We start from the raw sequence: 72,089 nt of genomic DNA on the forward strand, positions 1-72,089 counted from the left end.
CTCCCTCCTTCTCTGCCCCTCCCCCGTTCATGCTCTGTCTCTCTCTGTCCCAAAAATAAATAAAAAAAAAAAAAAAAAAAAAAAAAAAACGTTGAAAAAATTAAAAAAAAAATGTTCTGTTTAAAAAAAAAAAAAAAAAAAAAAAAAAAAAAAAAAAGAAGAGCTATCTTTACAATCCATTGTAAGAGGTTCTATGTCAGAGACCTGCCTTTGGCTCTATGTAGTGGTATAATGTAATACTTCACAGTGCTATCTTGACCCAGTTTTTAAGTCATGGCTCAAAACCCTCAGATCTCCTTCGCAGATACTTTGCCAAGCCCCCACCCCAACTACTTCCTGTATCAGGAACACACGCCCAAACGCTAGAGGTTCTCAGACACTGAACACCCAGGGTGGTCCCTGCTTTCTTGTGTTGGTGAAATCATTCAAAATACCCAATCGCAGGAAGACAGTGAGTTTAGCCTAATCCCACCCCACTTGGCATAAATAAGCTACCTCTTATAGTTCCAGCTTACTGTTACCCTGTCTTCAGTGTAACCCGTGCAGCCCTGAGTGATACCCTTCTCTCATTTGGAGATGTAAGTAGCCAAGCGTTCTTCCTTTCGTCTATCTGAGTGTCTTTATGATGCGTCTCATTACTAAAAGAATCTTTAAATCTTACAAGTGACAAATTTGTTTTAGAAGTATGGGAATGGACCTGGAAAGTTTTCTCAGAAGACGTGATTACAACTTTATCTTGAAAGATAAGCAGGAGTTAGGTGAAGAAAGGTGGGGAAGAGAGAAGACTAGGGGTGAAGAGAAAGTGTCGACCGGCAGTCAAGCCCAGTGACAAAGCATGTGCAGAAGCAGGGGGTGTCTGACAGATGGGACACTAAGAAAAAGGCCTAGGGATGTGGAAACTTCTGGCATACTTGAGAAACTGCAAATGTTCAGTGTATCTGAGCCTGGAGTATGAAGTATGGAGTAGAAACAGGTCAGGTGAGACAGAAGTAACAAAGACTCAGATCAGGAAGCATCTTTTAAGCCACAGTAAGCATTCTGAATTAGTTCTAAAAGCTACACAGAGACAATAAAGGGTTTTAAGGATGAAAATATAATTTTTTGAATTATATTTTCAAGAGATATATGTGGCAATGGGGCAAGTAAGGAAGATGACACCATTTAAGAGGCAATGACAATAAACCTTTTGGTAAGAGATTATCAGGACCTGAATGCAAATAGTCCTGGTGGCGAGAGCTCTTTGGAGGCAGGGGTATTCTGGAGAGATTGCCCACTGGTCTTATTGGAGAACTAGATGTGTGGAATTAGAGACAAGATGAGCCATGAGCAACTCTAGAGTACTAGGCTGGCCTGGAGAATGAACGGCATGAAGGGGAATACAAGAGAAGAGGAAAGATGAGGAGTCAAGAGGAGAAAGGAAGATACATTTAGTTTTAGGTCCACTACGTTTGAAATGCTGGAGACCTCTTTAATGAGGCCTCACACAGTAGCTGCATCTATAGGTCAAGAGAACAAAGAAAGTGAACTGACTGAGTCATACTGACTTGGACATCACTCACCTCTGGCTGATTGTAGTACACAAAGCTGTGAAAGTAGAAAAGAACACAGGGGAAAGTAGAGAAAGGGCCAAAATTAGAACTCTGAAGATGATCAGAATTTTCAAAGGTGGGCAGAGGGAAATGATTATATGACAGAGGTTAAGGAGTCACCACAGAGATGGAAAAGAACCAAGAGAAAGTTGTGTCCTACAAACCAAGGAGGAGAAAATGTCATGAAGGTAAAAGGGATCATTATTGTCAAGACATTAAGCAAAGCGACTGGTAAGCACTCCTGGAACCTAAGAGTAGGGAAAATTCATGGATAAGTGTGGCAAAACTAGTTTTAGGGAAACGTTTTGTGTTAAGATGGAGAGAAAAAGGTTGATGATAGGGGAGAAAGAAGGATGTAATATTAGAAGCAAAGTTATAAGGGAGCGCAGGATGGGATTTGCCTGAATAACAGCCGGGCACTTATTCTCTGAGTGAAGAGCAAAGCAGACAGAGCAGAGAGTTAATACTGAAGTTGCTAGATGGAAGTAAAGGTTGGAAGGCCCCTCAGCCGAGAATTTCAGGATTTTTTCTGCAAAATAAATGACATATATTCAGTACTAGATTTTGATATCATTCAATTAAAAAAAAATGTCTCTCTGATTGTTGTTAGAGAATGCACACTCCGAAACCATGTGGCTCTTTTCCCGTCATTAGCTAGAAAACCATACTGGGATACTAGATTTGGACTTAAGTTTTATGCTCATATCTGGTATTTCCAATCTCTTAATCCTTCTGCTTCGTTTAGATGGAAGCAGTACTATTTAGTTTAATGTCTTTTTGTACTTTGTACCCTGTAAAAATGCATAAGCTGCCTTGAAGCTTACTGTCCCCAGTGCTTTTGGAAACAGGGAGATATAAATTGCCAATCTAGTGATAAATGAGAATGGGGAATTTTACCATACAGTGAAAATATAGTTGTGAATATTGCTCTAAAACTCTAAAGGCATGAAAAATAAATAAAATAAAATAAAATAAAATAAAATAAAATAAAATAGACAGATGTTAAAAGAATCACTTAATATACATTTACTAAAAACCCAGCAACAAAGATGTTCAATGGAAGCCATCTGATCACCAAAACAAATTTACACCTATAGTGTCTGACCCTCCATAATTCTATGTGGTCCTATAACAACAGTCAATGGCAAGTATGAAATTCATATTCAGCTAGTATTTATTGAATGCTTACTCTGTTTTAGGCACCACATTAAGGATTTCACCTATCCTGTATCTTTCCCTCCCTACCCCTTAGATATGGAGAACAGTCGTTGAACAGTTAAGTGACTATCTCAAAGTCCCACAGTTTGTATGTGAGATAACTATGTCATAAAGTTCATATTGTTACAATGAACAAGGTGTAATTTTTTCCAAGATACGCTGTTTTCAGATTAGTGTTATTTTTCTCACAATCCTAAGTCCCATGCTATATTTTCACAAATGAATAATGTAAAGCTAGACCCTTGTACTTGGAATTGCCAACAATCCAAAACTCTCCCATTCTCAGTGTCTCTATGCACTTGACAGGTGTTCCTATTGTGAGAAGACAATGTAAGAGCACACACATAATCATCACAAGCTATTGATTCAAGCCACCATTTACTGAGCATCCACTATGTGCCAGGTACTGTTTTAATCTCTTCACACTTAAGTTCATCCGAAACAGTGGGTATTCTGTAACGCACTATAAAACTACTTAAGAAACACAAGAAAACAAAATTATTTGTTATTATTTGATACGATATATATTATAAAAATCTCACTTTTAAAAATATTTTACAAATGTAACTAGAAAAAAAATCCTAGAGGTTATTCTGAAGGAAGACATGTGACAATACCTTCCACACAGAGAAAAAGAAGGAAAGGAAAGACTACTGGCAAGTAGGAAGACCACTGTGCTAATATGTCATTGTTTTGTTCTGTTTTGTCCTAACCTTTGATATGGAAGGTAGAGTTCACCATAACGCTCAGTTCAAGGAAAATTGTCATTACTCCCTAGCCCTTGTAGGGACCTCCTTGCTTGATGTGTTCACTTTTAGCTCTAGAGTCTACTCTCAGTCTCCCCTATCCCGATGGGCAGCCATTCTAGTGTGTTAAATGCATTCCTCTTTATAAGGTATGTGTCCTTGCACAATGTATGATATTGATTTTTGTGACATATTTTCCTGGTTCTATTAGGTATAGATAGAGATAGAGAGACAGAAAGAGAAATGATACAGACCCTGAAGATCAGAGAGACTAAGAAACTGGGCCAAGATCACACAACTTTTACGTGATGCAGTAGAATTTAGACCTCAGTCAGCCTCTGTCTAAAATTGTCAGTCTTACCTTCCCAAGTCTTCAGACTGTGGAAAAACTGTACAAAAAAAGGAAAGTTTCCAAATGTATTCCTAAAATCCAAGTAGTTGGAAAAAGTTTTTGAATTGGGCTAATAATCAATAACATGGATAAAAATTTGGGAAGTTCATGATTTTTCATAAGACTACAGATTGGGGATGAGGAGGGCATGGAGAAGTGTTCCTTAAATTCAAAGTTGGGAATTAAATTTATCATCTACCACACAAAAGTGATTAATATTGAGAGGGAAAGGAATCTGATAATGACTGAGAGATGCCATCAACCTGACAAACTAAACAATTTTTTTAACCTGACATATCCCTTTTCAAGACATCAGCTGTCATCTGAAATGAATTCTGTTTCTAATTTGTCTTCATAAATAATGCAACTAATTGAAAGGTAGTTACAATGAAAGTCTTCAACCTCTTTCATCTCCAATTTTAGGGCAACCGCTTTGCATTCCGTCGAAAGAATCTTCTACTCTTTCTATCAGATAAAACTTAGACATCACTGATCAGAACACTGAGATCAAAACAAAAGAATCCATTGTACAAAGACCACCACACCTAATGGTTTTCTCAATCTTTTTTTCTAAGTTTAGCATTAACTTAAAATGTGAAACTCATAAAAATCTTATCTAAGAAAATTTATTCAAGCTCAAAGGTTTACTAAGGGTATCTTTATTTAATCCAGTTTCTAGGTTGTCCTTCCCTCCTTTTCTTTCCATCCAACTTCTGTTTATTTGGAATTAAAATATGACCTCTTACCCTACTGTCACACACTTACCCACATGAAAAAAATCTTTAGTTTACAGCTTATCTGTTACCTTTCTTTCTCCTTTTTGTTCCCCTCTCATTTAGTGAGACTAAAAAGGGGCCAATGAACAAAAACAGATTCTGACCATTCCCAGCAACTAGAAATGAAGAATTCTTGCATTAAAGACTAAAATAATTAAAATGTTGTTGACCTGAGGTTTCTCTGTGCAGACATCAGTGATTCCATTTGTTTATTCGTGAGTGCAGATGTTAATAAATCTATGCGCTGAAGGCATGAAAGAAAGGTAAGAGAACTATGCAAGCATTAAAACTTTCAATCATTTAATTATTTCACCCCTCTGGAAAGGCTGATTTCAACAAATATATCTGGGGAAGGACATGATTATGAATGCAGATTTGAGCTGAGTGTGTCTCACAAGGTTGCTATTAAAAATGGAAAATCATGAAAGATTTTGTGAGGTCTATCAAATTATAGCTAAAACCTTACAAGCTACTTAAAATGCAAATTACACAGCTAAATACAGAAAATCTGGGTAATATAAATTATTTTGGTATGTAGCCTCTGGCTGTGAAAAAATATCCACTGGCAGTATAAGGGGGTTAGTCTACATTATCATTACTACCTATATTTAGCAATATTTACTAAAGTCCGCCTCTTAACAATAAGAAAATCACTAATTAAAAGCTATCGAAGGGTAACATATTTTGTAACAGAGAACACTGGCAAAGATCAAAAACTAGAAATGTTGCAATGAGTTTGAGTTCTTCCCCAACAAGCAAAACCATCTGGGTAAAGTTTCTTGTGTTTTTGAATATTCTGTCGTAGTAAAAGCTAATATTTAATAAATACCTGCCAGATATTTTACAGGTACTGATTTATGTCTGAAAGTAGAAGAGCAAAATGGAGATAAAGCAGAGAAGCGGTGGGTAAAGGAGAACCAGGAGTATGTTCATCTGCTCAGGGGCCATTACCAAATACCACTGACTGGGTGGCTTTGCCAACAGAAGTTTATTTTCTATAGTTCTGGGGGCTGGAAAGTCCAAGATGGAGTTCGGTGTCTGATGACAGTTTTATTCTTGGCTTAAGATGGCCAGCCACCTTCTGGCCTATCTTCAAATGGAGGAGAGAGAAGGCAGACTCTCTCTCACATAGGAGATTGGGCTAGATAATTTCTCAGATTCTTCCCAGATACAATTATAAAAAATAGTATTTTCACACAAGCATTGAAGTATAATTTTTTTCCAATAAAAACATTTGAGATACACACTCATTTGAATTAAACTGGACATAAAATTCTCACCCTGATTTTATGCTTGGGCTTTCTAAAGCCTAAATTCTTTAAACACTCTTCAAATAAAGTTAGAGCTCTAAAGGGTAATTATTACACATAATCAATCGAGTTTTTAAAAATAGAGGTTAGCAGATGATTTGTTATGAATTAGTCCTTTTAGAAACTCCATAAAATTACAACACTTTAGAGACGCAGTAGCTCTAAGGTCATTTTTGTCCAATTTTCACATTTTACACATAAGGAAACCAGGGTGCAGAAAGATTACATGCTTTATAGAAGTCCACGCACTAGCTTGGATTTCTACTGTGCCACTGTTCCTAATCTGTGGACAAGAGTCAATGGTAGACTGGTGAGAACATCAACACATCTATCTGTCTGATGATTTCTACAAAAGATGATTGCTAAAAGTCTCTAATTTTTTCTTTTATTTAAGCAAAATTTTTTTCAATGTTTATTTATTTTTGAGAGAGAGAGAGAGAGAGAGAGAGAGAGAGAGAGAGAGAGAGCGAGAGAAAGAGAGCATGAGCAAGGGAGGGGCAGAGAGAGGGAGACACAGAATCTGAAGCAGACTCCAGGCTCTATGCTGTCAGCACAGAGCCAGATGCAACGCTCAAACCCACGAACCGCGAGATCATGGCCTGGGCTGAAGTCAGACACGTAACCAATTGAGCCACCCAGGTGCCCCTAGAAGTTTCTAATTTTTACGCTTTTGGTTTCTAAGTAAAGGAAAATTTAAAGGTATATGAATTACTTGATGAGATCTGTGTTAATGGAGACTATGAATAGCAAATCAACTCTGGTGAGAATTCCATTTCTGTCCGCTTTCCCATGCTTTGTCTGTGCCCTTCCAACAACCAGGCATGGCTGGTCTCACTTGTTGCGGTGCTCCTCCCGTGGGGGACATCGCCTCAGACAGGCTTTCCTGATGCTGCTGTCTCTCAGGAGAGGTCATAGCAGGCCAGGAAGCATGCTACTGAAGGACAGGGAGTCAGGCCTCTGGCTTGGAATTCTATCATAAAGGAGGCCGTAGGGAGAAGCAGTCACTGACCAGTATTGCTTTAGACCATATGATAGTATCACGCGACAGTATCCTGACATAACAGTGTCATGAGATCCCCCCACACATACACCTTCTTAAGAGGTGCCATCGTAAGGACAAAAAGATGTGTGGAATGTTTTGAGGTGTCATAGATACCTTTAGGAATCTGATGAAAATAATAAACTCTTGCCCCCACCCCCCGCCCCCAAATGACATACATTCCAAGAATTTATAGACACATTCAGAAGCTGAGATGAAGCGCATTGGGGCTAAACTCCCCAGTTTTGCTGGGATCACACTGTATTGGCAGTCCAAGAAACCCTTTATAAGGAACCATGTGGCCCACACACTCGTACTTCCTGCCATGGCAGTCAGCTGCTATGGACCCTTGTCTGAAAGCACTTCATGGAACTTTATCATTCTGGCAGAGACTGACTGGCCGTATATCACCACAAGTGCACGATCGCTAGAGAGGGGACCCCTGTTTTTTTTAAAGCAAAATCATCTGAAACTCTGTAAATGTTTAGAGGTACAGGGAGTTTACTTTACTGTAACTGTGATTAAGACAAAGTGCAAAGAGCACCAGAGGCTATAATTCAAAATGTCACCCTAGCCTAGGTCTATGACTGATGGGAAAAACGGGGCAGAGGTAGGAAGGAAGAGAAGGAAGGGAGGAAGGGATAAATGGAGGCAATTAATTTCAAGTACCCCGAAGTAGTGGAATCATAAAATTCCATAACTCCGTCTTTTCTTCCGTGACCCTACCATGAGTCACGATGAATTTCTGTCTACGACAATTTCCCTGTAAGCATCAACCACCATTTTCAGTCTTCTGCCAGGTAAAAAATTCCAAAGGGAAAGCAAGCTAACTTAATTTTCCTGTTTTTAAAAATATCTGACCCTTCCTACAATATAACTCAAAATACAAACCACTATGAAATTCAGTTCTCTACAGTAAACCTAGTTTTTCAAAACAAATAAGCAAATAGTTCTTACCCTCCAGCTTACAGTATTAGTCTTTAATTTTTTTTTTTCAACGTTTATTTATTTTTGGGACAGAGAGAGACAGAGCATGAACGGGGGAGGGGCAGAGAGAGAGGGAGACACAGAATCGGAAACAGGCTCCAGGCTCTGAGCCATCAGCTCAGAGCCTGACGCGGGGCTTGAACTCACGGACCGTGAGATCGTGACCTGGCTGAAGTCGGACGCTTAACCGACTGCGCCACCCAGGCGCCCCCAGTATTAGTCTTTAAATACAAAGTACTTAAATTCTTCTCTAACTCATTTTAACAAGAATGCTGTAATTGTATCACCTGAGATTCTTAAGGCCCTTCAGTGTTTTATGTGAGAGAGGCATCAGAATTTCCATAAAGGTCAAGTGCTGGGTCTCAGTCATGTACCATCAGTAGAGTCACATCTGTGGGGTTAATGCTTTAAAAAGATTATAGCCATGAAATCCATACCTCTCATTAGCTTACTTTGCACCATATATATATATATATATATATATATATATATATATATATATATATATAATTTGTATACTATGCTGAAATTCTGCATAGAAGATCAGCATAAGGAACTTAAACTAAGCTATAACTGTAGTGTCCATGTATCTGCACAGCAGGACTTTTACGGAATAGAAATAGAAAAGATAAACCATAATATCCTTATCCAACTCCACTCTTGACCCGAAGTCATTAGAACAAAATTTAGAAAATTCAAGGGCAATGGCGGTCAGGAATAAGAAAAGTGCTTAATGATTTTACTAAGAAATAGCTATTAACCACCAAAACTTAGGAAATTATACCTGTGTATATAATTTAGTTGGTTATTAGAGTGTTTATTTGGCCTTATCAAAAAGACCAGATATCATAGATTTATAGAAATTACTACTTGGCAAAATATTTGTCTATCAGATACAAAAATTCACCAGCTCAACCTTAACTGATAAATACCTCATCTGTATGTATCAATAATCCTGCTGCTCCCAAATATTTTGTGACTGAGAGAAGTTAGAATGGCAGTTTAAAGGATGCTACCCTGAAGACCTTACAGGCTGGGGATGTGGATGGGAAAGGGATTCCTGTTGCTAAAACCAGTAATCTTGCAAAAAGAAGGGGCTATTTGGGTTACATAAATATGCATGGGCTGCTGTCCCACCATTTGTGATTCCTGTAGATATAATCATTATGCTATTGAGTTCCCTGGTTGCTTGGGTATGACTTCTATCTGTATTTTCGCTCGATTTTGGCAAAGTCTTTTTGTTGCTGTCCGAACCCCATTTTCTCATATCAAAATCAGACCTATGACGAGGACATCTGTACCTGTTTCCCTTGGCCTTCTCTCATTTCCTTGAAAACATGTTGAGAAAAAGAAAAAGGAAGCACATGTAATGAAACTACATGAAATTGGCTGATTTCTAGTTTAAGTTTCATAATTATAGAATACTTATAAAACACTAATAATTTTGAGTAAATGGACTAGTGAACAAGCCCTATATATAATAAATACTTTTAAAAGAGACCTAGAGATAAAATTAGAATGTGCTTGATTCCATCTGGGAATAATCATTCAACTAAAAAATAAACACTTTGGGGGCACCTGGGTGGCTCAGTCAGTTAAGCATCAGACTTCAGCTCAGGTCATGATCTCCTGGTTCATGAGTTCGAGCCCCACATCGGGCTCTGTGCTGACACCTCAGAGCCTGGAACCTGCTTCACATTCTATGCCTCCCTCTCTCTCTGCCCCTCCCCTGCTCACTCTCTCTCTCTCTCTGTCTCTCTGTCTCTCTCTCAAAAATAAATAAAAAAACATTTTTAGAAATTTAGAAAAATAAACACTTACCTAAATTACTTGTTAAAACAACAACAAAAAGAGCATGTATAAATCATACAGGGAGCACAGAAGTTTACAAGTTTATTCTGTTTTTTTTTCCTGTGTACCTACTTATTTTAGAAAATTTATTAAAGTTAGAAATAATCAGAGAAGATTTAACATAATAACCCTAACACCCAAAACTAACAGCTGAGAATAATTTGATGTATAATAAATTACAATAACTTCATATTTCATGCGTGTAGTTTTAACTATTCTTGAGCAACCCTGAGATCCTTGACTTATTATCGGTTATAATTTTTGCTGATACAATCATGAGCCCAGTTCTGAGTCTGATCTGAAACGAGTGAACCTTGTAGCTAGTGATTGTAGCAGTTCAGCGTCCTGTCTTCATTGTGGCCCTGTGCTGTACTCCTGTATAAGCAATAACTAACAAATTTACACTTCACTGCATGTGGCAGAAATGACAGTCTATAGAAATACTCACGCAATTGGGGATTCGAGTTTTACTTATGAATGTTAATTTCTGTATTTCCTCCCCCATCTCTTTTTGTCTTTCAGTCTTTTAATAGCAAAATGTATTTTTTATCTTAAGAGATAGATTTGTACTTGAAAACCATCAGCTTCCAGAGGTATTTTTACAATAGAAAAACCTTTCCTTCCTGCCCCTACATGGGCAGGTCGATTTTCATTGAAAACGGCTTCAAGCTGGTTCTAATATTTACTCACTTATGCAGGTGCGTTCGTCAGCATGGAGTCTGTATCCCGTATCACATTCACAGTGGAAGGTGCCCAGAGTGTTAATATAGCGCTGCTGGCAGCCTCCATTCACCACCGCACATTCATCGACATCTAGAGGAGAAAGACAGATGGCCAGGATTACAATGTCATTCCAATGTCAGCTTCGGAGAAGTGGCACAATATTTCTTTGATACACAGTATGTGTTATATTGTACAAAGGCACTGTCTCTGTTGCCACAAATCTTTGCTTGTTTGATCCATTTTGCTCCACAGTGTAAACAAGAAAATGTAGATAGAAACTTTATTGAGCTTTTTAAAGCCCAGCAACGATGAGCATAGGGATTGTCTCACAGTTTTCTATTCTTCACATACTAGTTAATTAGACAGATCTGAGATATAGATATTTCCTTGGGGAAGGAAAACCGGAGGGGAGAATTTCAATGAGCTACTCTATCTGGAGCAGCACGCACGAGTAGATAAACACCTATTATTGGTCTGATGCTGTTGAATAAAGCCAATAATAGAGTTAAGACCTTGAATCTCCTTCTCATGTGCTATGGTGGACATCAAGGCAAAGATAGATAAATTCAAGTAAAACCATGGTTTGGAGTTCTTAAAAATGCATCAATACATTTGCTCCATTGATTCAGCTTTTTCCTTGTCACTCAGGTTTCCATTTTCTGAAATGCTTAGCATGTTTGTATGAGAGTTTAATTTTCGAAGAAATGAAAAGAGATCAAGACTCATGGTCACCTATGTCTTATGACCAGTCAAGGTCATAATAAATTAATGTCATATTCACCTTTCTTTAGGAAAGGAAAATAAATTCATCTCTCAGAATGTCTACTTCCTTATACCCTAGGTAAATCAGCACTTATGCATCTAAAATCATGAAGAGAAGATATCCACAAATGTAGGGAAAACCTTTGAGGTAATCAGTGGATAAAGGGCTTCTAAATTTTTCTTGTTTGGAGAATACTCTTTACTTGAAATCTATGCCTGTTGGCAAGTGTCAAAGTAAAAATCAGGCAGAGGTGGACATTTAACATGGGCAAGCATGTGTATCAGGCAGGAAACGTCGCTGACTTCCCATGTCGTCAATTCCAGATATTCTGTCAAAGAATGTTGGGTATGAATATTCACCACTAAAATATGTTATCACGATAGACAATTTGCTTTACATCGAGTGAGATTAAGTCCATTGGGGCAAAATCCTTACTTGAGAAGTCATCAACATTGACAAGGAATACTACTGTAGTGCTCCATTGTAGGATTTTTCTCATATTAAAACTATCTGATCTGTAAAAAATGTTTTGTATGTTTACAGAGCTTGACCTGAGGGAAACAAAGAAATTTTCTTTCACTTGGCATTGTTGTGTGTCTGTGTGTGAAAAAGAAAAAAATATATACATATGTCTATGTCTGAAAATATATTAAGTCACAAAGCAAATCCCACATTTTAAAATTATTTGTTCACTGTATTATACACATTGTATACAATCTAGTATTTTCCTTCTAAATTTAGATATTCTGGAGTAATTTCTGATATTAGTAAAGGAATCTTATTTTAGATATAAGAACTACTAACTTCAAAGTATTAGAATTTTTATTAAATTGTGAGTCTGTGATAAATAAACCTGTAAATCTTTTTCATATAAACTAATTTCAATTCAGAATTCTCCATTTGTTATTTGTACTTTATACAGGGCTTTAACGTTTATGCTAGCTAAATTTTTATCTCTCTAGCTTTAGGATATTATTCCACAGGGTTGAGATATAATTTCGAATCTTAATTCTGTCGACCCCTGAGTTAGATATCCTTCCCAGGTCTTTTACTTTAGATGTACAAATAAAACTCTTAGTTTCCAAGAATCCTATGTTTTATATGATAAAAACATAAAAAGGGGCACTTGGGTGGCTCAGTTGGTTGGGCGTCTGACTTCAGCTCAAGTCATGATCTCACAGTTCATGGGTTTGAGTCCCATGTCGGGCTCTGTGCTGACAGTCCAGAGCCTGGAACCTGCTTTGGATTCTGTGTCTCCCTCTCTCTCTGCCCCTCCCCCACTCTCACTGTCTCTTAGGAATGAATAAACATTAAAAAAAAATTTTAAAACATAAAAAATTTCTATAAAAATTATGATAATATACCGTATATATGTATTAAAGACATTAAAAATATCTTTAAGGGTGTGCACAAATAAAAATGATTACTTCCAGGGAGGAAAGAGAGGCATCTAGATGGGGTGGAGTGCATGATGTGTGTGTGGGAGGGTGTTGGAAAAAGAGATTTTATCCATATCTCCATTATTCTAATTTTTTATAAGAAAAAGTTATTCTGGTATTAGTTGTACATTAAAATGTCATTTTCTTTTTTATTTTTTTTAACGTTTATTTATTTATTTATTTATTTATTTATTTTTTTTATTTTTTTTAAATTTTTTTTTCAACGTTTATTTATTTTTGGGACAGAGAGAGACAGAGCGTGAACGGGGGAGGGGCAGAGAGAGTGGGAGACACAGAATCGGAAACAGGCTCCAGGCTCTGAGCCATCAGCCCAGAGCCCGACGCGGGGCTCGAACTCACGAACCGTGAGATCGTGACCTGGCTGAAGTCGGACGCTTAACCGACTGCGCCACCCAGGCGCCCCTAACGTTTATTTTGAGAGAGAGAGAGTGCACACCCACACACATGCACAAGCATATGCACAGGAGAGGGGCAGAGAGAGAGAGAGAGAGAGAGAGAGAGAGAGAGAGAGAGAGAGATTCCCAAGCAGGCTCTGTGCTACCCATGTAGGGCCCAACGCGGGTCTTGATTTCATGAAACATGAGATCATGACATGAGCCTAAATCACGAGTCAGATGCTTAGCCAAGTGAGCCACCCAGGTGCCCCTCCTGTTTTTCTTTGTAAATAAACTATAATTGACCCACAATGTTACACTAGTTTCAGGTGTACAACATACAGGTTAGACAAGTCTATATGTTGTGCTATCCTCACCATAAGTGTAGCTACTACCCTCTGTCAGCATGTAACCCTGCTACGGTATCATTGACTATATTCCTTATGCTGTACCTCTTCTTCCTAGGTCATCTTCATTCCAGAACTGGAAGCCTGCATCATCCACTCCTCTCACCCATTTTGCCCATCCATCCACTCCCCTTTCCACTGGCAACTATCAATTTGGTCTCTATATTTGTGGGTCTGTTTCTGCTTTTTGTTTGTTTGTTCATTTGTTTTTTAGCTACCACGTATAAGTGAAATCAGAGCATGTCTTTGACTTATTTCACTTAGCATAAGATGTAATTTTAAAGAAGTGTAATATGACCACCTCCCTTTGCCCCTATTCATCAAACTTCATTAATTTTCTAACAGAAGAAAGCAAATTGATTTAAAAAAGAATAATCATTGAATGTATTCCAAAGAGACGAGTGGATATCAATTTTGAGAGGGAGTTTTCTTTCAGAATGTTTTGGTGTGGGGTGCCTGGGTGGCTCAGTTAAGCAGCCGACTTCAGCTCAGGTCATGATCTCACAGTTTGTAAGTTCGAGCCCCATGTCGGGCTCTGTGCTGACAGCTCAGAGCCTGGCACCTGCTTCGGATTCTTTGTCTTACTCTCTCTCTGCCCCTCCCCCACTTGTGCTCTGCCTCTCTCTGTCTCTCAAAAATAAAAATAAAAATAAAGTGAATGTTTTGGTGTATTCATATTCTAACTCTGCCCTGGAACTATTGTTGAAGTAGTAAAACATATTAAATACACACATATACATGAAAGCAATCAAACTGCCCCTGTACTTTGAGTTAAATAATCTTGGGGAAAATATCTTACTGTTGAAATTTACTAGCCTGTCACCTTGCTCTTTGAGACTCCATTTGCTCACCTATAAAATGGGATTATAATGACTGCCATATGTACTATGCCATGATTTCTTTTTCCCTTCCCTATTCATGCATAACATTTTGAAATAGATTGCTAATGACTGAGATTATATATAGAAATTAAACAACAGGTAATTTTATTCCACTAAATAGTGGAGCTAGCAATGTAAGACTATACAGTGAGAATGCATGACAGACACAGTAAGTAACATGGGGATTCAGAGGAAACATATTCATTTGGGGCTAGAGAGACAAGGGAATATTACAGGATAAAACACTGAACACTGAGTGCATGGAGAAGAGGGTGGGTAATCCAAAGGTGCAGGGGTTTGCATGTGCACAGTGTCTGAGACCCAGCATTTAGATCTGTCAGGCTGGAAAGCAAGGCTGACAAAGGGAAGCAAAGTTGAAAAACAAACCTAAAACTCCTTTTAATTGATTTGGCAAAGTATTCTTCTTCTTGATTTACAATACAATACACTTCTAGGCAGGTTGAGACACAATAGGCTGTGTTCACACAGGAGCTAAGCAAACTTATTAACAGTTAAAAAAAATCAATCATTTATAGAGTAGTACCAAATACAAAGTAATTGGTTTCACTTCCTTTTTCTTTTATGCCTTTTCAGAATACATTGAATTTACTGATTGTTTGGGCATTGTGTAACTAATAGTTCTCACGCTTTGCAGCATATTAGAATCATTTGGTGAGCATATAAAAATACTCATGCCCTGGTTCTACCCTTAAAGAGTCTTGTTTAATTGGTCCGGGGTAAGGCCTGGGAATAAAACACTTTAAAAGCACCCCAACTGATGCTAATGTGTAGCCAGAGTTGAAATCCCCTGATGTAGTTAATGCTTTAAGCACCTAGGGGGTCTTGTTGAAGTGCAGACGCTGACTCAGTAGATCTGGAGCCTAGGGGCTGAGATTCTGCACTTCTACCTAGACCCAAGGCAATTCTGATGCTGCTGGCCTGTGGACTGTACTCTCAGAAGCAAGAGTGTAGACAGTCCAATGTTCAAGCATAAATGGATCACATACATGGATCACAAATGTCATGACTTGGTTCAACTTTTCAATTGTTTGACCAAAGACCAGTTTACTACAAATGGGTAAATCAATACTCTGACCAATATTATACGTATTTTTCTATTTTTCTATATATATTATATAATATATACACATTTTTATGTATACTCTATATTTTTAATGATTTATATTTTGTCTACCAAAAACCTCTGAAAATAAACCACCAATATTTCCCACAATATTCATTTAATAAGAGTTAATCATTTTAAGACTATTTTAGCATCATTTGTTATGAAAAATTACTTGCTTCTATAAAACATGAAGGGCACTTTAGTTCTTTTCTGATGGAATACCTCTGATATAGGATAAAACCGGGTTAAATTGCCATGATATTAGACACTCATGCTGAAGCTGTCACAAGTGATTTTCTTTTCCATCAAGATTCTGCCCAACAGAGTTAAAAACCAGAAATGTCAATATTACATTAAAATGTTATTATCAAGTATACTTCATGTGAAGAAACTATTTCTTCAAAAATTCTCTGAGCTATGTCTTCATGTTAGATGCTTAAAGAAAGCTCTGTCCTTAGAATTGGAACTCCGGGACACTGCTAGAAATAATGATAAAGTGATTAGAATTTTTTCAGCATTATCTCTGTGATATGGACCAAGGATTTCATGATTTTTATACTATAAAAGAATGTCACAAGGAATCAACTATATCTGCTATTTTTCCTTTTAATGTCCTTTCTGTAAATATTTCTGTTGTATTAATTCCCAAAACTATTTCCCCAGATGATCACAGAATATAATAGTTTGAAAGAATTCACATTATTATCAAATGTATTTTTCACATAAAATCTCTGAGACAATAACGATCCATTTTGTTTCCAAACAACCAAAATTGTTTCATATTATTTTCTTAGAGTGTACAATTAGAAAAGATAAATTATTTTTCCATTTCCCTTTTAACGTATCATTCTCAGAAACCTGTTGATTGGAAATGAATGTTCTTGGGTTGCTTTATGATGGGGATTACATTGTAGAAGTGTTAGCTTTGGAGGAAATATTGAAGGGTTGGTAAAGATTCCACTAGATTTTCCATGTGGCTTTATTTTCACTATGTTCTACCATAGTACCATATACAGTAGTATATCCAAACTTCTAACTATTCAATTATAATTCTACAGTGCTTAATTGAATAAACCCCTTAAGGTCAAAGATTCTGTTGCATTAAGCTCTTCCGGCATAGAGTAGATATTCCATAAATGTTGCATGAATGAATGAATGAATGAATGAGTGAATGAATGAATGAATATGTGATTTGAGAGTCAGGCACAGTATTTACTCTTCTTATGCATCCACATTCATCAATGGGATTTCTGAGAATTGGGCTCTGATTGCACGTAATCTCTCTTTATCCTTGCAGTAGATGCTTGACATTTGTTATAACCATTCACAAGTAGCTTTAAAAATCCAGGACACAGAATTTCTAAGTTTTTAAATGAATAAATTTGAATTGTGTCTGTAGTGAATATTTACTGGTTGTCTGTTAGGAATTTCATCCATTTTTTTCTTCACCACTTATACTAGATAACCCCAGGTTTTCCTTTGGGATATTTTATCTCTTCCATTTTAGAAAAGCCATATAGTTTATGTGAGATTGATGAACACAATTCCCCTCTCAAATTCCAGGAACACTCTACTTGACATTATCTAACCTCCATTTGCCATAGTGATTGAACAAGTTTATTTCTTCATTAGCATATAGCTTTCTCAATAATGAATGAATTTGTTCAGATGTGATCCAATCAGCTGATGCTCAGTCAGCTGATGTGGGTTAGGAATCCTGAGGCATAGATGCCTTCTTGCTTTGGAAATTATAATGCATGGATGTGAGCCGTGTTGTTCCCATAATGAAACAACACTAAAGGTAAAGTCAACAAGTGAGACAGAACGGAAGGACTCACAGAGAACCAGTTGAGACTCCAACTGAACTGTGCCTAAAGTCCTCCCTACCTCTAGACTTCTCAGTTAAGTGACCCAATAACACAAGACCCTTTTACTGTTTAAGCACTTTGAGTTACATAATTCTGTTGCTTATAAACAAAAGCATCCTTACTGATACATGTTGTAAACTGTGAAGATGGTGTACAGGAGGAAGTCACCAAATGCAGTTTAAACTCTGCATACACTTATCAAAAAGATTTACTGTCTCTCTGATTAGTAAGATGGTTTAATCTATATTTCATCAAGGGTCAGGAAAAGTCATGTAGTTCTTCCTTGCCATATTTATTGGAATGATTATATTCTATCAAGCTTCTAATGAATTTGGGGGTCTGTCACAATTTTGGTTCATTCTTATTACAAATATTAAAGGTTTATCAAACTGCCTGTGGCATGGTACTGTCAGATGTCATGGTACCTCTGACAGCACTAGAGAGGCCGAAGATGATGCCTTCTTTAACAGTTTCCTTACAACACCTGCGTTGAGTGATCCTTCCCTAGCTTTTCCCCCAACCCCTGGTCTCTGCTTTCTCTTTTTGTTGGTTTCTTGGTAGCTACTTCTGGTAGCTAGTTGCTCAGTTAGTAGGAAATAAATACATGCTGTTAAATTTGCAGATGCTGTTGTTGCCCTACATTCTGCCTTTTTGTTAAAAAAAATGTTACCAGTTTTCTAACCTATACATTCATCCAGTAATAGAGACGGCCTTTCTCAGTAAAAACCATCTAGTTCACAAAAAGGCAAACAGGATGGTAATGCGTATTTTTTATTTATCTTTATTTTTTTAATCTTTGTTTTTGAGAGAGAGAGAGAGAGAGAGAGAGGGAGAGAGAGAATGTGAGCAGGGGAGGGGCAGAGAGAGAAGGAGGCACAGAATCCAAAGCAGGCTCTAGGCTCTAAGTTGTCAGCAGAGCCTGACATGGGGCTTGAACTCATGAAGTGCAAGATCATGACCTGAGCTGAAGTCAGACACTTAACTGACTGAGCCACCCAGAGGCCCCTTAAAGAATTACAGCATTAGGAAGGATCAAAGCTCAAAAAGACTTGTTATCTTGTGCTGAGGATAGGACAATATGTTTTTGTAGAAAATGGAAGGCATTTGGTCTTATAAAGTAAGGATTAAAGCCAAAAAAAAAAAAAAAAGATGGTGCTAGAGATGTGGCTGAGTCCTGATCATGGAGGGTCTTTTCTTCCATACTAAGGGACCATACTTTATAGACAACGGGCACCAGCAGAGTGAAAAATAGATAAGAGAAGTGGGAGACTGAAGGCAGAGAAGCCAAGGAATAACTATCACCAAAATCCAGATGAATGATGAGGACTTGATCTAAGCTAGTAGCAGTGGAAATACAGAAATGTGGGCAGATATAAAAGATGTTATGGATAAAAAAAATCAATATGAGTTGGTTATTAACTGGATGTGATGGAGAAGAAAGAGTCAAGGTCAACTGCTTTGAGCAATTGGATGGATGGTTGTGGAATTCACTGTAATAGCACAAGAGGAAGAACATTTGCTAGCATAGTTCAGTTTTGAACATAGATTATTTGATGGGCAAGTGAGATGGGAAGTTGGGAATATCTAGCAGGCAATTGAGTGTGTGGACTAAAATCAAGAGAGAGATATGGGCTGATGTGTCAGCTACCATCTATCTACCTGTAGTAGTCTAAAAATTAGGAGTCATCCTTGATACTTTCCTCCCCTTCACCCATATCTGATCTAGTAACTACATTAAACTGTATCAAACTTATCTCCTAAAACACCTCAAATCTGTCCACTTGTCATCTCTACTAACATTGCTCTAATCGAAACTACATAGATGGTTATAATACCCCATATCCACAATGGGACCTCCAATATCTTCATGCTGCACACAATGATGTTTAAAAAAAGAAAAATCAAGTCACCTACTCCCTCACTCATGTCATAGTTTTATACCCTTCATTACTTCCCATTGTTCTTACACTGAACAGCAACATGGACTGCATGGTCCCTACATCACCATCTCTGGTCTTTGCCTCCTTCTCTAATTCTGTCTTGCTATTCTTTTCCCCTTACTGTGTTTTAACAACTCTGATCTTCTTTAAGTACCTTGAATACTCTGTACTCCTTTTGATTTCCTCCTCCCCTCCTTTACCTAATATATGTGCATCCTGTAGATGTCTACCCAAGTACCACTACCTTATGAAAGCCTGTATTCCCCCCTCAATCTAGGTCATATTTATGTACTATGCTTTCTTAGGACTATCTTCATTTTCTTTGGAGCCCTTAATGCTCTATAATTGTAGATTTGTGTATGTGATTATTTGGTATCTGTGTTCCTAATTAATGACTAAGTCCATGAGAGCAGGAGCACTGTCAAGTTTTGCTCACAATAGTAATCCCAGTGTTTGACACATAGAATATGCTCTATAAATGTCTGTTAAATACATAAGTGAATGAGGTTTAGAGATAGTAATTCAAGGCACAAGAGTAGATGAGAGCACTAAGCAGAATCATGTAGATAAAAAAGAGAAAGGAGTCAAATAGAGGACCCTGAGGAATATCAACATTTAAGGCAGGCCGCTGTAGGACACACAGAGCTGACCAAGAAAACCACACAGAGAAGTAGGAGGAAAACTGAGAGACTTGCATCATGGAAACCAAGGAAGGCGAGTTTTTAAGAAGGAAATGCGGTCAACGCCCAGATGTCAAGTAGGAACTGCCAGTGCCTGCTGGATTTAGCAAGAAGAATTTCACTGATGACATTGATGAAGAGCATGTTAATAATAAACAACTTAACAATTATGGAACACTTATTATTTGCCATGCATTTCTCTAAACTCTTTACAGATATTAAACATATTTAGTAATCAAATAATAGCCCTGTGAAGTAGAGAGTATTATTACCCCAACCTACAGGGGAGGACATTGAGACATAGAAAACTGTTTCAATGGAGTAGCTAATACCGATCCCAGATTGCAGTGGGTTGGGTTGAAGAAAAAGTGGAAGGAAAAGAAAGAGAGAACATGAGTTAAAAGATGTATTGTAATAAATTTAACTGTTAAGGTGAGGGGCTTGTAGTTGGACAGGAGAGTGTGGTAGAGGTAGGGGGTGTTTAAGGTGGATGAGACTTGCAGTAGCTAAAATACTGATGGCCAATAAAAAGGGCTGCGTTAAAGATGTAAGAGAGAGAGGAAATTCTAAAATTATTGAGACTCTCAAATCACATTAGTGCATTCCAAGACAAGGCATGTGCTGGAAGAAACAATCCACCATGGTCCCTGAGTATCCCTATACATTCTATGCTTCACCACTCTCTTTACCCAAAACATTTTTTTAGGCTGTGCTTACAGAGAGAGATGAGTTAACATATCTCCTGAGAAAATGAGCAGGCTTGTTTCCACTAACTATAAAAGTGGTGGACACCCCCAAGCTTAGTGTTCCCTTTGTATCATGCAATCGATTGTATGTACAGGCTCTATTATAAGCCCTTGTGTGACCGATGTGGGATATGGGGAGACAGAAGTTGACATAAACAAATTAAGCTTTGGCCACTGCTTTTGCCAGAAGCAATAAAACCTTTTGTTTCTGACCCAGAAGTCTCATGTCTTCTGTCAGCATCCAGTAATAGGCTAACTTGTTAGTGTAAAAAGTGGGGTAAAATCCCAGATCCTGCACAGTTCTTGACAGTATATAGACTAGAAATCACACACATAATCATCTGTTACTCTGGGTTAGAGAAAGCATGTCTGTTGCAAGTTGGAAGGACCTGAGAAGCCACAGATGTTCCTGCTTTCTTCCTCTTTCCCTTATGCCTCTTGATTGCCTGTAGCCTTGAAACTATTAGTAAAGCATGATGCTGGATGGATCTCTGGGTAGGTCTCTCAAGTAGATCTCTGGTAGATCTCTGTGTCTGAACCCAATTTGGCAATATGATCTTTTGCTTTACCTCAGAAGGGATAAAGGAAAAGATGTCATGTTGGCATGCTTTTACATGATTTTAAAGAACACTGATGATGCAAATCCCTAATCCAGGGAACCAACAATTTTCCTATATTGTTAGCTCCTTGAGGACAAAAAAAGATAATGTGTTTTGCTTATCACTGTGCTTCCCATACCTGTGTCAGTGCCCAGCCCATATGCACACGCATATGTACAATAAATATTTGTTGATACAATGAAAAATAGGGAATAAATGAGTAGTGGATAGCTGAATTTGCAGAGGAAGAGGGCTTAGCAAAAGGGACTGAGAGAAGGGACAGAGAAAGGGGAAAGGAGCAGGACACTGCAGAATCTTAAGTAGCAGGACAATGCCCCTAAGGAGGAGTCTTTTTAAAAGGGAATGAACAACAGTATCAATGTTGCTGAAAATCAAATAAAATGGGGACTGAAAATAGTCTAGTAGATTTGAAAATTATAAGGTGTTTCTGTTATAGTGCAGAATGTGTATAGCAAGTTCGCCTTCTGGGGATGTTGATTTCTTTAAAAATTTTCCAAGCCCAGAAATAACCTATTCTTTGTTATTGAAAACAGAGCAGCCAAGGTCATGCTTTCATGGATCTATTATATTGCTTCCTCATCTATAACATGACCCAATATCATCCCTGAGGACCACAGTGTGACAAGACTCTAGTATATTATAATACAATATTGTCATCATAGTCTCTCTGTGTGAGGGAGCAGCAAGCAATGACAATAAAGCATGCACATGGAGTTTACTACAAACATCAACTTGACATATACTTAATGAGATGCAAAATTATTTTTGTACTTCGTAGGATTAGTATCCATGGGAAGAAAGTAAAACTGAGCCTCAGCAAAAACTCACGTGGTTGGTTCTCCTTAGCTAACTTTATATCCAGTTCAATTCACAGTCCAGATGCATTGATTCTTTTCCAGTTTTTAAGGAATAACCAAACTTTTAGTGGATTGAGACCTAAAGATGTTATTTCCAGGGGTGGATAAGGCTTCACCCTGAGCATTAGTTTAGAAAAACAGAAACCGTGAATCCTTAAAAGAATGAATGGCATGGTCCCCAGAGATTTTAATCTTCCTGACAATGACTGGCTCCACTTCTCCTTTTTTCTCTAGGTCTAACATAGCTCTAGCATGTAGATGGTCCTTAGTTTTTCCTAAGCAAATGGTGAATAAAGACACCAAGAGAGGCAGAAAAGGGGCCATAGGAGATGGGAGGACCAACATGGGGTTTGGAAATCAGAAGCAGGTAATGAATAATGGTTGGCCAGCTGCCTGTTTGATTAAGATAACTGGGTTGATGTAGAAATTGTTAAAAGACCTTTATGAAGATCCTTGAAAACCCAACTCTAAGGGTCTCAAATGGGAGATGAGCACCTAGAGCTCTGTATACTCTACAGGGGTCAATGTTTGAAAGATGCATCTTTTCCCAGGTATTGAGATGCAGGACAGAATACACAGTGGGGTTCTGTTTGGAGAGAGAGAGAGAGAGAGAGAGAGAGAGAGACAGAAGCAAGTGAGTGAGAGAGTGTCTTCTTCAGGACAAAATCCTCTCTTCCCCATTGACTATATATGTCAATAGGAAAACTCTCCTGGGAAAGTGAATGTGAGGCTAAAATTTTCATCTCAGCATGGCTTTTGAATAGATATGCCTACTTACTAGATTCAAGGAAAGAGCAAGACCTCTTATGGGAGAGAGGGAGGGAGAGACAGACAAGTTGGAACAGCAGACAGAGAAACTAAGAGTATGGCTGATATGGGGCCTTGGACAGCTCTTGGTCACTGGGCAGCTGGAGAAACAAGATGAGGAGATCCAGAAGCTGGGAATTAAGACTCAGAAAATGCTCAGAAGCCAGTTTCTCTCCTATCCATTACTTCTGATAAACCCTACCTCTTATAGTTAAATTTCTCTCTACATCTCAGCCTAAGGGGTCAAATGAACTAAAATAAACTGGCTATTTTATCACATTCAGAAACCATACAATTTATACCATGCATGGGACTTTAATAGAGACCATAATAATGACGAATTGATGTTATGAATTTGGAGAGCTCCTGTAATGATTTTATTTGCACAATTTTCCTCCTCTCTTTTTCCAGATTTCAGAGCTCCTCTCTTGTGAACTGGGAGTTAGGGCTGCTACCACCTGTCTGTCCCATGATCACCACTGAACTATGGGGTGGGTGTAGGGCCTTGGCTGAGGCAACCTGAGAACTCCATCTCCCTAGCCACAATGATTAGGTCAAGGCAGGTGACCCAAGCCAGATAAAATAACATCTTACCGAGGACTTTTGCTCAAGCTACCAGAAAAGTAGCACTGCTTTTTTCTGTAGAGTGCTTGAAGTTACACTTTGTTTATATCATAAAGATCATTTGCTGTATATTTTTGTGAGTATGTTAAATTGTGTGCCACTTCTAATGTCACCTCTATTTCTTTTCTAGTAAAAACTGTTACTAAAATTCTAAAAATAATGGATTTTTCAAATTCTAGAATTTAAAAGGACCTCAGAAGATAAACTAGTTCAAACTCCTACATACTGTAGGAGTCCCTTCTTTAACATTTTTAACAAATGGCTATTCAGACTCTGATTAAACATGTCAATCTATAGAGAGCTCACTGTATTATCCTTTTCATGTCTTTCTCTTCCTCCTACTTCTCCTCTCCCTTGTCCTTCTGTATTTATGTGACCTTACCACATTACAAACATTTGGAAGGAAAAAAAATAGTTATATATATTCCCCATAAAATAAAGTTATTTTAAAACATAAAAAATCTTATAAACAAAATAGTACAAATAAAACAATGCAACATTTTGCTACTTTATTTTTTAGTAAAATTGGTACCTTTCTTTAATTTTCAATTTATTACTTTTAAGAATAAACATTTTAGGGGAACCTGGGTGGCTCAGCTGGTTAAGCGTCTGACTTCAGCTCAGGTCATGATCTCATGGTTTGTGGGTTTGAGCCCCGCGTCAGGCTCTGTGTTGACAGATGGAGCCTGGAGCCTGCTTCAAATTCTGTGTCTCCCTCTCTCTCTCTGCCCCTCCCCTGCTCATGCTCTGTCTCTCTCCTCTCAAAAATAAACATTAAAAAAATTTTAAAAAAAGAATAAATATTTTATGCTTGTTTATAGGTTATACCCTTTTTTGGCAAACTATCAGCTTATATATATTTTTGGCCATTATTACATTACATTCTTCTGTTCTTTCTTAACCCTTTCCTTGCTCGATGTTTATCAAAACAGGTACTTTTTAAGATAAAGTATCACACTTAAAATAGAATCTTGTTTTTTTAAGATTTTTTTCCCTCTTTGCCAACAGTTTCAACTAAACTTCTAAGAAAGATCAATTTCATTTAAAGTGCACCTCTAGACTATCCAAGATTTAAGAATTTAATTAGAAATCCATTAAAATAAATGTATTCCCTTTTAATGTAGTCACTTAACCTGTAGTTAAATGTGACTTCTATTACTATAAAATAACTCATATGCAATCTGATATGATATTGTTTAAAATTATCTCAGAAACATTAACACTTGTAGATTAAGTACAGATGTCCTGAAATCAAACCTTGAAGTTACTGTTCACAAAAACTGGTGCACTGCTTATATTTAAAAGCCCAGGTGAAGCAAAACTGTATTACCTTTCTCATTCCTTTGTTAGCTACAGCCAAATAAACTAGAACTGGGAGAATATAATTTAGGAATTTTCTTAATAGTAAGAATAATCTAAAAAACTCTTTTCTCCCAGCATTTATTTCTGTTGGTGTCTCTCTCTCTCTCTATATATATATGTGTGTGTGTGTGTGTGTGTGTGTGTGTGTGTGTGTATGTATGTATATATATGTGTATATATCTAAATATATAAAGCAAATGAATACATTAAACATAAAAATAAACATTTATGTGACCATGACTGGCCTTTATCTCTAATCCAATTGGGGTTTTTTTTTATTTTATTTTTTATTTTTTTTTTCAACGTTTATTTATTTTTGGGACAGAGAGAGACAGAGCATGAACGGGGGAGGGGCAGAGAGAGAGGGAGACACAGAATCGGAAACAGGCTCCAGGCTCCGAGCCATCAGCCCAGAGCCCGACGCGGGGCTCGAACTCACAGACCGCGAGATCGTGACCTGGCTGAAGTCGGACGCTTAACCGACTGCGCCACCCAGGCGCCCCATCCAATTGGGTTTTTTTGATAGTTTCAACACCATAAGACCTAGACTATTTCCCAACATGACTCCAAACTTCCATTTATTACCCCATTCCTCTTGATACTTCCCTCTCCTTTTGCTATAGCTCCAGACCCTTATCTAATAGTTCCTCATTCCCCAGAGACTTCTCATACCTCTTTCTACCCAGCCAGGGTATTCTGTTGTTCCCACTGGTCTCCAGAATCCCTTCCCCCTGATCCCATCTCATATCTCTGTGCCTGGAGGACCCATTCAACTCATGACTATTCTAAGCTTTTACATCACACACACACACACACACACACACACACACACACACACACACTTAGAGGCAGCTTCATGGGTATGTGACCAGGATAATGGCAAAGGGCCCTGGCTCAAAAAAGGCTCTGTGCTTAGAGTTTAGTGTTCTGTGTTCACCATATTTTTTAAAAAAAATGTTTATTTATTTATTTTGGGAGAGAAAGGGGGGAGGGACAGAGGGAGAGAGAGAGAATCTGGTGCTCAGTTTCACGACTGTGAGAACATGACCTGAACCAAAATCAAGAGTGGGACACTCAACTGACTGAGCCATCCAGGCACCCCTGTGTTCACCATCTTGAAATATCTAATAATTTTGTCTCAGGACTTGTGTTTTGAAAGTGAAGTCAGGTGGGACAGTGCAACATGAACCAGGAACTTGGAACCTCAGCTCACACACATCCTTCCATCTTCTATCACCTCCCCTCCTCTATGGAATGGCTCTTCTAAGCTGCCTAGCACCTCTCCTGCCTATACCCAGTTACCACTGAAGCTCTCTGCCACCCCTACTCTTCTGTGGGGGCCTAAACATGTGTTGGGAGAAGATCAGGGTATGATGAAAGTCTCTGTGGCATCTCAGCAGGTAATAGCAGCAGCTTGCCCCACACCAGACTAGTAGTGACAAAGCCCATCTGCAAGGCAACTTTGCAGAGGTTAGCCTCCTATCCAGCACTGATCCAGTGCTAATTGAGTCTAAGCATAAAGAATCCTTGGGTTTCATCCATCCATTGTGGGTAGGGGTGTGAGCTGGTAGGAAAGAGACAGGCTTTCCTGCCAACAGCCAGAGCACTATGTCTGTGCTCAGGTATGACAAGCACATGCTGAGTTGCAAGGGGGTTGGGGGGGTGGGGGACTCTTGGCACCAATGAGTATCTGCAGTTCCCTCAAGTGTCCCCATGCCCAAGGAACACAAGAGCAAATAAAAGACACTATGACAGAATGAGACAGAAACCACTGAAGAAAAATAAGTTTCAAATTTTAGCACTTATAACAACACCCTTTTCTGCTTTTTGAACAAAGGTCACACATTTTCATTTTTGCGCTAGGCCCTGGGAATTATGTAGGTCACCTTACATATACTTCTCAGGTTCCAAGAGCTGCTCCCCTTTGATCTTATTGTGAACCTTGAGCTAGTTGATGAGCATTCCTTTGTCCTCCCTCTTTATATTACAAAATACTTCCTATTTCTACCCCATTTCTCTTTTTCCTTTGGGTTCTAAAGTCAATTTCTCTACACAATACCCTCCATCTGATTCCATTTCCATCCTTCAGACTTCATAACATCAGTTATTCTCTTCAGCTCCACTTTCCCTCTCTCCCTTGCCATTGGTTATTTTTCCTTGTGTTTGCCACCCCCTCTCTCCACCATTCTGCTCCTCCTCCACTCCAAAATCCAGGGGTCTCTGTTTCATGGCCATCTCCTCCTCTGGCAGTTCAGCCTCCTCTCTCAGTCCCCTCTCCTACCTTGGATTTGCTGTGCTGACTACTCTAATGATTCTCTCTCACATCCCTGAAAACTTCTTCCTAGTCCTGGGCATTTTCTATCCTCTAACCGACTGCTCACCGGATGCGAGTGACCGATGACCACTGGAGATCTTAACATATCTGATGTTTTGAGGGTAGAGACTGGAATTCTCCATTGGGATTAACCTCGCCTTTTTCCTAAAAGACATTTCTTTGGTGTACTCTTTTATTTAAGGAGAAGTCCTCCAGGAATCTCAAAATCAATGAGATGACTCAAATGCAGATACTTTAGACTGAGATGTCAAATGTTCAGGTTAGCTGTGTAAATTAGATGTGTTGTCAGAACTGTCTTTCTGCTATTCCATCAAAAAATTCTCCCTTATGTAGGAGAGTTTTGGGGACTAATGTCTGAAAGTTACTGGTTCTTTGCTGGAAGTTATTGGTATAGTAGGAATTTCCGAAATTTTCAGTGTGGCCCTAATGCTTACCGGACGGAATGCAAATTCCTAACATCTGACCCCTGTCAGTTCTTCTCTAGCTACAGCCCTCCTTTCTAGATTGACATCTCACTACTTTGCTTTATGTATTTAAGGCCCTAACCATATTGTGTCACACTCAGTATTGCAGAGGCTCTTTGCTGGCTCCCTGTCTGGCTTGTTCTGATCCCTGAACTAGGAGTGATCTCTTCATTTCCCAGAGGCTGAAATTCTACCATCCTCCAGGTTCTGGCTGAAATTGCTCATCTTTCATAAATATTTCCTTGGTTCCTGCAATTGGAAATAATTTAGTTCCCTGGAAAATTACAAATATATATTTTTTCTGTCCTTCTCTCTTCTGAACATACCTTGCCTTAGAAAATGCCCAGGACTGGGAAGAAGGACTCAGGGACATGAGAGAGAATCATTAAAGTTCCAGGACAGTGAATGCAACACAGGAGTGAGGGCTGAGAGGTGAGACTGTCAATAGTATTGACATCTACCGAAAGGTCCAACGTGCTGGGAACATGCCATGCTATTTTCTTTGGCTACTAGGCAATCCCAGGTAACCTTCGACCAGAATACTTTTGTACTCTCCATTAAAATATAAGCTCATTTAGGGTACAAAACATGGATACACTTTTATAGTTATTATTTGCATTAATCAATTATAAGGTGATTTAGCATTCATTTAATTCCTATGAAGTCAATGAAAAATATATTATTGGTCCCATTTGAGGTGTGCATAGGAACTGGAGCTGAGATAGGTTAAGCAATTTGGCCACGGTCTGAGAGCAACTAAACTGCAAAGCCAGGACTCAAACCCATGGGTTCTGATGCTAAATCCAGTGTTCTTTCTCCTTCATACTATAGTCACTTTTGTGTGGTCCAAACACATAAGACCTCTGGCACTTAGCATAATTTCTTGGGCATAGTAGATAGCAAAGAGAGACTTATTAATCAAATAAATGAATGATAACATACATAAATTTAAATAAAAGTATGCATGTAGAAACACGATAATTTGCTTACCTTAAAAGAGATCTAGGGGCGGCTGGGTGGCCCAGTCAGAATCTTGATTTTGGCTCTGGTGAGCATTAGAATCTTGATTTCGGCTCAGGTCATGATCCCAGGGCTGTGGATTGAGCCCCGCATTGGTCTCTGTGCTGAGTGTGGAGTCTGCTTGATATTCTCTCTCTCCCTCTCTCTCTCTCTCTCTCTGCCCTTCTCCTGGCTCATACTCTCTCTTTCTGTAAAAATAAAAATAAAAATAAAAATAAAAATAAAAATAAAAATAAAAATAAAAATAAAAATAAAAATAAAAATAAATAAATAAATAAAAATAAAGAGATCTAATAAAGCAATTCACTTATCAAAAAGACAAATCTTCAGTAAAGATGAGTCAGTAATGCCAAGAATATAGTTGACAAATGTTAGAAACATTCTAGTAAGTGTCACAGAATAGACTTAGGTTTAAGTCATTCATTTTAGAGAGTGGATCTGATTTGAAGAAGGAGAACTCTGTTAGCACCTGACGTGACAGGGCAAGGAAAATACATTTTCAGGTTTATCATTTAAGAGTTTCTGACTGCAGGCAAATACGATATAGATGAGGTTCTCAGTGAGAATTGAACAAGAAAGAGAAATTTGTAGGGGCTGAAGTGCTTTAAGTAAAGAAAACATGCATTCTGGCCCCTATGCTCTTTCTTCCACTAGTGTTCTGAACATGATTTTGTGGATTCACAAAGGGAGCACAAATGAAAGAGATGGAAAGTACAGGCTAGTAACATTCAAAGGGAAGCAAAAGCTGTCTGGATTCAGGCTGATAACGCTGAATTTGTCGAGGGACGGATTCTCTTGAAATTCGCACTTGATGCTCAAGAGGCTGTACCAAGAATTATCAGCTATAAGAAGGCACTCTAATTTAGCTTATGAAGCAGTTATTGCTTTGGTTGAATGGACATTGATTAGAAATTGGAAGAATGTGCTGTAGTAGTAGGTCAGGTTTTTATAATGCATGCCTCAAAAATGGAAAGTTTAACCCCAAATATAAACTTTATTTGGAAGTAGACTTTAATTTAGAGTATTGCACCTATTTATGAAGAACTTGGCATTTGCTATTACATATTACATAATGTTGTAGAGGAACTTACATTCTCAAAAAAGAAAAAAGCACAGAAGAGGCTGCTCCAGAACAAAAAAAGGAACATTTGGAAGAGAAGGATGTGAAAGTATTTTTAAAATATAATAGATTTATTTTACAATTAATAGCCTGGTCTTAAAGAATATCTAACTATGAATAAAATATTTAAAGTATTGCAAAATTTAGGCAACAAAGAATGAAAAAAGATATCACTTTGATCCTGAAGGAAATAAATAATATAAAAACATCCACCTATTTAATAAATAAGCAAACTATAATAAATCAAATAAAGGTATCTTCAAAGAACATCTATTTACATGCTTCAAACTGGTTAAATAAAAGTTGGTAAGTCAACCCTACTGGAGTACTATGCAAACTTAAAAAAAAATTGTGTTTCTTTATTTTTGAGAGACAGAGTGCAAGTGGGGGAGGGGCACAGAGAGAGGGAGACACGGAATCTGAAGCAGGCTCCAGGCTCTGAGCTGTCAGCACAGAGGCCGACGTGGGGTTCGAACTCACGAACTGTGAGATCATGACCTGAGTCGAAGTGAGACAGTTAACTGACTGAGCCACCCAGGCGCCCCACAAAGTTTTTAAATAATAAGTTCTACTTAAATGTGCTGGCATAAAATTGTTTGTCATAATGGTAAGTGAGAGAGAAAGTTCCTGAATATATATGACATGATATGGATGTCTACATATAATGTATATATATGCATATACATTTATGCAAATGTTTAGGATCTATGAATGTATACACAGATTTTTTTTTATGCAGATGCATACATGTCTATGTTTTTGTAAATGCTTATAAGAAGACCGCTCAGGGTACACACAGATCAGTGGTTAAATCTAAAGGAAAGGGTGAGCACAAAGGGTAGAAAGAATTAGTGAAGAGAGAATCTCACTTTCTCTTTATTATTTATACATATTATAACGAGAATGAATCACTTCTATATTTTTAAATTACATGTATTATGTCACCAAAACTGATAACCGAAATCAACAGCACCTGGCAGCTAATCTCTATTTATCAAATATTGAATACATTTCATATTCTATATATAATATCATAGCTACAACTATGCCTTTCCTAGGGTTTCCTTTACTTTCTTCATTAATTTAAGACAGATTACAAGCAAGATCTACTACTTGCATTTCAAAATCTGAACGTAAGGCACAGAGCATCAATATTTGCCCCATATTTAAGATTTTTCAAGATTTTGATCCACTCAGAGGACAAATGCTCTTTTTTCAAGGTTTAATGTATTCCCAAATAACTGCTACAAACAAATGTAGAGTAAGCTACATGTAATCACTGTGAAAACAATTAAGTTTTGGTGGGAATGACTCTTTACTACTTTATTAAGGTTTTAGCCACAAATTTTATACGAAATAAGAAGGCCAGAAAATATAATTCAAAACTGGTATAATTTAAAACTGATTATTGCTCCTTCAGTTTGTCTTTTACATCTGAATTGCATTTGATAGTTGGCTAGTTGAACATTCTTTTCGCTATTCCATAGACAATAATTACCCTTCCTTCTATTCTGAATCTTTTATGCAAACCATATGGCACATTTAGAAATTTTGCAGGCTTTAATTAAAAGTGTCCATTCAAATTAAACAAGGTCAAAAGAGAAACTATATTAAGATCTACCAAATATTTCGGGGGGAACTCCACATAAGAACAATATAACAGATGCATTGTCAGTTACATCTATCTGCAATCTTCAAGTTGATTTTTCAAACACAAAAGTTCAGGGAGCAAAGCACATCACTGGTTGGTCTTCTAAATATGCAAAGAAAGCTAAAATGTCAGGGAGGCAAAGAGGTAGGAGAAGAAAGCAGCATCTGCTCTATGATTTTGTGTGCCAGGGCTGTGAGTGTGCCTCAGCTCAAAACAGCTTGATGCAGAGTCAGTGCAAACGTCCAGCTCTGCTCATGATACATGCGTGTGGCGGGCGCTGTGCTGTGCCGCCCGATCCCCCTCCAGGAATGAAGGACTTCGACCCCAGGTGCCAAGAGTGCTGCCAGTATAAAGCCTTCCACTGTCACCCGTCTTTGGAAACTGTCTCTCCTAAAGATAGCCTCTTATCCAAGGATGTGTCCCCTTCTTGGGCCAGCCCGAATCCAATCACCGTGCAGAGCATAAAAGCCCAGCCCCTGGCCCCAAGTCAGAAAACTCTAAAGCGCCGACTCAACTTCAGAACTTCCCATGAGATCCACTGGAGTTTTGTGCGACTCCATCAGAGCCCATTTTCTTTCTACACCCATTTCTGTTTCCCTCCCTTCCTTTCCACAGTTGTTGATCCTCAGGGTACCCTCTAATAAAATTCATGCACATTAATCTCCATCCGAGTCTGCTTCCTGGGAACCCATCTCCTGACGGTTTATTTAAAAATCAGGCCAGAAATCAAATTTGAAACACAGTAATTCACAAGAAAAGAATTTCAAAAAAACATGGTAAAAATGCTAATGTTGGAAATAATTCTTATTTTCATGTTTCTATAAGCATTTAACACATTTCTGGACATGTATCATGCTCCTGCGAAACATTTTATTATAATTTTTAAGGAGTTTATTGGGGGAAACTGTATTGAATTTCCTTTGTAAGGCTCTCATGAGGTGAAAGCAAAATATATTTATAATAAAGAGAGATGCAAGTGTAATAAAAAGCCAGATGTCTGTTAAATGGAAAATTATCTACATTTAAAAATAAGTGTTAAGGTCATTAAGGTGGAAGCCTGCATTCAAGAATCTGGACAAAGCCCTGTAGGCATTGTAACTGAAGTAAAACAGCAAAAAAGTGACAAAGTCTTAACCAAAAGATATATAAAACAATATCTAGGAAAGACTGCTTTTAATAGACATGTAAAGTAACAGTAAAACCTGTATTTTTTTAAATGTTTATTTATTTTGAGAAAGAGAGAGAGAGCAAGTGCATGGACTGAAAGAGGGGCAGAGAGAGAGGAAGAGGGAGAATTCCAAGCAATCTCCACACTCAGCATGGAGTCGGAGGTAGGACCTTGATCTCAGGACCTTGAGATCATGACCTGAGCCAAAATCAAGAGATGGTTAAGTGACTGAGCCATCCAGGTGACCCAACACCTGAGCTGAGATTAAGAGTTGGACACTTAACCTACTGAGCCACCCAGGCGTCCCTGTATATTTTTTTATATGTTTTTTGGACCTAATAATAGCAGATAAATTTCTAGTTAACTGAGTCAATAAACAGATAGTTAGTAGTAGTAATGCTGTGAGAGGTTATGTGGAAGACACAAAATATTAATACTTAGCCTTCATCACCAAGATACTTAAAACGCAGTTTATTAAAACTTCCCCAAGAAAAGCCTTTCATGGAAGAGGGAATCAAAAAACATTAAATGTGAATGCATGTTTAACTAAAGATGTAATTCTTTTAGCTGGATGGAAAGTCATATAAAGGAAAGATACTCTTCCTCACTTTCAACTAGTTATTAATTTACGTTTCAAAGAGAAATGAACTCTATTGTGTTTTTTTTATTAGAATCACCATTATTTTGATTTGCTACAAATACCTGATAATTGTTTTCTGTAAATTGCCCATATAAAAATTTAACTATAATTGTAATCAACTCTGAACATAATACATTCAAGATTGTCTCAAAACTTTTTGAAATAATAACATTTCCATAAGTATAAAAATTATAGAATAAGGATATTAAAAATTTATTTTTAAAATATATGATTTGAAAGTAAATTTGAACACTTGATGCTGTTTTCTTGCCTTTATTAAACATCTAATAGGGCTTAACAAATTTAATTGTTCAAAAATATATGAGCCCAGAAAAATACTTTAGATTACTTTTAAATATTCTTACATCAAAATGTATGTCTAATATTCTCATGAATATTTTCACAGAAATTTAATGCACATCTTTTCAATTTAAATCACACATTATCAAAATGTCATCCTGAAAGTAATATGCTGAATCTTTTTATTACCAATTTTTCAAAGCTTTTCTTTCAATTAGAACCAACTTCCATATTAAAAAGCTATTGTTTATTTCCTCATACCAAACTCACAACGTTCAAGACCTTAAACATAACTCTTTTTCAATCAATATGGGGTAAAAAGGAGTAATGTAGCAACTGCTCTTAAAAAACATTTCTAAACGTAGAAAGGAAAGCAAATTAGTTGGTAATATAGTGAATATGCTTTAGCATGTTCATTAGCGTCTTATACAAACCTTTTAGAATACTTTCTTTAAAGCCCTGATAACAACCTTAAAGGATGGAGATAAGTCTTTTTATATACTCATTTCCAGAAATGTTAAGGGACAGCAGAAAGGGTTAATTTCCTTTCCTCCTCCTCTATTCCTACCTCTCCCACAAAATGAAAGATGAAGACTAAACTCTAAAGATTCTCGTTCTGATGTGGTTGGTAATACTCATTCTAAAATGTATACTGTTTTAAAACATGTCTGTAGGGGCGCCTGCGTGGCGCAGTCGGTTAAGCGTCCGACTAGAGCCAGGTCACGATCTCGCGGTCTGTGAGTTCGAGCCCTGCGTCAGGCTCTGGGCTGATGGCTCGGAGCCTGGAGCCTGTTTCCGATTCTGTGTCTCCCTCTCTCTCTGCCCCTCCCCCGTTCATGCTCTGTCTCTCTCTGTCCCAAAAATAAATAAACGTTGAAAACAAATAAACAAACAAACATGTCTGTAAATGAGCTCAATGAGAGAACAGAGAAGTGAAGAAGATCAAGATTACAGGTTGGTTTCCAGAATGAAGTCTAAAGGAATTACTCACGAAAAATTATTGTGAAGGAGCCATTTACTATTTTGTACCCTTAAGCAGCCTTTATACACATGTACATTTTGATAATAAAAGGAAAAATACAAATAACCTGGTACAGCCCATAAGTGAAAAGCCAAAAATTCATTTAATGCATTTGTCATTGTGCATCAGCCAGGACTAATATCGTTGTCGAAGGTGACATAGTAGAACCTTCTCTTCAAAAAGAAAAATAAAAATCAGAATTTTAAAACCTAGAGCTTTACACAATCTTCTTTATCTAAAGAAATAGGGCCTTAGTCTGTGCTTACTGAAGCTTATCTCATGCATAAACATTTTAAAATATTTTCATCATTATAAAAGTAATACACTATCATTTTGACAAGATGCATATTACTGAAAAGAATTTTTAAAAAGGAAATCAAATATCCCATTAAGCCACTATTGGGAGAGAGTATGATATCACTTTGGTGAATCTCTTTCTAGTCTCACATATCTGATCTGTATCTACCTTTCTATCTTTATGAATTTCTTTCCCAGACCCATATCTTTATCCATATCCATGTGTACTTCAATATCTGCTTTATTTATTTTTCAATCTCTCTGTACATATATCTATGTATCAGGTAGTAGGGGAATCCCAAGTAACTCTCCCATTTCCTTGGACCTTCTTTCACGGCATCATTGCAGGAAACTTTCTCCCCCATTTCTTTTTTTTTTCTTTTTCTCAAGAAGTAGGGGGTGATAACAAAAAGCAGAATTCGCCATCTCCTTCCAATTATCTGTACCCGAAGCTGGCACAACCCCATCACCAGCTAATTAGTTTTTCAATCCTGTTGTTGGTTCTAGTTATTTGCTACATTTTCGTTTTAATATAAAATTCAAATCATGCTGCATGTATCTATATCCTGCTTTTTTCCCCACTGAATATTGAACTATAAATATTTTCTCATGTCATAAATATATTTTCAAAATTACTGTGTTATTTATATTTCTAATGAACTTTATTCTCTAAAGGCCAGAGCTAAATGAGGGGAACAGATCAGAAATCAGAGACATTTAGTAAAACTGAAGGACAGGTGGAATAACTATAAAAAACAGACCCAATACTTCTAAAAAGTGTTGTATTACATTGGTTTGTAAAGGTAAATGCATGTGTGTATAAATTGCGTTCCTGGAGAGGTGAAGCTAAGTCATTTCATGTACTGCTTAAGAATCCAGGGAGGGGTGTTTTACATTTGTGTTAGAGATTTATTTTATCCCACACCAGGAGAGACAATTCATGCCAGTTTTTACTTGCTTTGCTAAACCAAATATAAGGTGCACTGATCTCTATCGGGTAACAAATTCTCAGGACAGCGCCAGTCAGGAGAAATGGCCCTGTTCTTTGGTCCCCAGCAGCCACTCATGTGCTGGGCTCTCAAGGGCTCTCCGTAGACAACATTTCTGCCACCTCTGTGCCACGCTTGGGAATGGGGTGGGTCCTTTTCGTTAAGACTGGGAGAATTTGCACATAGGAGGCCACTTTCCAGTGCTTTGCACGTGTCCTTGGACATTCTGCAGTCATGGGGCATGACGCTTGTCTCATGGGAGACCCCAATGTGTCCATCTCTACTCCAAGTCCCCAGCAGCTTCTCCCTACTTCCTTTCCAGGCTGCTTCTGCCTCTTCCCCCTTTCCAATGTTGCCCTGAATTCTCTTCACACCCTAGCGTCCAATAAACTTCTTTTCAGGTATGTAGCCTCACACAACTTGCCAGCATGGCAACCATTTCATGAAGCAAGTGGGCCCAAAACCTAGGGAAGGGAGGCCAACAGGCAGGTAGGAAAGAGATGAAATGAAGGAACGGGTGAAGCAGTCTTTGCTCGCTCTGTTGACTTTCAAAGCTATGGCAACAAGAAATGCATTACTGTCGTTACTACTGCAATGGGTTATTTTTGTTACCAATAATTTGAGTTTTGAAAAGTTACCATTTAATTAAACAGACTCTGCACATAAACATAAAAACGCCTCTGGATGCCTTGCTTATTCCAAATGACTAACTGCTGGAGATACTGAGATTATCTTGGTATCACGGTAAAATTTTTATAAACAGAGGTATGTTAACTGATTGCTTTGCCCAAAATACATCCCAATCACTCAGGATAGAACTCAAAGACCACAAATCGTTCATTTGGCTAATATTCCTTAAGTCACTCAGCACACCACCATTTGCATGTTGTCACAGATTTAATGAAAAATTCATAGAGGACTTGATTACACTGACAATTTTGATTATTTGGGACCTCTCTTCACAATACTTCCAAATGCAGCCTGTTTTGTTACAAGTATTCCTAGAATGAGAATTGCTGATAAGATGTTGATAAATAAGGGAATTAGGTCAATTCAATGCATTGGTTCCGATTCTAATTTTTTCCAACATATTAGCTTTTTTATCCCACCACATATCAGCAGCTAAATGGATGCCATACAACTGAAATACAGAAAGTGTTGCAAACTAAAACCAATGCCCATTCACTCCATATTCTTCTTCTGAACTGGCTTGTTCTTGGAGGTATATGCATTTGGTGTTCTTTGGTCCTCTTGTTCAAAGGCTTCAGGCTTTCCTTACTCTCTTTTTAGCTAGCTGTGTTCTCTTCCTCTCTCTCTCTCTCTCTCTCTCTCTCTCTCTCTCTCTCTCACACACACACACACACACACACACACACACTTTTTAAGGTAAGGTCCTATATTTACTACAGAATTTCCTTTTTATGATTTTAATTTGTCTTTTGAAGAACAGTAGTATTTTTATTAGCATGGTTGCTTTAGATAGAGCTTTGGTTATAAAGTTGCATTTGGTTTAGGTAATGTACCCTTCATATTTTTACAGTTTCATTATTTTTAGGGCTGTGGTGTTTTCTTAGGAATTCATGTTACAGTAGAAAGACCTGTACATTATGCTTTCTGATTCTTTTAATAAACTTATGAGGTAGGTAGGGTTTTTTACAGATGAAAAAACAGAGACTCGAGGAGCTTAAGTCATCCACCCATTAGCAAATGGCAATTAATGGAGACTGGAGACTGGAGTCCTGACCTGCTGATTCCTATTCTAGGGCTCTGGACACAATACCAAACTCAACATCTTTAATAACTATCTGTATAAATTATTTTATTAATTATGATCTGCTTTAAAATGTGGCTTCTCTTGTTGCTTTATATTAGTAATTCAGGCTTTGGTGCTTATTTGTTTTATGTGTTCATGACTTGTCTGTCTGGCTACTGTGACTTCTCAGTCCCTGAATACCTGGAATACTCTCTCCCTTCCACTTCCTATCCCCAGCCTGTCAAAATACAAAAACAATGAATCAGGTGCACTGCTCAGACCTTGAAGTCTTAAGAAGAATGCTCCAATTCACAAGTGAACACCCATCACTGCACACTGGACCTGAGGTCTCCATAGCCTGATGTTTGCTGGAAATAAATTACAGATCTTCCCACTAGAAAGAAAAGAAAGCAGACCCGGTTAAAGAGGGCTTGTGAATGATCAGATCATCTTGTTACCCTCAATACAGCTACATAAAATGAATCATTACAGATTTATTCACAGCTATGCAGTGTGCCTTTATTGAACACCTCTTAAGAATCAAGCACATTTTTAGGCATTGGAACACAAACAAATGCGACACAGCCCTCTGCTCTCTAGTACAAAGCAGAAAAGACCCTTCCACTGGGAGCCAGAGTTTAGGATCTCAGCCTTTAAGGAATCCAACTTACCTGGAGGATTTGTTAAAAAAAAGATTGCTGGGCTGCAAGCCCAGAGTTTCTGGTCTTCACGTTGGGGTGGGGGGGACTGAGAATTTGCATTTCTAACCACCTGCTGAATGATGCTGAGGCTGCTGGCTAGGTAAGCTCAAGAAGCTTTTATTATGTATAAAAATGGAGCTTCATAATAGTGCCTGACCCATAGGATTGTCTTGAGGATTAAAGTAGCTGATAGCATACAGCCTGGTACATAGTGAGAAGTCAATAAATGTTAGGTTCCAATGTTATTTTTATTATTTTCATTATTATTAAGGGGTTTCAGGAGGATTCTTCTAGATTCTCTCTCTCTCCTACTTCAGAATGTTGGAAATCCCTTTAACCAAAGACAAACTGATAAAAATTAAATAAAATTCTCCACGAGAGTTTACTTCCAGTAATACCAGGAATTAAATCAGCGATATCATATCCTTTCTTCATTCTGCTTTTGATAAGGTAGAGACCACTGGGGCCCTAAAAGGTGTTGATAAAGGTGAAAGAATTATGTGAAGAGAACATAGAAGCAACAACAACAAAAGAGCTTGAAGTAAAAAAGAAAACTTGGATATCCTCCTGAGGTCTGCCCTATCTCCACTTAACACACAGAATTTCCTTCCAACAAATAGAGTTCCATCTACATTCTTTTTGTATCTGTAAAACCCATTATTATTATAATAGCAAAATCATTAAAGAAGAAAACGTTGGACTCTTTTTTTTTCCAGCTGAATTTCTGCTGTTTCAAAATTCAAGCTGTGTCCAGTTCTGTTACATGACAGGCCCCCTGAATGTTCGCTTCGCAGGACATGACACGTGTTGAAAATAAGGTTATTGAATAAGAAATACAGAAAATAATGATTGATCTCCCATAGAAAACAGCTGCTTCTTGTTAGCAGCTACACAAATGTCCTCTCTCTGGGTTTTACGGAAGTCTTAATTCTGTATGGTAATAAAAAAATGCCAATGAGAGCATATACAGTCTAAAAGGAATATAGCGAATGCTTTTAATCAAGATAATATCTTGGAAATTTCAAGTACATAAAAATCCTGAAACAACAATCAATACCTATAAAGAGTGATGTTTGCCCTAGGTCGCTGAAAAAAAATGAGACGTTTTTTACGAATGGGCTCTTCAGTATACATAGGATGATATAGGAAAAAAATCAAAATTCAAAATGACTTTAACAGTAGGTACCACCAGGAAATGAATATAGTATCATGTGATAAGTTATTCTTTGGTTTGGTTTCTTGCTAAAAACGTGATGCCCTCTGGGGATCCTGGGTGGCTCAGTCAGTTAAGTGGTCAACTCTTGGTTTCGGCTTAGGTCATGATCTCACAGGTTCATGAGTTCAAGACCCACATTGGGCTCTGCACTGACAGTACTGACTCTGCTTAGAATTCTCTCTCTCCTCCTCTCCCTCTCTCTCCCCCTCTCCCTCTCTCTCCCCCTCTCCCTCTCTCTCTCCCTCTCTCCCTCTCCCCATATCTTAAAATAAATAAATAAACTTAAACAAAAAAGATGTGTTGCCCTATTTAAGTCTATGAAGAATACAGTTTCTTTGGTTTATAATTCCTAGATGAGATTTAATTCTTATTCCAAAGGGAGTACACAGGTTTCTGCGAGCCTCTGGTCACAATGTTTTCACTAACCTATCAATAAAGAATGTTGTTCTGTGTATGTTTATGTTTAAAAACACCATACTTTATATATATATATATATATATATATATATATTACACATAATATATTACATATATAATTACATATAATATTACATATAATATATATTACGTATAATATATATTACATAATATATACATTACATAATATATATAATATATATAATATATTATATATATATAATATATATATAATATATATTACGTATAATATATATTACATAATATATACATTACATAATATATATAATATATATAATTACATAATATATATATATACATAATATACATAATATATATATAATATAGTATATAGTTATATACTATATTATTATATATTATTTTAAATAGTACAATCACTAACAAAACACACAAATATATGGAAAACATAGTACTAAATAGACTGCAAAAAGAACACTACAGTGTGAAAACTAAAATAAGAAGACAGTGTTACCTTGTCTGACCTCAGCTGGGAACGTGTATATTGCGTGACTCAAATGTTCAGCTTCTCTGTGCATGTCCACAAATGACTATGATAGCACTGTGAGTATTGATTTGCGGGACAAAAATAAATTTTAGTAGGTGAATTCACACATAATGAAGACTGTATATTCTTCACCATTCTGAAGATCTTGCTCCATTTTCTTCTAGACTCTACTATGACAAATCATCTGTCATTTTAGGTAATCTGTCTTTTTTATCTTGTTGCTTTTAGAATTTTCCCCTTACCCTTGATGTTCTGAAGCTTCACTATAATGTAAATTAAATTGTATATCTTTCTCTAATTCTGGAAAAACATTTATTTAGCTATCATCTCTTCAAATATAACTTCTCTGTCATTTCTCCACTATTTCTGGGTCTCCTAATATACATATTTTGTAACTTCTCAATATAACATTATATATCTTAACTCATTTCATATATTTCATCTCATCATATCATTTAATTATGTGCTAAATGAAATCTTCAGCACTATCTTTCAATTCTTAACATATATCTATAACTATATCCACAATTTCCATGAGTTTTATTTTATGACCTCTTATTTTGGATTCACATTTGCCAGTTTTGGTTTTATTATTTTCTTTTAGTATTCCCTCTTTTTTTGTTGTTTATTTATTTTGAGAGAGAGAGAATGCAAGTGCGCAGGGGGAGGTGCAGAGAGGGAGGGAAGGAGAGAATCCCAAGCAGGTTCTGCACTTTCAACACGGAGCCCAATGCAAGGCTTGAACTCATGTGCCATGAGATTATGACCTAAGCCAAAATCAAGAGTTAGATGCTTAACTGACTGAGCCACCTTGTTCAGGTGCCCCTTGAACATACTTATTTAAAAGCCATTTTTAACTAGTGAATTATGGAACTATACTCATCATGTTCATTGCTAAAATTTTTAGCTCTTTTCCCTACCATTGACTCTCTTCTGTGTGCTTTAGAATTTTAGTTGACAACTTTAATTTACATGAAAGCATTTTACTTTCTCTGCTATCTCTCTGAACTCATTCATCTCCATATACCAGTTTTGCAGTCACCTGCACCTAGATTCTCCAGAACAAGTGTTGCACTAGGACGCATGCATTCCTGGAATGGAACTATCATAGACACAGTCTCTGAACAAGGAGGTGGCTTGGCCTAGTTCTGACTCCTCCTCACCATCTGAGGTATGTAAATTAGAACAAGCAGCTTGAGTCAGCCTCCTTTCAAAGGTGGGAAAATTTGTTCTTGGCCCTTGGTTTCTGGCCATGAGTTTGGTCTTGAGACCCTACTGTTATGGGTTGAGTTGTTTCTCCCTAAAATTTATATGTTGAAGTCCTAACCCTCAGTACCACAGAATGTGATCTTATTCAGAAATAGGGTCACTGCAGGTGTAATTAGTCAAACTAAGATGAGGTCATATTGAAGTAGGGTATACATCTAATCCAATATGATGGGTATCTTTACAAAAAGAGTGCCATGGGAACTAATCTTTGACAAAGCAGGAAAGAATACCCAATGGAATAAAGACAGTCTCTTCAGCAAGTGGTGCTGGGAAAACTGGACAGCGACATGCAGAAGAATGAACCTGGACCACTTTCTTACACCATACACAAAAACAGACTCAAAATGGATGAAAGACTTCAATGTAAGACAGGAAACCATCAAAATCCTCAAGGAGAAAGCAGGCAAAAACCTCTTTGATCTTGCCCTCAGCAATTTCTTACTCAACATGTCTCCGGAGGCAAGGGAAACAAAAGCAAAAATGAACTACTGGGACCTCATCAAAATAAAAAGCTTCTGCACAGCAAAGGAAACAATCAGCAAAACTAAAAGGCAACCGACAGAACGGGAGAAGGTATTTGCAAATGACGTATCAGATAAAGAGTTAGTATCCAAAATCTACAAAGAACTTACCAAACTCAACACCCAAAAAACAAATAATCCAGTGAAGAAATGGGCAAAAGACATGAATAGACACTTCTCCAAAGAAGACATCCAGATGGCCAACCGACACATGAAAAAATCCTCAACATCACTCATCATCAGGGAAATACAAATCAAAATCACAATGAGATACCACCTTATATACCTGTCAGAATGGCTAACATGAACAACTTAGACAACAACAGATGTTGGCGAGGATGCAGAGAAAGAGGATCTCTTTTGCATTGTTGGTGGGAATGCAAGCTGGTGCAGCCACTCTGGAAAACAGTATGGAGGTTTCCCAAAAAACTAAAAACAGAACTACCCTAGACCCAGCAATTGCACTACTACGAAGGGACACACGCACCCACATGTTTATAGCAGCACTATCAACAATAGCCAAAGTATGGAAAGAGCCTAAATGCCCATCGATGGATGAATGGATAAAGAAGATGTGGTATATATTTATATACAATGCAGTATGACTCAGCAATCAAAAAGAATGAAATCTTGCCATTTGCAACTACATGGATGGAACTGAAGGGTATCATGCTAAGTGAAATTAGTTAGTCAGAGAAAGACAAAAATCATATGACTTCACTCATGTGAGGACTTTACGAGACAAAACAGATGAACATAAGGGAAGGGAAACAAAAATAATATAAAAACAGGGAGGGGGACAAAACAAAAGAGACTCCTAAATATGGAGAACAAACAGAGGGTTGCTGGAGGGGTTGTGGGAGGGGGGATGGGCTAAATGGGTAAGGGGCACTAAGGAATCTACTGAAATCATTGCTTCACTATATACTAACTAATTTGGATGTAAGTTTAAAAAAAATAAAAAATAAAGTTAAATTACAAAAAAAGAAAAGTGCCATATGAAGAGAAAGACACCCATGCAGAGAAAATCATGTGATGATGAAGGCAGAGATTGGTGTGATGCTTCTACAAGCCAACAGACACCAGAAATTGCCAGCAAAGTATGACAACCTAGGAGAGAGGCCTAGAATAGATCCTTCTCTGGCACCTTCAGAGGAAGCACGGCTCTGCTGACTCTTTAATCTCAGACTGCTGGTCATCAAAACTGTGAAACAGAACATTTTTGCCATTAAAAAATTTTTTTTAATGTTTACTTTTTGAGAGACAGAAAGAGACAGAGCATGAGAGGGGGAGAGGAAGAGAGAGAGGGAGATGCAGAATCTGCAGCAGGCTCCAGGCTCTGAGCTGTCAGCACAGAGCCCAACACAGGGCTTGAACCCACAAACTGAGATCATGACCTAAGCCAAAGTCGGACGCTCAACTGACTGAGCCAACCAGGCACCTACATGTCTGCCACCCAATTTGTGGTAGTTTATTATGGCAGCCTTAGCAAATAGATCCACTTTCCATTGGGTTGTTTCAGTCTCAAAGTCCAATTCCTGGTGTCTTGGAACCCAAAAGGTCTGACGTCGGCCAACTCCATCCATACCTGCTTACAACTCTGTGATTCTGTTTCTTTTTTGTTATGTTATATGGAAAAGTTTGACTTCTTTATTTTTTTAGTTTGGCTATTTTAATTTCAAAAATTTATCTTATTTACCACTAACTACCAAATCTCTGGAAAAGATGAAAGAGTTTAAATGAGAACTCACCATAAAATCTTTTCTGACAGTCTCCATTTTAAAAGTATTGTAAGAAGTAAACACACACACACACACACACAATCTATGTATCTATATCTATATCTATATCTCTCTATATATTTCCTACTATACAGGATATTTTTAGAAAAAAAGATATATAACACTGTATATTCTAATCCATGGTTTTAAGACTATTTTACAAAGGAAAACAAAATCATGAAGGAAAGAAAAGAAGAGGAAGTGAGGAAACAAAGCAAAGGAGGTACTGTTCTTCCCCAGGGCATAGGCCAAGATTCCTCTATATACAGATTCAAAGGATCAGGTAAGATTGAAAAGAAATCAGTAATCAAAACATATTACAATTTTTGTTTGCCTCTGATTAACGTTAATATTCTTCTGATCTATTGTTCTAGATCCAATGGTTTCCTTAATTCCTCCAGTGTGTAGCTTTCACACATATGTCTGTTTATAGAAAAATCTACACAGCCTTAAAACAGGTCTCCTAAGAAATGGGTGTGGGTGGTGCTAAACTTCTCAGGTCTTCTTGGAAGCTGGGCATGATGACATAGTTTGCCACCCAGGGACTAACATCCATATGCATTTGTGCTATTTTCACTGACGAACAGCTTGAGAAGGATTCATTAATAAAACCTTTCAATGATTCCAGATTCAGAGTGTCTGCAAACATCAGCCATGACCCAGAAACAAATCAAAGCAACCTAGAAAATTTTAAATAGATTTGAACTTAGTTTGCAATGTGCATTTAAAAATGCCCAATCAACCTAGGATCTAGGTCACACTTTTAAAAAATAGACAATAATTACATAAAGTAAATGGAATGGAATGACCTCTCACTAAATTCTTATCAAATTTTTATTGTATTTATTAAAGGAAGCATTTCTGGGATATTAGCTAATTCATTTTCAACTTACATTCTTCATTAGAAGGATTATAAATATCTTTGCACACTATATATTTGAAGACAGGTGGCACTGTAGAAAAAGCATTAGATTTGGGTAAAAAAAAAAAAGGCTACTTCCACCACTTACTAATCACAAGCAAATCTTTTAATCTTTCTAAGCTCCATTTTCCTCACAACTGGAAACAGGAATAATAATACCTTCTACTGAAATAGTAGGTTATATAAATTACAAAGTGCTACTCAACAATACATGTTCATTCACATCATTATGAAAATTTTAGAGGAAAAACAACTGAAAACAAAAATAAAATTTGGCATAGACTAATGATCTCCTTGGAAAGTAAAGACACACCACACCATAGCAAAGTTATTTCAACTCATGAAAGGGTATAAACGTGCCTAGTCGAAATGTCTGAGAGACTCAGGTGAGATTGGCCTCAGAGAAGCTTGTTCCCTGATCTTTCTCATTCATGTTCTGACCCTCAGCATGGCAGATTCAGAGGTTTGAATGTATTGGTTCACATAGAGGACCTGAGAGACCAAGGGCATCTCGGTTCACATGCATGCCTATTTATGGATATATTAGTAGCTTAAAAATCTGTATTGTTCTTCATAATGAATCATGTACCTGGGGAGTAATCTACTCAGGAAACCAGATGACAGATGAGAAGCTGGCCTTGTCAATCTGACCCAAGAATGTCACATGCCTTTAACATTTAATGCCCTCAAGCTCAACAAACCCATTGAATTATTTCTCCACTTTTTGAGCAAGATGGGCAGATAGGAGTCTCTTTCTTGGGCACAGTCAGAAACATTCCATTAACCAACATGTATTTTTTATGATCTAACAGTGTCCTGGGCCCTGGATAGGTATAAAGACATGTAAAAAGTGGGTTGTACTAAACAAGCTTTGAGTCTAATAGACAAAAGGCATGAACAACTAGAATAAAGGTAAAGTGAAGTGGGTGTTGTATGAATTTTGTGCAAGTGTGCTGTGAGTGGTAAAAAAGGAAGGGAAGGAGGCTAGCATTTCTGGATGCTTAGATCGGCAGGGTAGAAGGTATTCCCACACATCACCCCATCCAATTTCACCCTTCCAACAATTCCATGAGATAGAGATGTAATCCACACATCAACTACAGTCACTTTGTTCTCTAAACTCTAGAGAAGATTGGCTCCAGTAGTCTTTTGCTGCAACAGGCCCTCAGTTGACAGGGTCAGTGGATAACATAGAAAATTATAGGGTCATTCACAAAAGGCTTTTAAGTCCTACTGTAGGGCTTAGAGAGAGTAGTATGAATGTCCTTGCTACTCTGGTGTTTTCATTTATTACATGTTATAAATCACACATGTTTATTTTATGGAATGGAATATTTTTTATGTTTTAATACTTACAACTATAAAACTTTAATTAAGCATCCCTCTACCTTTTATTCTCCAAAGCGGTCTAGTTTGGGCAATAAATGTAATGATTATCTTTCTATAACCCAACACTCATCTGGACCGGTGTCCTTGAACAGTCATCTACAGGGAGACTCCTAGAATCGTTGTACCTAACCCTGAAACCTAACCCAGCCATGGGCAAAGAGTTTTCTCTACTGATGTTTAAGTGGAGGACACAACTGCCAGCTAGTGCACCAAACCTCAGCAAGGGCCAGAAGAGCTTTCCATCCTCAACCAGACCAAGAGACTCTCAGTAGCCACCTGGGGAGGCTTAACCCACCATCTCATTGACCTCATTGTAAAAAGGTAAGATTTTATGCCATTAAATCTCTCAAATTATTTTATCATCATCATATTTCGTATTTGATATTGCCTGCTTGCTTGCCAGTGGGGAAGAAAATATGGATTTTATTTTCTCAACCAAATTTTGATACACATTAATCAAAATCACCTTGTGTATAAATATATTTATATAATGAATGTTACAAAATAAATATATATTTAGTAATGCCCTTAATAAATTTCCTTCATTAAAAAGAATAAGCTCGGGGCGCCTGGGTGGCACAGTCGGTTAAGCGGCCGACTTCAGCCAGGTCATGATCTCGCGGTCCGTGAGTTCAAGCCCCGCGTCGGGCTCTGGGCTGATGGCTCAGAGCCTGGAGCCTGTTTCCGATTCTGTGTCTCCCTCTGCCTCTGCCCCTCCCCGTTCATGCTCTGTCTCTCTCTGTCCCAAAAATAAATAAAAACGTTGAAAAAAAATTAAAAAGAATAAGCTCATTAAATCAGGGCATTCTTAGAAAAGTCTGGATGATGTCTTCATTTATGTAAAAAAATAATAATAACGCCTGAAGTAAGTGGTTCCAAATTATAATTCATTTGATGGATCCTCCTAAATGATCCAAAATTATTCTTCTCTGGCTTTAGAAAAAGAATAACAACCTAGATATAAAAATAAATCCTCAAATCATCCTGAAAAGGTGTCATTAACCTAAAAGGGAATGTTTCTGACTTCCTTAATATGGAAAATAGCAAAATGAAATTAGCATTAACTGAGCAACAAAATTAAATAAAAATGATATTGCAGATCTGGTCACAGAAACCAGATCATAACAAGTGAACATACCGTGAACATAACAAGTGGGAATGAGTCATGGGCAAAGTCTAATTTGAAAAGTCTAGGTGCTACTTGTCATATAAAGATATCGTATAAACTCCTGTTTGAAATATAACAGTTGCTATAATAACCCAGGAGCAATATCCAAGAAACAAACAGATACATCAAAGTGTGAAGCAGGTCTTGTAATTATTACCTCTCATAGTGAGGCAGGGGAGCACACTGCTTTCTATGAGTAAAATAAGTGATTCTTTCAAGAAAACTAGATTGTCTCTGCAGGGCAAGAAAAACTGTCATATACGGAATTGTACCCAGGAGCCTAGGGTGTTAATTTATCTCATTTTGTCCTCCTTGTCTTATGCAGGATTAGGTAATCATCAGGGATGAAACGGGGAGGACCTCCCGTGAAAGCCAGAGGAGAAATGACTTCAAATATGATATGTTTGTAACTTTGCCCTACATACTGCCTACTGGTCTTTGGGAATTTAAAGTAATTTTGGATAAGTGATCAGAATTCTAAAATAAACAGATTCAAGAGTTAGACATACGACATTTAAAAGCTAACAAAAAGAACAAGAATACATTAATGTTCATTCTAATCCTGTAATTCCAAATCGCACTACCTGACCCAAAGTGGCTTTAATGGTTCAACTGACCTACTAAGAACCAAGTATGTTGTCAAATTTAATGCAAAAGTATGCAAAAATGGTGTCCAATGGCTAAGTTGTACAATCAAGAATAAATATTGGTTGGAATTCTACTAATAGGTGTAGTGGAGAAGGGTGACTAGTAGCAAGTGTATGAAATCCCTTTCTGTTTTTGTTATCATCACTAAATCCACTATGAGAGTTAGTAGTCTAATAGCCATGGCTTGGATCTTCTTTCACTGCAATTAATAATAAATAAATAATAAATAAGTTTGCTTCTGTGTTTTAAGTTCAACAAATTTATATTTTATCAATTTCCTTGAATTGAATATTTTTACTGGCTGTAATGTGTATATATATATATATATATATATATATATATATATATACACATACACACACACACACACACACACACACACACACACATACAAACAGTACAGAGAAGAAACAATTGAAAATAAGTCTCCCTTTTTGACTGCTGTCTCTTATCTTCCCAGACTCTGACCATACTCTCAATAATTTGCAGTAAATTAATCCAGCTCTTTTCAATATCAGTTCTTTTTTTTAAATGTTTATTTATTATTATTGAGAGACAGAGCGTGAGCAGGGGAGGGGCAGAGAGAGGTGGAGACACAGAATATGAAGCAGGCTCCAGGCTCTGAGCCGTCAGCACAGAGCCCAACGCGGGGCTTGAATTCACAAACCATGAGATCACGACCTGAGGTGAAGTCGGATGTTTAACCGACTGAGCCATCCAGGTGCCCTTTCAATATCAGTTCTAACACACTTGCACACATACACACAAAGTTTAATACAGTACAGACAATCTTACATCACAACTAAAGTAACTGTCTCATTCTTTTTGATGATTAGTTCAATCTTTTTTTTAAATAAAAAAAAATTTTAATGTTTATTTTTGAGAGAGAGAGAGAGAGAGAAAGAGAGCTAGTGAGCTTGGGAGGGGCAGGAGAGAGAGGGAGACAGAATCCAAAGCAGGCTCCGGGCTCTGAGCTATCAGCACAGCGCCTGATAAGGGGCTCCAACCCATGACCTGGGAGATCATGACCTGAGCTGAAGTTGGATGCTTAACCAAGCTGCCTAGGCGCCATATCTGATTATTAATTCAATCTTAATTTGCTAACCTCCTATGTTAAAGAAAGAAAGTCTAGGTAAGTAAATACTTTTTATAAACAGGTCTTAGGCCCAGAGGATATCCTCCCAGATAGAGGAGTCAATAAAAAAGACAATTATATGTAAAAGACAATTACGTGCAACTATATTTGTTCATTATTTGTCCTTTCTGTGAACATTAGATGGGAAAGACTCTGGCTTTTTTGTTTCATAATGTGTAGTCAACTGAGCAAAGACTGTATGAGTATGGTGTCATTTGTAATACATTTATGTTTTAACAAGCTAAGGGGTATTTTTATTTTAATCAACTGTTTCTTCTCATGCAGAATCACTTAGAAATGTCGGCACTTTCGATGAACTACATATTTGAGGAAATAAACATAAGTCTGTACTTTGAAAATAAGAATAAATGAAATTTTATTTGTTAAATTACTCTAAATAGCAATCTAACTGGATTTTTGAATAATTGAGCTTCCTGTCCCTTCAGCTAGTCTGTTAATATTAAACAACCCCACTAACATTTTGCAGATAATCATGCCTAAAGTAATGCTTCAAATTGGGCTGTTAATGAGAGTGCTGGCAGATCTGAGCTTCTTGCAAAATCTATTATGGATTGTTTTAAAACTTTATTAAGGTTATATCAGATGGGTCTATAAAATACAGGGATGTTTCAATACAGAATGTGACTTTTATTAGTCCTCTCATGAAAAACGGCATCAGTTTGATTCGAGATGGCAATAAAAAATATATAGCCTGTTCTAGGGAACTCCATTTCCCAGATCTTGAGATTTGTGATTAGTAGGCAAAGAATTTATATCATATAGCAGGCAGGGTAATGGACAAAGTAAGATTTACCTTATGAAACATTTCCATTGAAAGTCAAATTTCTACAGCCTGGCAGATATGGTATTCCTCCTAATATTTCTTGTAAGCACAGTCAAGGATTATATATACTCTTTTGTCATGCTTAAGAGGAAGAATGAGATGACCCATTTACAGATGGTTAATAGTTAAGTTTGCTCAAAAATTCTGGAAAATGCTTGAGAGTTTCACACCTATCTTTACAACACTTGAAAAAATGGAAGTTAATGCCATATTGTAATTTAGAATATATTCAGCTCAAACAAATTTAAAATGTTCTCTCTCCTTTTGCAAAATAATTACCAAATCTGTATATGAAAAGGATTCCTAAGCTTTTAGGTTTATATATTGGACACAGCCCTGTGACTTTTGTAACACCTCTTCCTCCATCCTATTTCAACCTAAAAATACATTCTTTTTTTCAAAGAAAATTATTATCTGTTTAAACTGAATATCATAATTGTTCTAAGTCTATTTTTTAAGACAAGAGTAAGTGTAAACATAGGAACTCAGACATTAGCAACTAATCATGTCTTCCAGGAGTCTCCTGAAAAAAATACCTGCAAGGCTATGGACTAATTTTTCTACTAAACTTTGATACAACATTTGCATTATGCTCTGTCTTGAAAACAGTTCCTTTTAATTTAAGAAGTGCAATCCTTCATTAAAGCTTTACTAAATTCTATCTCTTCCTACTACTTTACTCTATTTTCTACCCATTCATTCCTTCACCTAACATTCATTGAACATCTACTGAATGCCAGGCCCAGTGCAAAGCATCAGTCAGGGCTACAAGAGAATTATGACAGGATTCTTTAGGGGCATCTGGTTGCATCAGTTGGTTAAGCCTCCAACTCCTGATTTCAGCTCAGGTCATGATCTCACGGTTTGTCAGTTTGAGCCTTATGTTGGGCTCTGTGCTGTGTCAACGTGGAGTCCACTTGGAATTCTCTCTCCCTCTCTCTCTGCCCCTACTCCATTTGTGCTTGCTTGCTCTCTCTCTAAAAATAAATAAACTTAAAAAAGAATTAAAAAAAAAGACAGGATTCTTATCTTCAAGGCACTTCTAGTCTTATGGGAGAGACAGTTTAACAAAGAAATATAATATGCCACATGAATTTTTAATATAGAGGGTTTGCCCCAAGGCTGGGGGACTACAGAGAAATAAGGAAACTAAGTGCTCACTAGATTCTTGGAACAATGGAGTCCAGGCAAAGTCAGAGAGAAGATGAGTATGGGTTGAGTACATTCCTTCCATCCCTAACCCCCACCTCCAGTTTGGCATTAAGCTACTTTTCATCATTTTGTCTCCTCCCATTTTAGTGATAATACTATATCATTATTAGGGAGCATATCAGGAATAAATTTCTCTACTGCTTGACTACATATTTTTTGTTAAATGGGACTTTGGGAAATATGATACTTCCTGATAGTTGAAGTTACAGTTATTAATGGCTTCAGAAGAAGGAGACATTACATTTCTACCTACTCTTACCTTTAACATCTATCGATATCTTGTGTTTCTTTCTGTAGTAGGATATACTTTGAAGATTACTCTTCTGGATAAGTCTTACCCCCTTGCCTAGGCTCTAGGTTCAATGGGATTAAGGAAGATTCCAACATCGCTTCACAGTATAAAAATTTTTCACGTTTGCAAACACTTTTACTATTTACATATCCTTTTTACTGACACATGTTAATTTGGTTCTTAGAGAAAGGTTCCCATGAGTTTGGTCGAGCAAATATTATTAATCCCCGTTTTAGATATGAGAAAGCTGATTCTGGAAGTACAACGGCAGAGCCTAGACTAGACTGTGCATTTTTTTCTACTTCCTCATGATGTCTTTCATTTACTTGCCCCAAATGAAATTAGTTCTAGGATTGATCATTATTACAGAAACAGGATCTGAACACTGTAGCCAATTTTTAAAATATCCATAGGAAGTAATATTTCTCACTGTCAAAGGAAAGCATTAGTGATATTTAGTTTTTCTTTTGTTAAGGATTATTTATTTATTTTGAGAGAGAGAGAGAGAGCAGGAGGGGCAGAGAGAGAGAAAGAATCCCAAACAGGCTTTACACCTTCAGTGCAGAGCTTGATGTGAGGCTTAGTCTCACAAACTGTGAGATCATGACCTGAGATGAAATCACGAGTCAGACACTTAATTGACCGATCCACCCAGGTTTCCCTAATTTTCCTAATTATACATAGATTTTACATACATGTTAATATTTGACCCATGCTCTAATAATTCAGTGATAAAATCATAGTATATTAATTCCTATTTCTGAATTTAATTAAAAATATTTTATTGAGTAGCAGAATTATTTTTCAGCTGAATAAAGACTGAACTATCTAGTCCCAGATGGCGGTGGCATGCGTGCGTGCATGTGTGTGTGTGTGTGTGTGTGTGTGTGTGTGTGTGTGTGTGGTTGGGAGGTGCTTTGAGATTACTAAATATAATAATTGTTTTAATAGCAATGCACAGGGAAATCAATTATACTTACAGTGGCTAGGAGAACAGTGAATTAGAAAATGATTTTCTTCTAAATCAATTAGGAAAGAATACGTCTATGTAAGTGAGTGAGTCTATGTGAGTATGAAATTGTCAAAAAAAAAATTTCCTCCACAGAAAGTTGTGTAGAAGTCAACCAAATCTAGTTAAGGACAACAATTAATCCAAAGATAATCCACAACCCAGTATCCCAACTGATCTGGGGATGCTTGATTAAGATAAAATAAAATGAAGTAAATGATAATCTTGACAGTTGATCAGCAAAACTGTCAAAGACAGAAAAGTGATAGTATTGTAGAGCAGCTCTTGGCATTAAAGAAACAGTTGACTATAATCTTTCCATCTCTAACCTTCCACTAGAGAATTATGCCTAAGCAAGGCTGAGATGCCATCCAAGAAATACCAGCTAGATGCTATCTGGGAAATACTAGCTAGCTGCATCTGGAGACTTTTCTTAGGTTGACAGTGCTGTGATGTAATTTGCCTCAATCCAAGCTCAAGCCTTGCCTCTCCATTTACATCTTCTTAGTGCAGGTGAATATGTAAAATCAGCAAATAACATAATGATTTACACTACAGTTTATGCAGCATAGTCATAACTAGCCAAGTCAAAACCAGAGTTGTTTGTCAAGCATGAAGCTGCATTTGTAGTAAAAAACAACCAAAATCCTTAGGGGTATATAAACATCAATAAACATCAATGTCTTATCTTCTCTTAGAGGTCTGTAGGTTGGCTGTGGCTCCACTAAGCTCTGTGCCTCATTCTGGGACTCAGATAAAAGAGGAGCCTCTCTCTGGGACTCGCTTTCTTCATGGAAGCGGATAGAGATATCGAATTACACATTCACATTTAAAATTTCTGCTCAGCTTTGGGTCCAGGAATGGCAAGACCAGCAAGATCACTACTGCTGACTGTGGACAAGTCTAATAAATTTGACTTGTGTTTTATCTCAACCACCAGACCAATCCTTTTGTAGCTCAGGTGAACACCCCATCACCCTTGTTTGAAATATCCTATAATCTTTGTGCTCTTACTGCAGTTCTGTGGGCTCCATATTTTCCTTATCCCCTCCAAATCTAGCTGGATTGCAGAGTTAAGTTTATGATTATGAAATAAAAAATTAAACAACAAAAAATTATTAAAAACAAAACTTCTGTTCAGAGCTGGTGGTGTGTCACTTCCACTCAAATGCTATTGGCCCAAGCAAGTTACATGACAAGTTGGCAATGGATAGGGGAAATAACTGACTTCAGGGGAGTACCCAAGTCTCTATGATTAAGGACGTGTATTTATAATCCTTTTAATAGGTGGAATGAGCATAATTGGGAGTTGTGCTCATTGTTGGTTTATTACATCCCAGTTTCAAATTTGCTTTCTCCCTCTGTGTGAAAATGGATCTGGGTCTTTTAAATAATTTCCCTTCCCCTGCCAGGTTCCTGAGACAACTTCTCCAATGCCTGTCTCCCTTAGCACAAAAGACTTCACCAGCAACTGGCTCTTGCACCACACAGGTTTCCTACTAGCCATATTTTCTAATGCAGGCTGTTTGTGCAGTGTTAGGCTTCAGCAGCATGAGCAGCTTCTCTAGCATTAGGTTGCTGCATTTGTGCATACTTCTTCCAGTGTCAACTTCTACATTGTAGACAGCTTCCTCAACTCTTGGTTCTTGCAATGATGGGTGGTCATCAAACCCCAACAACCAGCAGGTTCCCCTGACACACCCTTTGGGAAATGTTGTAGTGAAGAGATACCTCTCCATAAATAGTTTTCTCCAGCACTCTAGAGAGCAGATTTCTGGCAAGTTCCAGAGGTCATATTTCCAGCAAGTTTTGGTGGCCACCACAGTGGCCTCTCTGCCATCCAGTGAATCATGACCACACCCTCTCCGACAATGTCTGGATCTCTTCCAGAGATCTCCCCAGTCTGGGGAGCCTCTTTTTGAAGGGTATGGACCCCAGTCTGGGGTAATAGCTGTGATCATGTATTCTTTAGAGTCTCCTATAGTTCTTACTGTCTAGTTATTCTTTCCTCCAACTTCCTGTTAGAGTTAACCATTCTTTGCATTAAACTTCCCATGTTCAAATTACTATGTGTTTCTCTCTCTCTTAATTGTATCCAAGCTGATACAGGAACCATACTATAATCTATCACAGAGATCTAACACATGGAATTAGTTATGTGAAACTTATTGTTCAGTGGGATAAATTAACTTATTTATTGGCACATAGGACCAAGATTTTCAGAGTTTGCTGTTTTAAGGCTCCATTTCTCCTGGGTGTGCTTGGATGGGCTGCCATCTTTGTACAATTTGTGTCCCAGCACCTTTGATTGCCAAACTCTTTTTCAAGCTCTGTGAGTAACTTAAGGTTATGGTCAGCTCTTCCCATTTCTCTGAGAACAGAATTACCTCTATTTGTCTTTACTCTCATTGATTTTGTGTTGATTTTCAGAAGATATCTAATTTTCTTTCTCACTCCACTTCTTGAGCTTGGCCTCACTGGGATCTTCAGTTATGCCAATATCATATGTACATTAGAAATGACCCATAAAAAGCAACTTTTAAAAGGCATCATACTCTTAAAACAGTAATTGATAACTTTCATTTCTGACACATTTACTAACCAATGTAAGTACTAGCTGAATTATGTGAGTGTGGGGAGTATATCCAGAAAACACATAGGTAACATTTTTGGTTAATATGTGTGTGAACGTGAGAACCATATATGCCTTTGTAATTTAGAATGTGTTTCCTGATAATCAGCACAGAAATGTAAACCATTTAATTGGGTAAAAAGGAACTTTAATTATAGTTTTTATTAATATATGTATATAATTTTGAAAGAGATGTTTATTGAAACTGCAGCTATTCCTCTCAATTGAAAAGTAAGCAATTCAAAGAATTATTTGAGGAAATATATGGTGTTTTATTTTCTTGTCTAAAATCTCCTCTAGATTGACGACTGATGTGAATAATGGACGACAATAAATTCAACATGAATATATTGAATATAAGGTATGTAACGCTATGCTGGAGCTGTGGAAATCCCACAGAACTTTCATTTTTTGAGAGACCCAGAAACAAGACCTAAATGGAAAACAAGGTTGTCCTAAAGCTATGCCTAAAAGGCAGGTAGAATCCACTGCTTCCATAATGTCTGATGCAGTTTAGTTGCTGCTTATGTTTTGTTCTTTTCCACCCTCCAATTAGATATGATCTCCTATCTTCGCTAGATGCCTTACCTTCTCTATGTAGCCCCAGGACTAGTGAAGAAAGGCTGTGGGGTTCCGAGAAGAAGTCTTTATGCCTCATTATCCTCTAAAAATCTCTTCCTGGTCTCTTTCACAGAATTACAGCTTTTGGATTACATTTGAAGTTGTAGGTTTATGCTTTGTGAATTACAGAATTTATAACCGGAAGAAGCTTCAAGATTTCCCATTCCACATGTCCCATTTTACAGATGAGAAAATCGAGGCCCAGAGAAGGGAAGGGAGTTCCCAGTGGGTGGATCTGAAGTGATCACTGAAGTGATCTCTTGATGTCTATATTGATGATCTTTATACTGTTGGAGCTCCTGTGGGCAACATGGGCAGCTCTTTACTGATATCAGGGAGCACCACGTGTGAAAATGAATGGAGACTTAAATAGCTATAGCTGAACAACAAATGCTGGCCAGGGGACTATTTGCATGCTTTGTTATGCTGACAATGTGTGGCTCCTAGAGATCCATATTGCTATCTAATTTAAGAACTATCACCCATATTTGTCATATTCCTCCTGATAGAAACAAGAGTATATAATTAACAATCTGAGATTCTGAGTGTATCTGTGTGTTTTAAGCAAAAGTTTCTTTTTCTTTTTTTTAAGCAAACGTTCTTTTTTGTTTGTTTGCTAACTTGTTTGTGTATAAAGAGTCTTTAAAAGAAAAACTGTCATTGTTCACTTCTCTCTACAAACCATCTGGCAATTCCACTTTCCAATGACATCCAACAAAAGGAAAACAGGAAAAAACAGTAACAGGAACAAAATTAAAGACAGGTCATCTTATTCAAATAGAGAACTTATTTACAAGCAGATTTGAGCAGTGCTAAATATTGTGCCCTAACAGCATAATTAATAATAACATTCAGGGGAAGTTTTTATCTTTAATCTTATTTCTCATTATTTGAAATTGAGTTAACTTACAATTTAATGGCGAAAAATAGGAATTAGCATAAAAAGAGCCTCAGTCTATAATGAAGATAATAAGCAGGCTCTACCAGATGGTAACATCAAAACCTATGGCAGGGTCACAAGCAGAAATCAAGTACTGATTTTCAAATGAGAAATGATGAAAAAATGGACTATAATTTTCTTACAATGATAGAAGTTTTTACATAGATATTCTAATAAATCTGGTTGGAATGGAATCTCTCTGTTCATTACCTGTTCTATCATATTACACCTGGCATTTCTGCTACCAATAATGTATTCCATATTATTTATCATCTTATTTACAAAAACGTTGGTATTTCCCCTTTCCCTTGTGTCATCACAACTTGCTCATTCTTATCTGGTTCTCCATCTTATGGATGCCAATAGCTAGACAATCTCAATGGTCTCCCTGATATTTCCACATCAGCCTATATATCATTGCCACAACAACTTACAGAAATTACATTTTTATCTTATTGCTCTGCTCAAATATCCCTCGTTGAAAACCACATTCCCACCTATGTTCCTATGGAATTTACCTCTGGAGTTGAAGCCATTTTCAGTCCAGTCCAAACAAATCATTCATACGTTCCTGGAAAATACTCATACTCATCCAATAGGTCTTCTATCTTCAGAACATTCAATTAAACCATTTCTCAAAGGGCATTCTATTAAACACTAAATCCTTGAGTTGTAAATATTTCACTTTCAAAGATTTCCAAACATGTTTCCCTAACATGTTGGGGAAACCTGTGTTAAACAAAGTTAAATGATTCCTCTTTTGTCTGGTTTTCCTCAAGAGAGTTTTAATATACAGTGTTCCTCAAAATTATTATTATTTTTTAAATGTTTATAGTGCTCCTCAAAATTATTTAACTATGGAATGCTTTTCATAAAGCCAATTGCTTGATGTATATCTAGCTATATGCATACCCATATGAATATCTATATTTCTAAATCTGATTTATTTATTTAAATTAAAAGCTCCAGAAAAATTAAACATACAGTTACCATTTACTCCAGCAATTATCCTACAAGGTATATATCCAAGAGAAATGAAAGTATGTATATACAAAAACTTGAACATGGATGTTTATAACAGTATTATTCATAATAGCTCAAAGATGGAGACAACCCAAATGTCCAACAGATGACAAATGAATAAGCAAATAATAGTATATCCATAAAATGGAATATTATTCAGCCTTAAAAAGGAGAGAAATTTTGACACAATCTATAATATGGATGAGCCTTATATGAAAACACTATGCTAAGTGAAAGAAACCAGTCACAAAAGGCCACATATTGTTTTATTTCATTCACATGAAGTCCAAAAGAGAAAAATATAGCGAGATACAGAGTAGATTTGTGGTTGCTTAGGTCTAGAAGGAAATGGGGAAGATAAAAAAGGTGACACTAAAAGGTATAGGTTTTCTTTTTGAGGTGATAAAAATATTCTAAAATCAATTGTGGTGATAATTGCATATTTTTATAAATATATTTAAAAAACCATTGAATTGTCTACTTCAAAAGGATAAATTGTATCATATATGAATTATATCTCAATAAAAGTGTTTTTTGAAACGTTCTAAGAAACGTCCAGAATAGCAGATCATATTACGCCATTCTATAACTCCTTACCATAGCGGTATTTCAATTAGTAAGGGCTTAGTAATTATGTGACAAATGAACTACCAAAAAAAAAAAAAAAGAAGTCTAACAAAAGCCTCTCCCTTCAGTGTGGTCTGTGGACAACAGCATCACATCCTCTGAAAACCTGTTAGAAATGCAGATTCTCAGGCTGGTCCCATACCTGCTGAATCAGAATTTGCATTTTAATAAGATCCAAGATAATTCATATGCACGTTAAAGTTTGAGAAACACTGAACTGAGGTATCTTCTAATTGTTAAGAACACTAAGCTTTTACATAGCCATTTTGCTTTCTCATGCCTTAGGGCTTTTAATGGGGATTAAATCAATTCACTTTTAATAAGGACAGCATCTAATGAATTACAATTAACCTAATTTTCTCAGCTGCAGTTTTAACATTTCCCAGTGCTCAGTCAAGCCTCCTAAAATGTGATGATTATTTAAAATATAAGAAATTATAGAAAATAAATAGATAACTTGTTCAAATCTTTTAGCCCCTTGAATTTTACAGGCATATCATCGTTTATAATCATTGATTTAAATGCACAAGCTAACTTGTTTACAAATACAGAAAAATATTTTAAACCAACTTATTTTCTTATCAATTAAAAGCAGCTTATAACCACCATTTTTCTCACTATACTATTGTTAATATTTTTTGATGAATTAGTGGGAGTCATTTTAGTCATCCTCAAAAAAGAAATAAATATACATGAAATAGAGAAAGATTTTCTTTTTGCATCATGCTTCTATAAGCTTGTTAGAACAAGAGAATTTTATAACTGAGAAACACATATAAAATTCACTATAAAATTCACTCCTGTCAAGGATTATTCTTCCTATCCCTGTCCTCATGCCCACACAGACAGGGAAACTTGAGGCATCGTGGTTTTGCTCTTCTCCATCCCAACCCTGAAACGGCATTCAACAGGATCCAGGGACAAACTCGGACTAACCTGAGCTATCTCCTTTCCTCATCACAGGTGTTTTCTGAGAAATGAAGGCCTCCTCCAATGAGGAGTGTCACTCGGCATTGTTAGGTGGTCTATTATTGGAGTGTTATCAAAGGGTTTTCAAAAAACCCAACTGCTTTTCTCAGTTTGTAAGACAGACTATGAGTAAAACATAATTTATGATCAGGTACCCTGAGTATTTTGGTAAATAGTCACAGAAGCCAACACTTTTTTACAAGGCCAGAGGCCCAACATCTCTCTTGATAAAAGAATGGATGAACTCAGTGAGGACTTTAACAAAGATCTAAATAGTTCAATAACTGAAATGAAAAATACACTAATTCATTAATTCAACAACAGATTAGAGAATGAAGAACAACATATCAGTGATCTGGAAGACAGGGTAATGAAATGCACCTAAGCTGAACAGCAAAGAGAAAAACAAATTAAAAAATGAGGATAGGGAGGGGAAGGGGAAAAAAGAAAAAAAAAAAGAGGTTAGAGTGGGAGAGACAGCCAAAGCATAAGAGACTCTTAAAAACTGAGAACAAACTGAGGGTTGATGGGGGGGTGGGAGGGAGGGGAGGGTAGGTGATGGGCACTGAAGAGGGCATCTTTTGGGATGAGCACTGGGTGTTGTATGGAAACTAATTTGACAATAAATTTCATATAAAAAATACAAAAAAAATGAGGATAGGCTGGGGAACATGGGTGGCTCAGTTGGTTGAGCATCCGACTTTGGCTCAGATCATAATCTCGTGGCTCATGAGTTTGAGCACCACACCAGGCTCACTGCTGTCAGCCTGTTAGCACAGAGCCCACTTCAGATCCTTTGTCCTCCTCTCTCTCCCCCTCCCCTGCTTGTGCTTTCCCAAAAAATAAATAAATATTTTTAAAAGAATGAGGATAGGTTAAGGGATGTCCAGGACAACATCCAGTATACTAACATTTGGACTACAGGGGTCTCAGGATGAGAATAGAGAGTGAAAGAGGCAGAAAACTTACCCAAAGAAATAATAGCTAAAAGCTTCCCTAACCTGTGAAAGGAAACAGACATCCAGATACAGGTCCAGGAGTCCCAAATAAGGTCAATCTAAGGAGGTCACCACCAAGGCACATGATAATTCAAATGTCAAAGATTAAAGATAAAGAGAGAATCTTAGAGGCAAGAGAGGAGTAATTAATTATGTACAAGAGATACCCCGTTAAGCTATCAGCTGATTTTTCAGCAGAAACTTTGCAGGCAATAAGAGAGTGGTGTGATATATTCAAAGTGCTGAAAGGAAAAAAAAAACACAAAAACACAACATACAATTAAGAATACTCTACCTGGCAAGGTTGTCATTCAGAATTGCAGGAGAAAGATACCATATAATCCAGTAATTCCACTACCACCCAAAGAAAACAAAAACACTAATCAAAAAGATATATGCAGCCCTGTGTTTATTGCAGCACTATTTACAATAGCCAAGATAGGGAAACAATCTAAGTGTCCATTGATAGTTAAATGGATAAGAAAGGTATTATACACACACACACACACACACACACACACACACACACACACACACACACAGGAATATTACTGAGCTCCAACAAGGAATGAGATTTTGCCATTTGCAACAACATGAGAGGACCTAGAGGGTATTATGCTAGATAACATAAGGCAAAGACAGACAAATATCGTATGATTTCACTTCTATGTGGAATCTAAAAAACTAAACAAATGAACAAACAAATAAACAAAAAACAGAAACAGAATTATAAATACAGAGAATGAATTGGTGGTTGCCACCGGGGAGGGGGATGGGTGAAATAAGTGAAGGGGATTAAGAGATACAAACTTCCAGTTATAAGATAAGTAAGTCATGGGGTGAAAAGTAGGACAGCATAGGGAACATAGTCAATAATATTGCAATAATGTTGTATGGTGACAGATGGTAACTACTTACTGTGGTGAGCACAGTATAATATTGAGAATTATTGAATCACTATGTTGTACACCTGAATGAATATAATATTGTTGACATTGTGTATCAACTATGCTTCACTTAAAACAAAGAATATTAAGCCTATATTATGTTTCTTGATAGAAGGTAAAATTTAAGGGCCATGAACCGAACTTTGGAAAGAAGATCCCTTACTGCCCACCATTCCCAGACATTTCCACACAGCAATTTGCCCTGATTGGCCACTTCTGTTTCACTGTTTTTTGCAAGTGGCAGGTAGTACTGAAACAGTAGGTTTGTGGTTGGTTAATTTTTGTCCTGGCATACTTCCAACAAGAGACCCCTCTGAGAGGTGTCTTGTTTGTTAACCACAGACTTCTAGGACCTCTTTTCTCTAGTCTCTCTCTTTTGTACTACTTATAGAAGCTATAACTGCCATGAATCTGTGTGTCCCTAATGAAATTTGGAAAGTGAGCCAGCTCATCTTGGAGAATTTATATCAGTTATAGTCTCTTCCAGTTTGCCTCACTACCAAATACACTTTTGACTGTGTTAGCTGAAAGCTACGTGTTGAAATGATCTCTCTGAATCATTAGAGGAGAATTGATGAGCTTCGTTTAAAAGATCAACTTAAAAAGAGATAAAGTGGATTTCCCCTTTCACAGCAAAGTTTCAGATTTGTCTAAAAGACATAGATACTTAAGAATACCCTTAGACTTTCTACAAAGAAGGATTGTGGGTGTGGCAATGTCAGCTTTGCTGTTAAAATCTTAGATGCCTTCCAATGTCAAACAGGAGAGAAGACTGACAGCCGTACTCCAATAGGGGATTTTTTTTTTAAGAAACTAAAGAAATGGAAGGAGGGTTGTTCAGTCCCAGGACTGAATGATTAGTGTCTAACCCTGTTCTTACAGCCTATTTTGATTCAATGGTGGGTTATCTCTTTGTCTGGTTAATTCCCATAGCACTTTGCCTGCACCTGCCTTATATTTACTCCTGCTATCTTACACTGTAGCTGTTTGTTCATCCATCTTAAATCTTTTATTGAACTGGAAGCTCCTTGGAGAGAGAAAGATAACCTTACATGTATTTTTATCTTTAACAACATATAACATTGGAGGAAATTTAAAAATGAGGAAAGGAAAATGTCTTGAGCATGTATTATGCATTAGGCAAATGCAAGGTATTAGTATATGGAAGGGTATAATAATAAATTTGTGTTCCTTGCCTTAGTTTTGAATTAATTGAGAGCTAATCCAAAAAACAAGGATGTACACAAAATACAAGCTTTATTGTTGTTAAAGTTGAAACTGGAGAAGAAGATTTAGGGGTAAAGCAACAATGGGCTTCCTAAAATTGCATGCAGAATTAAGCAAATGCTCCCACCTGGTTACAGGTGTAGTTGAAAAATCTCACTCTTCCCCACGTGGTGTTCTGCCCTTGTTAAATACACATTATAGTAGAGAAGACTAGAGTGAGCATTTTTGCAGGCATTTGGAGATCCTAAAGAGGAGACAGGAAGATGGGCTAAACCTCACATGTCTTTCCCCAAACACACAAGTTTGCTTCTTCAAACCTGCCAATAAGGTAACTTATTCCTTCTCGTCTGGAAAGCAGGCAGTGAGTGAGCAGGCAGAAAGATGTCAGGATTGTTAAACTGATGAACATCTCTCTTCTGTGGTCATGAGGTAGAGGAAAGGAGGTGTTTTCACCACCAAGGGGTTTCATACATCTCATTTAATCTTTCAATCTACATCAGGTTAGGTATAGTTATTCTGGTTTCATAAATTAAGAAAGGGAAACCCCTAGATATTAAGTAACTTGTTCTAAGCCTCACAGTTAGGAAATGTCAGTCAATATTCAAACCCAAGTGTGTGCTCTTTCTTCAACGTGGCCTACAGTGGATGGGTCAGACACATGTTTGGTGAATGAATGGATGGGTAGATGGACGAAAAGGAAGAAAACTCGGAATACGTTTATGCATCAACTATGATAAATCCTGAGGATTTTAAGTGATTCAAGCTTGTAAACACAAAGAACTCCATTATTGTAAATATGTCTTGATAAATTCAAAAAGGATAACTTTTTCTTTAGTTTATGAGAAAAGACCGCATGGGAATTTTCTCCAACGGTTCTCCATTTACATCATCCCAATAGATTGTCAACTGTTGGAGATTAGGGAAATATTATTGCTACCACCTTTACATCCTCCCTAACACCAGTAGATGTTCAGGAGGCCCTTTATGAATGACTATTAACAGAAGCAATGCGCAGAAGTAGATAAATCCTTAATAATCTCTTCAAGTGAATTTTATGAACTCAAAATCAAATATGCATGCATTTATGTATGTGGGTGGGTGGATGGATAGATAGATAGATAATATTTTTTTCTTAAAGTGTCAACAGCCTCTGGTAGTGGGCATACAGTTTTACTAAGTTAAGGAGGGGCACAGTGGTAAGCTGTAAGTATGTGAAGAATTACTGTAAAGGAGGATTCTGGTTAGCTAACTCTTTCTGGACTAAGAAGACAATAAAATCAAAAAGCTTAAACTTCAGCAGAAGCAAAATAGATTACATATAAGGAAGGCTTCCCTGATAACAAGGGTTATTAAACAGACCATGGAAAAGATGTGCAGAACCTCTTCCCTTGGAGATCTCTGAGAGCAGGATAAACAGCCAGCTGGGTTAGATACAGTGCTGCTTGGAGGCAAAGAGCTGGCCTGCATGAACTCCCAAAGCATATAATAAAATTACTTGCGCTTATATTATCACATGATAATTTTATATCTAGGATTCATAATGATACTGAAACCCTATATCAGAAGACACCATATTTTATAGTACTCCAGTTATTCTAAAACCATGCAACACAGTGCTGAGCACATAGTAGTTATCTGATGAATGTTTACTGACCAGATTGAGGAGTGGAATGGCAGTTGGGAAAAGAACTAGATTATTCTTAGCTCTATAAATAGTCTGCAACTTGGAGGAAGTCAGTCAATTTCTCCAGGTCTTCAATTCCCTCCTCTGTAGATCCTGGCCTCTGTGAGTTCAAGGTCTCTGGGACCCTGGTAGTGCTGTGACTCCATGGTTCTGATTAACCCGATCTGTATCCAGTTCATATTGCCTATCAATACTCCAGAAAGGAAATATGAAAGCTCAGCTTCTGCTGTCCCTTGGTCCACCAATTAGCATTTTGAGCTTGCTCAAATCATTTAATTTCCTTGGGATTCCATCTATAGAAGCCTTTTTTTAGCCAAAAATTCTATAAATTCCATGACAATGGCATACTGGGTTACATTTTGTTTATTCATATTATAATTTCTAACATTTTTCAGGAAAAAGAATTGGCTGAAAACATTATCAAAATTATTTTAAAATATTTCAACAGTCAATTCATTAAATAATATACTTTTATGTCCATTTATTTTTCCCAAATGTAAGGTGTATCTCAAATGTCCAATGTTTATTATCAGTTCACTTATTAAAAATACAGTAATGTTAGTTACTGTTTTATTTAGAGAAATTCTTTGATTCCATGGGACTACTATGCTGAAAGAGTCACACTAGTTATATATTTAGAAAAGTCACCTGGAGAAACTTCAGGAAGTTTAAACTAAGCTAAAAGACTTTGATTTGCCCTCTAGAAGTAAAAATGTGATTTACCTTTTCAAATGAAACAGTCTTGTTATCAGCAAATATTTATACAAAGACCTAGTGATAACCAAATGGTTTAACTAGCCAGACTTTAAGTGACAAGCCCAGCATGATTAGAATCTGTAGATAAGGAAGTGAATAAAGGTATACAGATTGTATGCTTGTATGCATTTATATTTGAGTAGGTGGGTATTCATCTTCCCATCCAGTCATTCAATAACATTTATGGAATTCTGCTGGGCTCTAGCCACCCGTTAACTAGGGATGAGAAAGTGGTAAGACATGGCCCTTTCTCAGAACTTATTCCCAATGTAAGAGAAAGTACAAATGTATAAATAAGTACAGTCCTCTGTGAGTTCCATACTAGAAGTGTATACAACATGAAGGGAAAGAGAGCGTAACTAACGGCCCGGATATAAGAAATAATAGATTTAGACTTCCCAACCAAAACACACAATGGAATCAGACACACAATGTAGCTACGTGTGAAACAGTAAAAAAAAAAAAAAAAAAAAAAAAAAAAAAAAGGATAGAATATAAACCTGAGCATACAACAGAAAGAAACCTACAGATTTGAGAAAAATAAGACGTTTAAAACTGTCCATTTAGATTATTTATATTTCAAACTCAATAAACTAGTTGAGCATATGCAGTGAAGAAAGAAAGGAAAATACAACAGATGAAAGCAGCCTGTGAGATAGAATGAGGGTCTAACAAGTGTATAGTCAAAGTAACAGAAGAAGAGGCTAGTTAGCATATCCTGGCCTCTACCCACTAGATGCCAACAGTACCCCCTACCCTCAGTTGTGAAAATCAATGTCTGCAGACATTGCCAAAGGTCTCTGAGGACAAAATCACTCAAGGTGAGAACAACTACCATAAAAAACATATGAGAAAGACAAATTACTGGCCTATTTCACTCATGGTTATGAATAAAAAAACCCCTAAATAAAATAATAGCAAATTGGATTTAGTAGCAAATAAAATATTAAAATCCAGTTGAATTTTTTCCTGAAATGCGAAGATGCTTGCATATATGAAAAGCTATAAATACTATAATCCACATTAATACATTAAAGAAAAAAAAACTAATGCCCTTTCAAAAAATATATAAACATATATGTATACATATACAAACGTGTATATATATATATGTGTGTGTGTGCGTGCGTGTGTATATATATATGTGTGTGTGTGTATATATATATATATATATATATACATACATACATATACGCACACACACACACACACACACACACACACACACACACACTCTATATACCACAGTGTCCACTAGGAGGCAGTGCTTTCCCCTCTATTTTACTGTTTAATTTACACTTTATAACAACCTATCTGCAGTGTGAATTAGAAACCCTGCTTTAGGCTCCCTGCCATGCCTGAGAAAAAGGGATACCATGTAACTGAGCTAATCAGAAGCCTTCTCCACAAGTTTATAGCTGTTGAGAGAAAAGGTTAAAAATAAGATTGGCTAACAAGACCATTTACAAATATTTCCATTTCCACTGAAAAGTAGACTCTAGATTTATTGTGATAGTACAACAACTATTTACTAAAATGTTGATCTCTATTTTAAAAGGCAATTCAAACAAGTTAAATTAAATTTATATTAATGCAAAAAAAACCTCTTTTCAAATGACTATTTAATTCTATGTCTGTAGCATTTAACACAATGGTTTTGGAAACCAACTGACCTTTACTGTTAGCATCCAGTAAATAAATATGAATGACTCATTAGTATACTCACATAAATTGAAATGCTCATTTACAGTGACTTTAGAATGCACTCAATTTCAAAATGACCTCTGTTATTTTGTATTTAATTATGTATATAAACAAATCTGAGACCACTGTACATTGAGTGATCTAGCAAGCCGCTTCTGTAGCAGCACCACCATCACCTGTAGCTTCCCAAACTGTCATTTAAGGAAACGAACAGGAAAAGATTGTAAGAAGTATCACACTGTGAGGTGGTTCTCTACCATGGCACATTGGTCTGGTCCACACCACCATCCCCAGTGCTGAATCTCAGTAAGTAGGAAGTCAGTGTTAGCTCAGGGTCCCGCTCTTGATTCTCCCAAATCCTAACCTTGCTCTTATTCAGTCCGTGCAAAAGGACATCAGTTAAATGGAACCAGGAAATCATTGCTCTAAATGTGTTGACGATTATATGAAGAGTAACTAAGTTCAGTTACATATGAGATAATGGCATGTAAATGAATTAGTGGGTACAAAGTTTATCATGACTTATTAGCCTAATAGTTATTAGAAACATAACAGCAACTGTTATACCTAACAGTAGGTAATTGCTGTGCTGGCACTTTGAATGTATCTATAATAAGGACAATGGTGATAATACTACTCAGCCAAAAAGACAGAGATTGCTGCCTGTAAGGGAAGGGAGAAGCCACGACAAAGAATATTCTCATCATGTAGACTATGCTCTCTGCAGTGGTCAGTGTCCCACTTTTCATTTGGACACCATGGGGTCCTTGAGTCCTCCTGTTCTCTGATATTGAATCAACAGTGAGAACACCACTGACAGATAATCTCATCAGAAATAGAGATCACCTCCCTCGAATGAAAGGAGACTGGGTGAATTTAGTGCTTGCCTTTATTAATTTATACTCTTCCTGGCAGAGGACTTTGCTTGGGGTAAAGCCCTATCTCCAGAAGGCCCAGAGGCCGTTGCCCTTGAATATCTGCCAGCTTCCCTGGAGGCCTTCCTGTTGCTGCCTGCCAGAACATGCCAGAAGGGACCGAACAACACAACAACTTGTCTTGCCTTGACAGTCCCAACCAAACCCATAGCCCCAGCTCCAGTCATCTCCAGTTGGATGTCTCTCGGTTTATTTTGTTTTCTCCTACCAACTTATTCACGCATGCCCCAGTGGGAATAGACTCTGTCAGAGTTTTAAAAAAAAGTATGATTTTGTAAGGTCAATGGAAAACATAGTTAGAATAAATACATTTCTAAGTGATCTAAAAAAAATGCCCTAGCGTTCTAGTAATATGAATAGATGGAGGGAAAATCAGAAAGGACAGTTAAAAGCCTTGATACAGGGTTCTTTTTAATTTGGATCTTTGTCCTTTTTAGAGAACAAGAAAAGGGAACAATGTCTGGGCTCCATGACATTCCCAATATGGGCAACGACTGAGTTCATAAATGAGAGCAAAATTCATAGTTAACATCTGAACACGTACTATATGCCATGCACTATGCCGGCTGCTTTAGATACATCATCTTATTTAATCCCACAGTAAATTTTGTGATTTTAGAAACTGGCATTATCCCAAATATTATAGACAAGGAAAGAGTGTTAACAATGAACGTTCCCAGGGTTACATAAATTGTGAGAGCTGAGATTCAAACCCAGGTCTCGTTGAGTCCATTGCATTTAGCCTCATGCTATAATGTATGACACACCATTCTGTCAGGTTTTGGCTTATGTTTCCATCTTTGCCTGTAATCAGTAAACTCCTTCAGGGCAGAATTTATCTCTCATTAATTTTTATATCCGCAGAGCATGGATTAATGCCAGCTACAGAGCAGGAATTCAATGATCGTCGAATGAACAAAATGATGAATTAATAAATAAAGGCAGGAAGGAATTAATTTTAAAGGGAGACAGTAAATTGAAGTTTGTGAAAAAAGCTGATTCCATACCAAGAATACTATCCCTGTGGTTAGTTTTGTGCCTCTCCATTTCCATTGTAGCAACATATGAGTATTTTATGATAAGCACCATTTTTACTTCAGAATTAAATGAAATGCTTTCAAAAATATGTACTTTACCCAGGGATTTAAATGAATGATTGAAATTCCATAATCAGAACGTGACACAACCAAACCAGTGTATAATCATATGTTTCCTATAATAAGCTACTTGAAGTGTTCTTAGGGTTACAATTTTGTAATCTAGACATGAGAGGAAGATCTGTACTCTTGACAACATTCAACACAGGCACTTCAACTGGCTCTGGATAAAAGACAAACCCTCCCTTTTGCATCACGTAGATGTCCTCTCTTTTCCTTATCAGTAAGCAGACAGTCCTACCCGTTACCTTCACATCCTCTGCCATCTTCCTCCAGCTTCCGGCCAGCTTGACACTTGCAGTGATAATGCCCAGCTGTATTACAGCATTGGTTCTGACAGCCACCACTGTCAACGGTACATTCATTTCTATCTGCAATTGAATATTTAAGCAGAATTAGCCTCCTATAACTAGACACGCACAAAAAAAGACTTCAGTGGCTCTCCTAAAAATGTACCATCACAGAGTGACATTATTCTTTGATCTCAAATTAAATGAGATAACACTATGCCGTCTTATTTTCATGATAGCCAAGGCACCCTTGTTTTGACATAAAGAAAAAGTCAGGTCTTAGCCATCGGTATTTGAGATATTTTTGAACAGTGTACTAAGCAGCCACTTAGTCTTATGGAATTTGGAGACTTACAGTGCAGGTCCAGAAATTTCACACCCAAGTCACCATTTGAGGATGAGATTGAGAACAGAGTCATAAACCAGTGAGTCAGAACACTGGTCACCCATTTGTCCATTAAAGAAATATGTTGTTACTGGGGTAACATGGGGTAATATGTTGTTACTGGGGTAACTGGGGTAATATGTTGTTACATCTGTTTGGTTTTCAAACAGATAACTCTTCAACACCCTCCACTATGTTTTTGGCGTTGTGCTGGATAGCGTGGGAAAGTTAGAAAAGTAGTTCCAGGATTTCCCATGGCTGGAGATGGAGTTAAGGACTAAACGGAAATGTGATTTGGTTGTGTCCACGTACTAGCTATGTCCACAGCGCACTTCTAAACCTGTGGCCAGAACCCACCTTTACAGATAGGGTTTAGTTTTATGTATTTCCCCTCTCCAGCTTACAGCTAATAAATATTCCATCCAGCACAGCTGTAGGTTTGATAATGGTGTGTTCCCCTCAAAAGGGGCATCTCTCCTGCATGCTGACTAGCTGACAGTTACTGGGTCTTTGCCTCATGAGATGAGTGTGGCTGGAAGAGAGGGAGGGTAGAAAGGGCAGGGAGGAAGTGGGGAGGGGCAGGTAAAAATGGGAGAGAAAAGAGAGAGACCGAAAGAGAGAAGGAGAATGTGTTGGGGGCAGAAGAAGCTGACAAAGCAGAAGGATAGAAGAAGTGGGGCTGAGTCACCCTGACGGTGGAACCCCGAGAGGAGAGAACTAATCCTGAAAAAACAAAGAACTGACAGGCAGAGTGAGCTACCTGCATCCTGACTGGATGTAACTTGTTTGATCTGAGGTATGGCTGTGCGGGTGTTGAGACTGCTTTTGCTTACTTTTAGTTGACTTTTCATTAAAGTGTGCCATATACACAGGAAAGTACACAAATCCTAAGTATACAGTTTGTTAAGTTTTCAGATATAGAATATACCAATGCAGCCACAATAAAGAGAACATTCCTAGCACCCAAGGAGCACTCTGCCTGGCTGAAGGTAACAACTACCCTGATCTTTCATCACTGTAGGATAGTTTTATCTTTTTGAACTATACAAGCAGAATCATACTGTGTGTATTTGTGTGTGAGCGTCTGGCTTCTTTCATTGGACATTCTGCTTATGAGACATCCACATTGTTGCATATACTTGTTCGTTCATTCTCACTCTTGTATATTACTTAATTCTATTAATAACTACCATTTTAATTGGTCCATTTCATAGCTGTTGAGAAATTGGGTTTTCTTACTTGGGGTTATTATAAAGAGTGCTGTTATAAACATTCTCATACACATCTTTAGTGAACTCACATACACATTTCTGTTGGGTAATAAAGCTAGGACTGGAATTGCTAGGTCAAAAGGTATGATATACTTTGCTTTAGTATTTATAGCCAAATGGTCTTCTAAAGAAGTTATGCTAATTTACACTCCCACCAATGGTATATTAGACACCAGATGTTTCTCATGTTATGCATCCCTGCCACCATTTGGGATATTCTCTTTTGTTTTATTTTTACTCTTCTGGAGAGCGCATTCTCGTATCATATTGCAAGTTTTAATTTGCATTTTCATGATGATAATTAGGTTAAGCACATTTTCATGTTTCTGGCCACTTAGATAACATCTTGTCGAAGTGCTTGTTCAACTATTTTGTCCATTTGTCCAATTCTTAAAATATTGGTGGGGTGCCTGGATGGCTCAGTCAGTTGAGCGTTTGACTTCAGCTCAGGTCATGATCTCACAGTTTGTGAGTTTCAGCCCCGCGTTGGGCTCTGTGCTGACAGCATGGAGCCTGGAGCCCACTTCAAGTTCTGTGTCTCCCTCTCTCTCTGGCCCCCTCCTGCTCATGCTCTGTCTCTCAAAAAATAAATAAATAAATAAATAAATAAATAAATAAATAAATAAATAAACAAATAACATAATAAAATAAAATAAAAATAAATTTAAAAAAATAAAATATTGGTTCTTTTACTAGTGGCCAAGGTAGAATGTTAAATAGCAATGGTGGCAGTGATCACCCTTGTCTTGTTTCTGAACTCGGATAGTTTTTTTAACATTTCGCTATTAATTATGATGTGCACATAGTTGGGCTTTTTTATAGATTAGTTTTACCAGATTAAGAAATGTTCTTTCTTCCCATTTATTTAGTATTTGTATCATACATAGATGTTAAGTTTTATTTATTAATTTTCTGAATCTATAAAGATAATTATATGGTTTTTCCTGTTGATTCTGATAATATGATGAAT

General features: G+C 37.2%; 2 long non-coding RNA genes across 2 annotated transcripts; both read right to left on the minus strand.

Annotated features, from left to right (window-relative positions):
- Positions 1 to 8,261: 8,261 nt before the first annotated feature.
- Positions 8,262 to 28,996, minus strand: LOC111562274. The gene is made up of 3 exons (XR_002745366.2): positions 28,935 to 28,996; positions 10,598 to 10,720; positions 8,262 to 9,384 (listed from the first exon to the last, which is right to left on the minus strand). It is a non-coding gene; the product is annotated as an uncharacterized LOC111562274 (long non-coding RNA).
- A 97-nt stretch (positions 28,997 to 29,093) lies between these two features.
- On the minus strand, positions 29,094 to 41,128 carry LOC123380038. The gene is made up of 4 exons (XR_006585277.1): positions 40,731 to 41,128; positions 38,185 to 38,297; positions 37,085 to 37,151; positions 29,094 to 29,152 (listed from the first exon to the last, which is right to left on the minus strand). It is a non-coding gene; the product is annotated as an uncharacterized LOC123380038 (long non-coding RNA).
- Positions 41,129 to 72,089: the final 30,961 nt, after the last annotated feature.

Source organism: Felis catus, chromosome C2, assembly GCF_018350175.1.
Source record: "Felis catus isolate Fca126 chromosome C2, F.catus_Fca126_mat1.0, whole genome shotgun sequence".
In the NCBI taxonomy this organism is placed as follows: Eukaryota; Metazoa; Chordata; class Mammalia; order Carnivora; family Felidae; genus Felis; species Felis catus.